The sequence below is a fragment of the Trematomus bernacchii genome, unplaced genomic scaffold (genome assembly GCF_902827165.1).
Source record: "Trematomus bernacchii unplaced genomic scaffold, fTreBer1.1, whole genome shotgun sequence".
Lineage (NCBI taxonomy): Eukaryota > Metazoa > Chordata > Actinopteri > Perciformes > Nototheniidae > Trematomus > Trematomus bernacchii.
The window spans coordinates 727,532-799,620 of NW_022987772.1; the positions used below are offsets into that span (position 1 = coordinate 727,532).

At 39.5% G+C, this 72,089-nt stretch overlaps 1 protein-coding gene across 1 annotated transcript; it reads right to left on the bottom strand.

Moving 5' to 3' along the window:
• Nucleotides 1–18,839: 18,839 nt before the first annotated feature.
• On the bottom strand, nt 18,840–50,112 carry LOC117496996. The gene is made up of 14 exons (XM_034148878.1): nt 49,990–50,112; nt 48,739–48,944; nt 48,473–48,610; nt 47,850–47,988; nt 47,103–47,757; nt 46,609–46,750; nt 46,340–46,483; nt 46,176–46,247; nt 45,993–46,051; nt 45,587–45,777; nt 44,932–45,332; nt 44,412–44,511; nt 43,479–43,674; nt 18,840–19,247 (listed from the first exon to the last, which is right to left on the bottom strand). The coding sequence occupies exons 1-14, from the start codon at nt 50,104–50,106 to the stop codon at nt 19,111–19,113; spliced, it is 2,697 nt and encodes an 898-aa protein (XP_034004769.1). The 5' UTR covers nt 50,107–50,112; the 3' UTR covers nt 18,840–19,110.
• Nucleotides 50,113–72,089: the final 21,977 nt, after the last annotated feature.

Genomic DNA, 72,089 nt, shown 5'->3' on the forward strand with positions numbered 1-72,089 from the left:
GGAAACAAATTGGTGTGTACAAATGTAAAACATGTAATTAATAAATGGGTGAAAATCGCTTGTGTCCATAATGGGAAGCATTAATATATATCCACATGCCAGCTCATTGTTACTTTGTAATTCTACTCCACTACAATTCAGAGGGTATTTTTACTCCACTACATTTATTTTAGTTACTTTGCAGATTCTGATTAATGATGTGAAATATAAACAACCCTTAAAGCAGACTTTAGTTACACCTGAGTACAATTCAGGGAAAGGTGATTGTCAAGTGCTAACAATCAGGCGAGATATTAGTTGGTGCTTGAGAAGACTAAACATTTATCTGCAGATCTCTATAAAGTATATTCATTACTCGTTATTCTTTACTAATAGTTAATTAAAAACTGTATATAATAGCTATTTTGCACATCCCTTTCAAGATTTTCTAAGGTTTATTGACATATCATACACAACTATGTTGAAGTTATGCAATTAATGAAAAACTTGAGTCACAGGTTCCTCAACAGTGCATTACAAGACATCTATCAATATGTGTGTATACCTCCACCATTAAACTCAAATTCTGCACATTTCTTATACTATCTACATACATAAGAGTATAATTAATGTGTATAATATCAGTTAATATATTGCTTTCCTGCAATGTTAACTGTGTTGAAGCACTTATTTTAACTGATATTATACACATTAATTATGTGTTATATCCATGTAACGGGAAGAAACTCAGCTAACTGATCTTTTTAATTTTTTTTTTCCAAAAAAACCCACATTGCTAGCACTCAGCCTCTGAATTAGCCTCAACTGTTTTTCAGGTCTCAGGCTCGAAAATGACATTCCCAGAACAAATGACCATATCTTCCCTTCAAAAAGGGTTAAATTAATAATCTTTGTTCTCAAAGTAATGATTGGACGGACACTATAATTTACAGTTTTTTACTATGTAAAATCTGAATTTTCTTTAAAATAAAAAACATTTATATTGATTCTGACACTTCTACATCCAACTCACAGGTTTATCATTACACATTCATAGTTTTATTCAATATTAAGATTCCTTAGACGTTGTTTCCTGCAAATGACGCGTTTATCCGCCCGGTACCGGGGGGGCGGTGCGTAACAGGTTTTAAGTACTTTGTCAGGCTTAATATTTATCTGTAGATAGATACCCCCAAAGCTTTTTTCTTATTTGAAAGAAGACCTTAACCTAAAGCATTATTTAATGTGTTGATAAAGGTTAATTAGTTTGTCTGTTTTGCACATCCTCCTATTCATATCTTTGTACATCCGGCACTAAACTGTTTTATTGTAGAGATCACTTACAGTATCTTCTTGATTTTTTATATTCTATATTTCTATCATTGACCTTCTACTTTCCCCCTATCAAATAACATTATTCAACAAAAATAACATTATTCAACAAAAATAATTCAATACCGTGCTTTAACCACTAGGGGGTGCACACAAGGTACACACAGCATACTCATAATAACTTTGTATTATTAGTGTAGGACACTTATGTATGTATAACATCTGAAGATGTGTAGTTTTATTCATGTTTTTACATAATTTTACAGGATATTGCTATATTATTTCTCATGTTTTACTTCTACACATTAATATCTGATTTGTAAAACATCACAGACAGAAAGGTATATCCATAATTTGATGGTAAGCTATTGAAATTGTGATTCCATAGATGTGTCTCCCATCACCCCAAATCCCCTGACTATTCTCTCAACTCAGTATTTACATTCTTATATTCAAAGAAAATCAGTAATATCTTTAAAAACTACAAGTCCTTTTCTATCAGCTGTGCACCGTTATGGTGTAAATATAACCTATCTACCAATTGGATTGGAAGTCAGCCGAATTAGTGTTGATACTGCAAGGAGACGTATTTTGTGAAAAGAAATGTAAGATGTTGTTTAATTGATGATATATTTATGATCCACGTCACGTATTCAGTTTCGGCGGCAGTTCTTCCTGTTTGTCTAGAAGTCTTCTCATCAGGGCTCTATAAATAAAGAACTACGGCAGATGTGTAATATTTAATGGAGCCGAACCGTGTATTACAATGCCGTTATGTGATGACTTCCAAAGAGAAAAGCAAGAACACTCAGAATAAAGTATTATTATTTTTTTTTTTAATGTTTTCGGATTTCACATCGCATAAACACCATATCCCAACGTGCATTGCGGCTAAAACATACAATCAGTGAGCTGAGGATCTTTCCTACGTCTGTTTCCGGTATTGTTCCTGTAATGAGAGTTCACATTTATGCTACATTGAATGGTGGAATTGACTAATCAAATAAAATCAAATCAAGTTTTATTTATAAAGCACATTTAAAAGCGATTTTTGGTCGAGCCAAAGTGCTGTACATGTAATAAAAACACATTACTACAATCACAATAAAAGACAATAAATTACAACAGATATATATTAAAAAAAAAACACAAGGAAAAGTCAGGAGTCGTGCTCCGCTCTAACTAGAAGGCCAGAGAGAAGAAGTGTGTTTTTAGAAGTGTGTTTTTAGTGTAGATTTAAAAACCCCTTGGGTCTGGGCCGACCTCACATGGAGGGGCAGAGTGTTCCAGAGCCTAGGGCCAGCTGCTGCTACACATCTTCAGAAACATAATTTGCTTCAGATATAACTCATAGCAATATTGTAACCATTAAGAAAAGCCAACTGCATTAAAAACCCAGTTAACAAACACGAGGTAAAGTATTTTTCCTTCAGTAATGAAGATGTAATTCCAATGTAGACACACCTGGGGTCGCTGTTCAGTCTGTTACGCTGAGCCATGCATTGTCTGGAACGTAAAAGGGATGAAGAAGACAAAGTGAAGTGACGTACTTCCGGTTCAATGTGAAAACATTCACAGTTAAACAACAGAAACAAATCGCTAAATAAAAAGATAAAACACTGGCATGTAATTTACGTTAGAATAAATAGAATGGTTTTGAATAATAGATGAGAGTAAAATCTACGTCACTTTACAGCTCCGCCCACTTTTGGGGAAACCAACGCTGTCATTTCAACGGCAATCAAGCCTGAAGCCACAGAGCTCTTTTGGCATGTTAAAACTATTATTTTCTGCCTCGCAGCTGGCGAAATTACAGCCTCGCCTACTGATTTTAATTTAACCATAGGATATCGAGCCCGATCGTCGATTTCAAATGTGTGCTCTAAAATGATATTTATAAATGACTATTATCATTATTATAAGCAAGACAATAAATGGCAAAGATATGTAGAAAATAAACGTATTTAAGATACTGTTAAGCATATTTGTATAAGAACAAAGTCATGTTTCAGTTCATGTGTATGACATCATCAGAATGTGCCTGAGTGAAAGAAACGTGGTCATGCTAATGAGCATGCGCAGATTCAATAAACGGCCCGTACTCCAGGCCAAACTCTGAGCGATGTGGTCGTGTGTTTTTTCTGTCCGTAGCATACTTACAAACTACTTTGGTTGACTGCAAACGTGGAGACTTCTGCTGAATATAATGTCTCACGCAACAGGTTATGGGCCCAGTCAAGGAGGCCAAAGGTGGTTTAAGTTGTTATTCGACGGTGACGAGAAAAACTTTGAGTTATGGGAGACGAGGTTTTTGGCGCACATGGAACTGCGCGGCCTCAGTGAAGTGATCCTGGAAGAGCCAGCGATAAACTACAACGACGAACAAGCACTTGAAGAAGACGCAACAAAGAATGCAGAAGCATATGCTGAATTAGTGCAGTGTCTAGATAATAAGAGTTTATCACTCATAATGAGAGACGCAAAACGAGATGGAAGAAAAGTGTTGGCAATACTCCGAGAGCACTACGCAGGAAAGGACAAACCACGAGTCGTGAGCCTGTACTGTGAACTCTCTTCTCTCCACAAAGCAAGCAACGAGACTGTTACTGATTATATTATTCGAGCGGAGACTATATTCACGTCTTTGAGAAGGGCCGAAGAAAATATCAGTGACGGGTTGCAGATTGCCATGGTAGTGAAGGGGTTACCGGACTCATTCAACCCGTTTGTCGTGCACGTCACTCAAACCAACGACCGTCTAACGTTCGGTGACTTCAAAGCTAAACTGCGGAGCTATGAGAGCACTGACAAATATAGGACGAGTGACATGAATGCGGACGAGGACGGCGTTATGAGGACTAGCGGGGCAAGGACACGAGGACGTGGAAGAGGGAAGAAGATGGACTTAGCCGACACTGAATGCTACGCATGCGGAAAGATGGGGCATATGGCTAGGACATGCCCTAACGAGATCCAAGCGAGGCGAGAGGAGCGACGGTGGGACACGCCACACCGAGGAAGGGGGCGAGGCCGAGGCAGAGGGCTGGGCCGTGATCAGGTGAAGAAGGCAGACGGAGACACGGAGGATGATACCGGTGCATCATTCTTTTTCAAAATAAGTGACTGTCAAAATCAAGTAGGAAAGAAGAGAGGTCTTATGGTCGACTGTGGTGCCACGACGCACATGATTAATGACCCGGCAAAGTTTAAGACAATCGATAAGAGCTTTAGACCCGAGGACCATGTGATAGAGCTGGCAGATGGAACGAAAACGACCGGGATGGCGAAGATGAGGGGAGAAGCCAAAGTTGTTCTGCTCGACAGCGAGGGACGGCAAGTGAAAACGAGGCTCAAACGAGCGCTTTACATCCCATCTTTTCCACAGGACATTTTCTCCGTGAAAGCAGCGACAGCCAGTGGAGCTGAGGTCCGCTTCAAGGACGGTGATGATTGGCTGATTCATCAAAATGGTACCAAGTTTAACATTTGATGTGTATGGTAGGCTATATTACCTTAGCACAGTAGAGGATGAAAATACTGATGATGTTTGTAATGGTTGTCATGACATCCAGACATGGCATAGAATACTTGGTCATTGTAATTTTGAGGATGTGTCTAAACTAGAGAAAGTGGTTAAAGGTATGTTGATCAAAGGGAAACATGACATGTCTAACCATAACTGTGAAATATGTACGCAGGGAAAATTTACTCAAAGCAGAAACAGGCAGGCAGATGTAAAAGCTAAGACAGTACTGGAGCTAGTACATACAGACCTATGCGGTCCAATAGAACCAGCAGATAAAGAAGGGTACAGATATGCAATAGCATTTACTGATGATTATAGTGGGATGATTTTTCCCTACTTTATCAAAGCAAAGAGTGATACAGCAAAAGCTACTGAGAAATTCATAGCGGATACTGCTCCATATGGACACATTAAGTGCATAAGATCTGACAACGGTACTGAATTCACCGGGCATGAGTTTCAAACTTTACTTAGGACGAAAGGGATAAGGCACGAGACAAGTGCACCATACTCACCTCACCAGAACGGTACTGCCGAGAGAGGTTGGAGGACCTTATTTGAGATGTCACGATGCATGCTATTAGAGAGTAACCTCCCAAAGCAGTTATGGACATATGCTGTACAAACAGCAGCACAGATACGTAACAGGTGTTACTGTAAGCGTCTAGAGCAGACACCATACCGTGTTTTTACTGGCAAAACACCCAACTTGTCCAACATGAAAATATTTGGCTCTGAATGCTACTGGTATAAGCAGGATAAGAAGAAGCTAGATTCTAGATGTGCAAAGGGTATTTTTGTAGGATACGACAAATATAGCCCAGCATTCCAAGTATTTTATCCTGAGACAGGGAAAGTCCTGAAACATAGGCTGGTAAAATGTATCACAAAGAGTAGCGCAGATAGTCAGACTCAGACAAATCGTAATATGGATGATGACACTTATGGAGAAATTATTCCCACAACACCAGCAGGGACAAAAATGGTCAACCAGAATCAGAGAGAGCCTAATGTGGGTGTACAGTCCGATAGTGAGGAGAATATTGAGGCTAGTCAGATCCAGACAGATAGTACTCAAAGAGAACAGGGAGAGAGTGCACGACGCTATCCCACTAGACCAAGAAACGCTCCAGAATATTTATTGGAGTATCAGTGTAAGGCTGATTGTAATGATGAAGGTGAAAATGTAGATTATTTCTACAGAGTTGCTTGTGACGTACCCAAAACATACATGCAGGCTGTAGGCTCTAAGAAATCAAAAATGTGGGCTGATGCAATGAAAGAGGAGATTAACTCTTTAACAGAGAATGAGACCTTCAGTCTGACCACACTGCCAAAGGGCAAGCAAGCAGTGGGAGGTCGTTGGGTATATGCAGTAAAAGAAAGCCCAGATGGATCTGAGATTTTTAAAGCCAGATATGTAGCTAAAGGCTATAGTCAAGTAGAGGGAATTGATTACAAGGAAACTTTTTCACCGACAGCAAATATGACTTCTGTACGTACATTGATGCAGGTGGCTATACAGGATGATCTTATCCTACACCAAATGGATGTGAAGACAGCTTATCTCCATGCACCAATAGACTGCAAGTTATATATGGAACAGCCCGAAGGTTTTGAGGCAAAATCTAAAACAGGGGAACACTTAGTGTGCAAACTCAACAAGTCATTGTATGGTTTAAAGCAATCCGGGCGGAACTGGAACAAGTTACTGCATGATCATCTTACAGAGAATGGGTTTGTGCAAAATGATGCTGATCATTGTGTCTACAGAAAAGAGTCTGAGAACGAAAGAGTTATTCTGTTGATATGGGTAGATGACCTACTCATAGCAGCCAATAACAACGGCTCACTCGGTGATGTCAAAGAGATGTTGAAGAGGAAGTTTAAAATGAAAGATTTGGGTGAACTTAAACACTTCCTAGGTATTGACTTTACACAGAGTGAGGGGGAGATCAAAATGAGCCAAAAGAGACACATAGCAAAGATGCTAGAGAGGTTTGGCATGTCAGAGTGCAAACCAAGGTCAACTCCATGCGAGCAAAAGTTACATTTTGACACTGAGGGTGAAGTTATCGATTCAACAGGATACAGAGAGATAGTAGGTAGCTTGATATACATTATGACATGTACTAGACCTGATCTGAGCTGGATTGTGAGTAAACTATCACAACACTTAGCAGAACCAAAACAACAACATTGGGCTGCAGCAAAACAACTGTTGAGGTATCTAAAGGGTACTATAGACCAAGAGCTACATTACAAGAAAAGTGAGGAAAGCCTAAAGCTTGAGGGATACAGTGATGCTGATTGGGCAGCCGATCAAAATGATAGGAGAAGCACAACTGGATATTGTTTCAGCTTAACTGAAAATGGTCCAGTTATATCCTGGAAAAGTAGGAAGCAGCCAACAGTGGCGCTATCGACCTGTGAGGCCGAGTACATGGCATTAGCGGCTACTACTCAAGAGAGCATGTACCTTGTACAGCTATTAAAAGGGGTAGACCTTAATAGCCCACATGTACCAGTGAAGATATATGAGGACAACCAGGGAGCAATAGCATACATGCCAACCTTTCCAAATCCAAAAGAGGTAGGTTTGCGCGCGGCAAATGTGCACGCCCAAATTAGGTAATCAGAAGAAATGGAACCCCAGTAATTACATGTATAAACCATGTATTTAACATATATTGCATCATTTTATGCATTTTTCAGAAAAAGTGGTAGTTTGGTAAACAGTGACATCAACGACATGTTTGGTCTGTAAAATGCCCGAAAAGTAAAAGAATGGGAGATAAATATCCCAAAGTCTCCACATTTTATTATATTTTTAATGTGTTTCTGGTCCTCTTTCAGTTGCATTGTTGGAGAAGCCTGTGACATAAGATTTACAACGACATAATTACTCTGTAGCTATGTTAGTTTGACAATAAAGAACCTTGAACCTTGAACCTTGACAGTGTAGATCAGGGGTGCCCAACCTTTTTTGAACCGAGAGCTACTTTTAAAGTGGCCAGTCTGCCGAGATCTACCAGTCCAAATAGAGCCATTACTGACAGCCTACTACCAGGTAAATACACACTTCTACTTGTATAAAACTGACTTTGTACGATTAATACTTCATAAAATACTGCAGATCCTTTATCTTACCTCTTTCTAATCTACACACATACAAGTATTTAACTGAAGTTACACAACAGTGTTGTTGATACAGAGTTGGGAGTTTATTCACACGTCACATACCACAGTGGGTAATGTTTTCAAGAAACATTGAACAGTGCTGCCACATATGACACAGGAAAAAAAGAAAAGACTGAACCCTTTCTTTGCCATTATATAAAAATAGTGTTGCAAGACAACTCAGATCTGAAGCTTGTTGGAGCAGAACATCTATTAGGGTGGCTGAGAACCCCCCCCTCTGCTGCGCGCCGTTCGTTGAATGAGGCTTGATCTCTATTTAATAAAGAAAGGAATTGAAAACACCGGAATCAAAAGTTATAACAATTATCTGAGTTTACTGGTAGGAAATAAAACACGTATACTTAGTTGTACAGAGTACTCCGGACTTCAGGCTTGTGATGCTGTTTACAGGTAGACAGACCATGCCTTCAAGAAACGAGAAGTACAGACTTCAGGTTTGGGATGCGGTTTACACGTCTCTAGACCAGCCTCCAACAAACCAGAAGCATTTTACATTAAAAAACAACAGTATTCATATTCATATTTTGGGGCGGAGATGTGTTCACTTTTCCCTTCCCCTTTTACTCCAAAGCGAATTAGAGAGTCCGTGAGGAGGAGCTGTGTGAGCTGCTCACATCCCCCAGGTGTTTTTACTGGTTGGATTGACTTCTGGTCGGGTTCAATACAGCGAATCAGCGTTCTGACCAGAACGTGAGATTCTAAAGTTTCACAAGGTCAAAGTCAATCTTATCTCTGCCCCGATATCCACTCCCTTACTTTCCATGGGATTTTTCACATAAACTATTATTTCTCATACAATTAAACCTTGTACACAGATATAATGATGCCCATAAAGAACCTTGAAAAAGAACATGTGTGTGCGCTCTGGTGAAAAGGAGCTGTGTGTGTGTGAAAAAGGATCTCTGGGTCAGTGAGTTGTAAGTGAGAATATCATTTCTATATATGTGATTACTTAAAACAGTTCAAACAATACATGTTCACTAAAATACAATTCAAAATAATACATGTTTACTTCAATACAGTTTAGAATCATATCTTTTTACTTCAAGCTACACAGGAATCTGCTGCCAAAGTGCAATAAAAAAGACAAAATTAATAGAATCAAACCCTTTTCTTTTTTTTGCATTTTAGTAGAGTATAAAAAGAAATGCCTGTAAAATAGGATGCAAGCAACACTAGTTTCTTAACCTGAATTGATAATAGACTATAATCAATTTAAACAGAACAGATCTTAAAGTTTGCATTCTTATACCATTTTGTACAATAATTATAATGAATAAGTTCAAACAAACTAAAACTTACAGCTGATTAATAACGGTATCTAACTTGAGTTTTTATTATATCAAAAACCTGTTGAAATGCTACTGTTATTTTTACTGTCCCCAAAAAGCGCGTCGGCAGCCTCCAGGAATGCTTCTTTCACAACTTCGCCGTCTTTGAAAGACTTCATGTGTTTTGCAAGAACGTGACTGACACGATAAGATGCTATGGTAGCAGCCTTGCTCTTGTTGTTGGGCCTGGTGAAAATGGACTGCTGTGCATTTAGCTGTCCTTTCAGGTCCCTCACCTTTTGGGAGCGTAGGGCAGAATTAGGAGGGAATTCTGTCTCGTAGCGTTTGTGCACTGTTTTGAAATGCCGCTCCTAAATTACCCTTCTTCGATAAAGCCACGCTCGCATTGCAGATGAGACAGATGGACTTTGAATTGGAATAGATACAAAAATAATCATCCTCCCACTCGGAGTGAAAATTATATATTTTGGGCTTTTTTGCTTCTGCCATAATTGTGGTCTTCTGTGTGCGGACTGCACAGCAAACTAGTGCCCACTGCCTACCAGCCACGCCCCGATAAATCACAAAGCTTTGATGCGTTCAAGTGCATTATTCTGGCACAGGAAGATTATCTTATAGGACATTAACGATAAAACAGAATATTGTTGTTCTATTTTTAGACACATCTCGTGATCGACTGAAACACAGAGGACTGTTTGTATGATGGGATCACAGACACGCTGCAAACGGTATCAGCCAAAAGTCGAGTCCAGTGTCTATGTAGTGTCATTTTTATTTGTTTTAGTTTGGGAAGATTGAAAATCGGTAGGGAGAGTCAGCTAAGTCGGTAGGCGGTAGAAACATGTCAAAAGCGGTAGACTACCGCCCAAATCGGTAGGGTTGGCAGGTATGCAATAGCTCTATCCAAAAACCCTGTATCCAGACAGAGAAGCAAGCATGTAGACATCAAATACCATTTTGTACAATCTGCACATGCTGAGGGGAAGATATCTATTACATATTGTCCTACTGCAGATATGGTAGCTGATGTCTGTTGGAGCAGAACACCTATTGTGGTGGCTGATAGCCACCCCCTCTGCTACGCGCCGTTCGTTGGATGAGGCTGAAATCTCTATTAAAATAAAGAAAGGAATTGAAAACACCGGAATCAAAAGTTATAACAATTATCTGAGTTTACTTCTGGTAGGAAACCAAACACATATACAAGTTATACAGAGTACTCAGGACTTCAGGCTTGTGATGCTGTTTACAGGTAGACAGACCATGCCTTCAAGAAACGAGAAGTACAGACTTCAGGTTTGGGATGCGGTTTACACGTCTCTAGACCAGCCTTCAGCAAACCAGAAGCATTTTTACATACAAAAACACCAGTATTCATACTCATATTTTGGGGCGGAGATGTGTTGACTTTTCCCTTCCCCCTTTTTCTCCAAAGCGAATGAGAGAGTCCGTAAGGAGGAGCTGTATGAGCTGCTCACCTCCCCCAAGTGTTTTTACTGGCTGGATTCACTTCTGGTCGGGTTCAATAGTTCTGACCAGAACGTGAAATTCCAAAGTTTCACAAGGTCAAAAGTCAATCCTTATCTCTGCCTCGATCTTAACTCCATTCCTTTCCCATGGGAGTTTTTCACTTAAACTATTCCTTCTCCGACATTTAAACCTTTGTCCACATATTTAATGATGTCTTTAACGACCTTAAAAACAACATCTGTGTGTGGGGGTGAAAAGTAGAGGTGTGTGTGTGAAACAGGATCCCTGGGTCAGTGAGTTGTAAGAGAGAATATCATTTCTATATATGTGATTACCCAAAACCGTTGTGATTACTTAAAACAGTTCAAACAATACATGTTCACTAAAATATAATTCAAAATAATACATGTTTACTTCAATACAGTGTAGAATCATATCTTTTTACTTCATGTCCTAACCAAGCCGTTGACAAAGGCAACATTTGACAAATTCAAAGGGTATTTGTTTGGAGAGTAATGTGAATTGCAGGTGTAAAAATTGAACACTGCTAGAGAAGTTTTTTTGTTTATTTGGATTCTGTGTACCACTGTAGAGAGTTATTAACATGTCTTTGAGTGGGAGTGTTAAGCATATTTGTATAAGAACAAAGTCATGTTTCAGTTCATGTGTATGACATCATCAGAATGTGCCTGAGTGAAAGAAACGTGGTCATGCTAATGAGCATGCGCAGATTCAATAAACGGCCCGTACTCCAGGCCAAACTCTGAGCGATGTGGTCGTGTGTTTTTTCTGTCCGTAGCATACTTACAAACTACTTTGGTTGACTGCAAACGTGGAGACTTCTGCTGAATATAATGTCTCACGCAACAGATACGTTCATAACAAACGTAACGTGGGAGAAAATATGTTTCTAGAAGATATGTAGAAAATAAATGTATTTGAGATACGTTCATAACAAACGTAACGTGGGAGAAAATATGTTTCTAGAAGATATGTAGAAAATAAACGTATTTAAGATACGTTCATAACAAAGGTAACGTGGGAGAAAATATGTTTCTAGAAGATATGTAGAAAATAAACGTATTTGAGATACGTTCATAACAAACGTGACGTGTGAGAAAATACGTTTCTAGCTAAACGTAATTGAGAATGCAGTTTAGTTCTGTGGGAACGTAATTTTTAGGAGACAGGGGTGAACTATTATGTTGGTTTCACAATAAAGAGAATATTAGCGCCATCTTGTGGCATTTCAGAATAATACATAATGCAGAATCTCTACATTATAATGTCACTGAGAGGATTCAATTACCCCGTTTCTACAACTGAACTTTAGCTTAAATATGGTTTTAAAAACCTTATAATTGCAATAATTTGACAAATGGGACTGTTTTCATTAAATCGCTGAAACCTCAAAGTAATCTACTCTTTATAATCAGGATTTATAAACTTATGTTATATCAAGTTGTTTTATTAAACACTTTTCTCCCTCATATCTATATGACAACTTTCCTTTACCAGTCATCTTCAATAGTAAATAAATACAGAGCTCAATCCCAGGTCAAATGCACACTAAAGGGTAATAATGAGGTTCAGCAACAGGAAAGCATTAAGGCCGCTACACACCAACCTGAGACAAAAGAACGCGTACCGAAGGCGTCCCGACTTTTACGTCCGCTATGTCGCATGCGTCGGCTATGCCGCCCGCCTACGAACACACCGCAAAGACTTCAGTCGACGAGAGGCAATAACTGTCCTTACCAGCAGGCAGCGGTAGTGTGTATTCGTCATTAAAAAGAGGCAACAACCGGAAGACAGACTATACAGATGAAGCGTCTTATTTTGGACAGTTTAAAATGCGAGGGTCGTGATCGGTTTGTGCACGTTCCGTGATGGCCGGCCGGCCCCCAGTCAGACTTGATACCGCCCCCATGATAAATACATTTAATTATTGTGAAGCCAGCTGCAATGGATCATTGATCCACCAGGGGGTGCAGTGGGCTTCCACACTGGAGTCATGTGAAATCAACTTCTAAATAATAGATGTTGTTTAGTCGGAAAAAACGAACGAGCCGGCTCTCCCGATTTTTAATCCTAATTTAATCATCATCATTGATGTTTATGTTCGCCGAATTGACATGAAATCACTGACAAATATGAATATTCTGTATTCAACTTCATTGAAACGATCAGGATGGGTGTTATTTTTCCCCACAATGACCAAGTCGCTGCAAATGATCCCATGTATTACATGTACATGGCCACATTCTCAACAAAGTTACGTAACGAAACATTCTGTATTCCTTGCTTACTTTTTATTTAATGCTTTATAACAGCTGGAATTGTTCGTTTAGAACAGGCACCTCACTCGCAATCTGCTCCTCCGCAACGCCTACCACCTACCTCCGGCTGAAATTATGAATGTACAGTAAGGCATAGTAATCATAGATAACACGGCAGGGTCCGTTACAGTTTGTTTTCATCTGATTTCAAATATTTCAAATGTCTGAAGTTAATAAATACATTCTCAGTGTTCAAGTCAATAATAGTCATATAAGAAAAGTACTGATCTAATAACAGAGATTTTATAAGGACTTTTCAATGTTCGACATCGCTCATGTGAAATACAGTAAACTGGATGTTGTGGTGCCGAGAGGCGGGGTATCAAAAGTACAAGCTAAACTTTTATTTAGCATCTGAACACACTTGTAAACAACGTGATGCCCGGGAAGCGAAGACCCGGCGGAAACAGCTGGTCTGGTTCACTAAAATGTCCGTGTACAGTATAGCTTTATAACAAATGAATAACGACTATATATTATAATAAAACTATATATTGAGCTTTAAAACAAATGATATATATTATAATAAAATAAACACGGGCTGTTGTTATGCCTGCTGTAACGTTTACTTTCTCCGTTCTCCGCTTAAGTAATTATTACTTCCTGGTTAGCTTTCCGCTCGAAATTTAAATCTGAAAATGGCAAAATAACGGAGAAAAAAACGTTCACAGAGAAGACGACAACAATTGTCACTTGCACTTGTCATTTAGCATCTGAACACACTTGTAAACAACGTGATGCCCGGGAAGCGAAGACCCGGCGGAAACAGCTGGTCTGGTTCACTAAAATGTCCGTGTACAGTATATCTGGTACTAATGTATAGCGGATCTTTGTTAAGATCCATATGTCAGTAGAGATGGGATGGCAGAAGGTGCTATATAAATATATATATATAATTCCAAAGCTGGTAAAGACCTTTCAAATTTAGCAATAATAGTCATATAAGAAAAGTACTGATTTGTTCTTGAATCAACTTTTTTATGGAAAATGTTTTATGTAATTTTATTTCATTTTAAATAAAATGAAAGACATTCACAGTTAATGTAATTAGATATACATTATTAATGCCATACATTTTTAAATGTAATTAGATATACATTATTAATGCCATACATTTTTGCATAAATATTTATTCAGTATGATAGCTGTCTAACAGAAGTTAAATCCATTTCTCACTTATTCTGACAATGTACTTAACCCCAAATAAAAGAACCCAATAAAAATAGTTGTTAAATAATAGTGAAGTCACGTTGTAATAACAATAACTCATCTCTCTCGGTTTTTTTTGTTTTCTTTGTGTGCTTTGCCAAAAGCCACTGTGTCAAGTGTCCTAGTTGGGTTACCGTAACGAACAGCAGCCGGCTCTCGATTTTTAATCCTAATTTAATCGTTTATGTTCGCCGAATTGACATGAAATCACTGACAAATATGAATATACTGTATTCAACTTCATTAAAATGTTATTAACGTGCCTAAACTCAGTAATTCACTAAAAATTACTGATCCCTCCGCGTCGCGGAGGGATCTTGATCCCTGGGTGTTATTTTTCCCCATAATGACCAAGTCGCTGCAAATTATCCCGCTTATTACATGGCCACATTCTCAACAAAGTAACGACATGACTCCCAATATTAATTAAAATGCTTTTATGGATTTAGAAAATATTTTTATTGATTTAAAACATAGTTCTATCTATTGATTTAAATTTACATGCATCCGCTAAGAAAAATAGTCCGTTGTTACCGTTTTTTAAACAGTCAGAATGAAACGGCAGCTCTCAGCTGTGTGTTCACACTCCTAACTCTGATCTTTCTTTTCCAACAGTTAAGTTAACTGTAGGTTACTCTGAGTGACAAGCTTACAGTTAGTGAAGTAACACTTTTTTTTTGTGAGTCACGACCTCGCTGTTTCATTCTAACATAACGCTCCAAATATGACTGTTTCCACTCGGACTTCAATACAGCAACACCATTGTTTGGTTTCCATGGTAGCGTGTCTCTTTAGTAGCGTGCACTCCTTTCCTGTAAATTACAGGTCCAGCCAGGCAAAACAGTAATATGAAATATGAACGTTAGTTTTTAACTGAAATGATCAAATAAAGTCAAAATGTCACAGTGTTTACAAATATTGACCATACCGTTCACCAGCCCCCACCCCACTCTTTGTTTAAAACGAATTGGCCATCGGAATGTGTGTGTCCCAACCCCCCCCTGTGATATCTCTTCACAGGGGGGAGAGAGTTAGACGCTCGTGAATTGTCAACGGGGGGGGGGGCCTCTCTGCACGGAGGAGCCGCGGAGAAGTGAATCACAGTGATCTGCTATTTTAAAGTAAATTCAACACATATCGACCCTAAATATAGCATATATTAAGAACGAGAAAGTGTTAACATCGTTTTTTGTAAACATATGACCAATGTGCGAGGGTGATGACATCAGAGCATCGTCCTATGGGCTTAGCCCCGGACAGGTACAACAGGTATTCACTCAGAGGGGGGGTAGTTACCCATTTACATGTCAAAAAGCAACATACAGTAGGCGGGTGGGGGATGGTGAACGTTTACATTTCTCTACAGCAGTGGTTCCCAAACTTTTTGTGCCCAAGGCACACCAAAGGACAAGTAAAAATCTCAAGGCACACCTATTGTGCGAAATAGCCCTTATAACACGTGTTATCACTCATATCATGTAAAATATCTGTAAATGTGCATAATTATTTACTAATGCCAAATAAAATGTATAGATAGAACAATCAGTGGTTCAAGTTAGTATATTCCTCAGTGTAACATATCCACTAGTTGCAAAGCTTAAACATTTTTATATATTTTTTTATTTTAAGGGAAAGGATGTTTTCACTACTCAGTTTGTCAACTATGTTACGGACAAACTTGATGTCATTACAATCATTTGATTAAGTCCTGCACTTCAAGTAAAATCAAATTTGAAAGGCTCTTGAGTCTATTCTACCATATATCCAAAGATTTTTTAAAGTTTAAAAAATAATTGTATTAAAGTTTTGTTTTTTCATGTGATATGTTCAGCACTGTCATTAAGTTTAGGGATATTTTGTATTATAAAACTACCATACAGGTCATTTTGATAGTTTTAAGAGATGTCATGTAAAACTCCAACCTGTGTAGATATACATTATACTATAAAGGATATCAGAAGCACTATTTTAGATATTTTAAATTTGAAAAAATGAGGTGCAACATAGTTGACAATGAAAGTCAAACATTTGACGCAAATAACATAGTTGACTGGACACATTATTAACCATCAGCACTATGTTAATTTCAAGGCAGAAGTGCAAAATTCCATTGATAATGATGTGTAATGACGTCTACATGTCGTACAAATTGTCAACTAGGTTACCTGTCAACTAAGTTACTACAGTTATTACAGTACTGGGTAACTCAGTTGACAGGTAACCTAGTTGACAATTTCCCTATTTTGACCCATCATTTCAATGGTAGGCCTTGCCTGGATGACCACATGTCATTTTCTTGAACAGGTTAACATCACATTTGCACATATAATTGAATTAAAATCATTAAACAATTGTAAACCATAACAATGTACGTAACATTGTTGATTGTCAATGAGTATATTAATTGACCATGTGCTATTATACATAAAATATTGTAAAAATGTAGAGGACAATCACCACAGTGTGTTCAAAATGTCTGCCAAAGAGGAACATGGCATCATGTGATGCTGGTGACATGGTATTGGGACAAACAATTTTTGAGTTAAAGGGGGAAGTTCTGTTAGTAACATAGTTGACAGAACTTTTGCGGACATTCATATATTAAGATATTTAAATTATTTAAAGGGGGAAATCAATTAAAAATATGTTATTATTCTTTAGTATTTAGACTTTTGAAATAAATGAATCATTTTTTAAATTTACTTTAATGGTTTTTATTCATTATTTTGAATCCAAGACACCCTCAACTGAAAAACGGACATAGCAAAAACTGACAATTTAAGAACATCATGACACATTTCAAGCTAAATAAAGCATAGGATGCACATAATGTTTGTGTGATATTATAACATGCTTTCCAATAATAGGCAAAATATGATATTTTTGAAGAAAATAGTTAGAATAATTATAATTATCATCAATGGACATCAATGGACATGGAATGTACCCTAAATTGTAGAATCACTCAGCAGTTACATACACCAAACCTTCCAGTTATATTCCTATCAATATTATGAAGGCTTTTACAGAAGGGTTTGGTCATATATAATTCATAGCCTGAATTATATAACATTTTATACCTAAAAACATGGTGAAAATTGATATTTTAGGGCTGTTGACAGTATTTTCTGATTTATGGAGTGATACAAAGAGATATCCAAAATCCCTTCTGTAAAAGCCTTAGATACTAATATGACTACAAAATGAAACAATAATTTTGATCCTGGCTTTATCCAAAGTTCAGATTTCGGTTCCTGAAATGTGTTAAAATATGCGCATATTTCATGAGATAATGGTTCATTTGGATATTTAAACATGCTATTTCAGAAAACTTGTAATACAAAAAACAATTGCCTTATTGTAAGTAATTAACTGGAGAAATATTTAGCTGATATCTTTAAGTTAAAAATACCCTATTCACCTGGGGTGTCTCGCCTTAATTAGATGTTTGATAAGTGCAGATCACATAGTAAAACACGTACACAGATACATTATTTTGTATTTTTATTAAATTCGACAATGTCAATTTCACTTTCCACTATGTCCACCGTTGTTTTTCACAACCAATGGCAGAACTTTATTGAGGCCTGTAATTAGTCAACTACAGGTCTCTTGAGTCAGTCTTTTTCTTCCAAAAAGCTTGTGACAAGATGTTATTGCTCTTGGGGCATTAAAAACAAGATTTTAACTTTAGTTTTTTATATAATATCTGCATTTTCTATTGTGAAAAACTAAGTCTTAGTTATTTAATATATAGCGCCATCTCCTGGTTAAACCCTGAAATTGGAGAATAGTGGGAGGGCCTAACATTCCTGAATACTGGTCTTTGGCAGGCAACTGGCTGGCAACTGGCTGGCAGTCGGCAGGAAGCTGTATGCTGGGGTCCAAAATAAGAGGCTCCATCTGTACAGCGAGAGAAGAAGAACAGACTGCGTGATATAAACAAACAACAAATAGCGTCTGGGTTCCATTTTCACTCTCTCTCGTCGATCGAAAACATGTAAACATAACAAATAAACTCTTGGGTGAGATGAAAATGAAAAAGATTAGCCGTCTGTGTGTGCCTTCTTAATCGTTTGTTTTGGTCCCTCACTACCGCTTCGCTTCTCATGCACTGATTCGCTAAGCTGAAAAGCCAATCAGAGTGATTTATTTGGCCGACTTTCTTTGGCCAACTGTCTACCGATTCAACATGTTGAATCGGCCGCGGGAGGTGTGAAAATGTGCCGTAAAGAGATGACGGTGCGGGACACACCAACCTGAGTAGGGCGCCGCGAATGCTGCCTCTGACGGCCTCTGACTCACAAAATCGGGTTGGTGTGTCAGGGGCTTTACAAATAATGCCATTTGTATTGACATAAAACAAAACTATCCAAGATGTGTGTTTGATGCAAGAGAGAAAGAGAAATAAATTGAACAAAAGCAAAAGAGATGTGAGAGTTTTTATTGATACATTAAGCCTAAATGAGTTAGGATAAGGCGGAACGATTAAGTTTTACATGTACTAATAACATTAAGCATTATAATGATTGGATACACATATCAATCAGGTTTTAAATCATAATGGAGTACATTATAGAAGAATCACTTGTGAAGCTACATAGGATTACACTGTAAAAAGTGGTTAACACCACAATAAACACCACTTATAACCCATAAGGCACAAATGAAGACTCATTATCTGATAGCATTAAAAAACAAGAAGCTTAATGTAGTCAAATGCAACCGATAAAAAAATGGGTATTCTCAAATGGCCGCTTTCTTAGTTTTCAAAAGAGGGCAACGGTTGGTATTTGACCTTTGATGCTCTGACTTTGTACAGGGCCACTGCACTGATCATGCCAACGGCTGCAAGAAGACATCCAACGATGAACACCAGGTTCAGATTCAGGGGGGTCACTGGAGAGAAAGAAAAGCATTATTTTAATTTGACATTTCCAAAGACTAACTCCTCAGAGGACGTGGTCGAATTGTCTTATTAGTTCAGGAAGGTTTCTTACAGAGTGAAATTACCCAAGTTCCTAAGTGGCATCCATGATAACAGCTTTTTAAAATCTTGATTATAGGAAAGGAGCTTAGGATACACTGGAAAATCCTGTCCCACAATACCTAAGGCCCATCAAGTTTTTCACTAAGGTTAGAACCTAATCTGCTCATTCTCATATCAGTATTTAGTGTCTCTACTGTGACATGTCTCCATGCTTTAATGTTAAAAAATATCTTTATTTTTCTCATACTGCCTTTGCTGCAGTACCTCTTTTCACCCTCTGTCTGAAACCAGAACCCAGTCTGCTCTGATTGGTTAGCTGGCCGGCTCTGTTGTGATTGTTCAACCACTTAGAGATGACCCCCCCTTAGCCTATCACATAGAATGTGTTGCAGCGCCAGCCAATAGGAGCACAAGTGTTAACTAGTGATGTCACTATGTTCCAGTAGTCCCGTTAAGGAAAAGTGGTTAGGAAAAGACATACAGATGCAGCGTCTTATTTTGGACAGTTTAAAGTGCGAGGGTCGTGATCGGTTCATGCACGTTCCGTGATGGCCGGCCGGCCCCCAGTCAGACTTGATACCGCCCCCATGATAAATACATTTAATTATTGTGAAGCCAGCTGCAATGGATCATTGATCCACCAGGGGGTGCAGTGGAGTTCCACACTGGAGTCATGTGAAATCAACTTCTAAATAATAGATGTTGTTTAGTCGGAAAAAAACGAACGAGCCGGCTCTCCCGATTTTTAATCCTAATTTAATCATCATCATTGATGTTTATGTTCGCCGAATTGACATGAAATCACTGACAAATATGAATATTCTGTATTCAACTTCATTGAAACGATCAGGATGGGTGTTATTTTTCCCCACAATGACCAAGTCGCTGCAAATGATCCCATGTATTACATGTACATGGCCACATTCTCAACAAAGTTACGTAACGAAACATTCTGTATTCCTTGCTTACTTTTTATTTAATGCTTTATAACAGCTGGAATAGTTCGTTTAGAACAGGCACCTCACTCGCAATCTGCTCCTCCGCAACGCCTACCACCTACCTCCGGCTGAAATTATGAATGTACAGTAAGGCATAGTAATCATAGATAACACGGCAGGGTCCGTTACAGTTTGTTTTCATCTGATTTCAAATATTTCAAATGTCTGAAGTTAATAAATACATTCTCAGTGTTCAAGTCAATAATAGTCATATAAGAAAAGTACTGATCTAATAACAGAGATTTTATAAGGACTTTTCAATGTTCGACATCGCTCATGTGAAATACAGTAAACTGGATGTTGTGGTACCGAGAGGCGGGGTATCAAAAGTACAAGCTAAACTTTTATTTAGCATCTGAACCAAGCCCCCAGGAAGTGCGCCGGACTCTGATGAAAATATTCGTGCTGGCCAAACGGCGGTACTACACTTCCTTTTGGTTGCCAGGCCCGGAAACACTTTTTCCCATTGACTTACATGGGGAAAGAGTGGTCTGTAAATCGTTGGATAATTTTTTTTAAACTAAATAAACTACCCAGTATGAACACTTGTATAGCCCTTATTAAAAACATTCGTTCCTCAAGTTGTAAAATGTGCTAATAACGTTATTCTGAGAGTTATTTCCCTCTGCATTATGAACGCGCATCTATCCCACGGGACCGCGCCGCCTGGCACGTTCATGTTACGTGTTCAGCACTACATGCGTTTATCTTTACCCATGGATGCACAATAAGAACGGACCCATATCGCCTTACTGCCAGCACACGGAGCTGTAATAATGGATATATTGCACATGTTTGCTGTAATTCATCATTTGTAAAATATTATACTACATGGGCTGTATGATTAAATCTTGTACCGTAAATGTTGTATTAAATAAAGTTAATATTACCGACGTAGATTAACGTCCCTGTAGCTTCTTATTGCACTAAGAAGCTTATTGCACTGTGTATATATATATATATATATATATATATATATATATATATATATATATATATATACAGTGCAATAATTCTTTCATGCTACTGTAAATGAAGCTCTGTTGCTTGGATATCACTAGATCCTGTTACAGCGTAATATAAAAGTACATAACGATTGATGTGTAAATTAGCATAATTACTAGCTAACCGCTAGCTGCTAACTGCCGCCTCGTTAATATCAAATCTATCATAACAAACATTACCATGCTGTCATGAACGTGCGGTGCTGTTACGTGTACACAAATTGACGTGCTTGATGTGAACGAGCATTTTGGGGGGCATGGTTAAAGTTGCGCATGCGCTATGAGCGCACATACGGGTACTTCTCAGGCATGCCGGGTAATCTGTGACGTTTCGCTCTCTCAAAAGTTGGGCCATTTTATCATCATGCGCGAATGAGCAACTCTCATAGGAATGAATGAGGCCCCGCCTCCCACGCTGTATCCAGTTCTTATTATACATCCATGATCTGAACACACTTGTAAACAACGTGATGCCCGGGAAGCGAAGATCCGGCGGAAACAGCTGGTCTGGTTCACTAAAATGTCCGTGTACAGTATATCTGGTACTAATGTATAGCGGATCTTTGTTAAGATCCATATGTCACGGATAGAACTATATATTGAGCTTTAAAACAAATGATATATATTATAATAAAATAAACACCGGCTGTTGTTATGCCTGCTGTAACGTTTACTTTCTCCGTTCTCCGCTTAAGTAATTATTACTTCCTGGTTAGCTTTCCGCTCGAAATTTAAATCTGAAAATGGCAAAATAACGGAGAAAAAAACGTTCACAGAGAAGACGACAACAATTGTCACTTGCACTTGTCATTTAGCATCTGAACACACTTGTAAACAACGTGATGCCCGGGAAGCGAAGACCCGGCGGAAACAGCTGGTCTGGTTCACTAAAATGTCCGTGTACAGTATATCTGGTACTAATGTATAGCGGATCTTTGTTAAGATCCATATGTCACGGATAGATATTATATATAGAGATGGGATGGCAGAAGGTGCTATATATATATATATAATTCCAAAGCTGGTAAAGACCTTTCAAATTTAGCAATAATAGTCATATAAGAAAAGTACTGATTTGTTCTTGAATCAACTTTTTTATGGAAAATGTTTTATGTAATTTTATTTCATTTTAAATCAAATGAAAGACATTCACAGTTAATGTAATTAGATATACATTATTAATGCCATACGTTTTTAAATGTAATTAGATATACATTATTAATGCCATACATTTTTGCATAAATATTGAGTTTGACACCCCCTGCTCTAGGTAAGGGAAATGTGAACATGGAGGTGTAAATATGCGGTTGCAGGTCAACACAAGACAACACATTAACTATTTAAATGGTCATAAGACATACACTGAGCACTTCCTTGGCATCAAGGTAATCACTAGAGAGATTCTCACTTGAGGAATCTTAACCTGAGCCACAATAAATTGTCTATAAATAGATTCCCAACATCTCAGTTGTATTAAAAATGAATAAGGCCATCTTCACGAAAAGTTCAAAAGCAGCCCCTTGCCATTCTGTCTAATGTTGTGCGACGGGGGAGGGGGGAGAGAGTTAGACGCTCGTGAATCTTACTGAGAACGTTATGTTTCCTCTGACTGCTTATGCCAAAAGCAACGACAAATTATCTGTTTTAAATACCTTTTTAGACCGTAAACTTTAGAATGAAATGTAATACCGGTTAGTTTTTTGTGTTCATACTGACAGAAGAAGAAATAAATTAAGTATGAATGAGAATAAGGCACAATGTCCATAATGCATCTTGTGACATGCGCACTGAAGAGACTTGCAATTATTTGAAATTATTTGCCCTAAACTTCTGCTCTCAGACATAGTTAATTATTAAGTTATTACCTTATCCGATAATAATCCAATGCAGAGGCAATAATGTTATATAAAACATTATTTATATATATAGTCTTAAAGTTACAACCGGCCCAACATCTCAGTTGTATTAAAAATGAATAAGGCCATCTTCACGAAAAGTTCAAAAGGGGGAGGGGGGAGAGAGTTAGACGCTCGTGAATCTTACTGAGAACGTTATGTTTCCTCTGACTGCTTATGCACAGTGATCTGCTATTTTAAAGTAAATTCAACACATATCGACCCTAAATATAGCATATATTAAGAACGAGAAAGTGTTAACATCGTTTTTTGTAAACATATGACCAATGTGCGAGGGTGATGACATCAGAGCATCGTCCTATGGGCTTAGCCCCGGACAGGTACAACAGGTATTCACTCAGAGGGGGGTAGTTACCATTTACATGTCAAAAAGCAACAAACAGTGAGTGGGCGGGTGGGGGATGGTGAACGTTTACATTTATTTACGTTTACATTTATCTACAGAATACTATCTACTATCTACATTTATCTACAGAATACTATTTAGTTTATTAACCCTTGTGCCCTCCTCGGGCATTTTTGTACATTTTTCCTGACTTTTTTTTTTGATTTGGTGATCATCCACCATCACAGGGGGCTTTCTTCTCACAATCTGTGAGGACACCCTGGTTTTCCCCAGCTCCTGGGAGAACGACCTCCGTTCTTCTCTGTCCCCTCACTGTGGACGGGACCCTCAGTGTCCTCTCCACTTTCAGATGAAGGGTCAGAGGAACTCAAAGAAATGCTGGACTCCAGAAAGCATTCAGTGTCAGACCCCAGCTCGAACCTTGTGTCTTCTTCAGATGAGTCCTGCAGCTCGCTGGCAGAAGAAGGCTACAAGATTATTTCTGAAGTCTCCTCTGCACTGACATGCTTCTTCATTTGAGTTCCTTCTCTTTGCTCCAGGTCTTTCTCCTTCTCTGCTCACTAATGAAATAAGCCCTTGGTCAAACTGCATGTTTATCTTTCGTAGCCAGGTGCATAAACACACTAACAGTTGTTTTTTGTTTTTGAGTAATCAAGCAGCTCTTCAAAGACACATCAAACACATCCCTCAAAAGATGGCCTTTTGTTCCCATGAAATGATCTGTGCATGCTTACAGATTCTCACACACACACACACACACACACACACACACGGAGAGGGAGGAGAGGTGTGTGCTGGTTGTGCACAGGCCTAAAAAATGGTTGTTCTATCACCTGAGAGCACCAGGTCACATGCTGCAGGACCTGCTGGTCTGCTGCTGGAAATGACACACACACACACACGCACACACACACACACACACACGCACACGCACAAACACACGCACACGCATACGCACACACATACATACATACATACATACATACATACACCACTCTCGGGTACACCACTCTCGGGGCCCCCTGGTAGTCACACGGCTCCATAATATAACTGGCAAAAATGTAAGAATTTCATGCATCGGCCTACAGTGGGAAAATGGTTTAATCTGTTGGAATAGAGTAGAAATATCAAATATCACTACTTTTCTTCTAAATGAAATGCTGACATTACAAAATGCATGGTTTTATACTGCAATGGCAGTGAGATCAACAAATGTGGTCTGAATGGAAGTCAATGAGGCATTTTTGAGAGAAATTAAATAATTCAAATAATTAAACAGGCATTTAAAGGGTTAAAATCCAGATAATTATTGAATGTTTGCTAGTTCTGAGTACGTTAGAAGTTGTTTATGTGATTCATGAAACAAAAAGTAGAAAGAAATATTGATATATGATGATTTAATAGAAGTTATTATGGGCGTGTACATTTTTGCCACGAAGGGGTCCAGAGGTAGTATCTGACACTACGTAAAAAATAATAATGCAGTCAAATTAATTTTGTTGCTAATCTTTGACACATCCAAGACTCTAATAACCACCAAAGTTCCATCCCTCTACTAATTATTATATTGAAAAATAATTATGTTTTGTGTTTTTTCGTAAGAAAAAATGAAATAATTAAAATAATGAAACAGGCGTTTAAAGGGTTAAAATCCTGACAATGATTGAATGTTTGGTAGTTTTGAGTACGTTAGAAGTTGTATATGTGATTCATGAAACAAAAAGTAGAAAGAAATATTGATGTATGATGATTTAATAGCAGTTATTATGGGCGTGTACATTTTTGCCACGAAGGGGTCCAGAGGTAGTATCTGACACTACGTAAAAAATAATAATGCAGTCGAATCAATTTTATTGCTAATCTTTGACACATCCAAGACTCTAATAACCACCAAAGTTTCATCCCTCTACTAATTATTATATTGAAAAAAAATTCATTTTTTGTGTTTTTTGTCATAAATAATGAAATAATTCAGTTAATTAAACAGGCATTTAAAGGGTTAAAATCCTGAAAATGATTGAATGTTTGGTAGTTTTGAGTACGTTATAAGTTGTTTAAGTGATTCATGAAAAAAAAAGTAGAAAGAAATGTTGATGTATGATGATTTAATAGCAGTTATTATGGGCGTGTACATTTTTGCCACGAAGGGGTCGAAAGGTTGAAAATTCGAGGAGGGCACAAGGGTTAAGAAATACATATTTGTAGCTTTTTTTTTATCTGCAGTAGGAAATGCAGAGAGTAGCGACAGGGCTGGTCCAACCTGATCTGTAAAGTGATCTAACTAAGTGCTATTGAATGGGGGGCTTATATGCATTTGAAAAGCAATATAAATCACACAGTTCGTATACAATAGGCTTTAAAAGCACCATCGATAACCATTGCCCTTCTCCTATTCAAACCAAAAGAGAAAATGCAGATATTACACTCTGAAAAGAAAGGGTAGACATATCTGTACTCTTAGTGCCAAGTAGCTAAGCTATTCATTCGCAGAAATGTAAAGTGGTCTATCTAAGTTCTATTCATATTCTTGACGGGAAGAGTTAGTATACAATAGAGTTAGAGTTAGTATACTTTAAAAGCCTTCTCCAAATCAAACCAAGATATCTTGGGTATTCACTCAGAGGGGGGTCGGTGAACCGGGCAGAGTTTTTCGCCGGTCAACGTGTGTGAAAGTTTAAAGTTCAATCTTCCTTATTGAGCTTTATAACAAATGAATAACGACTATATATTATAATAAAACTATATATTGAGCTTTAAAACAAATGATATATATTATAATAAAATAAACACGGGCTGTTGTTATGCCTGCTGTAACGTTTACTTTCTCCGTTCTCCGCTTAAGTAATTATTACTTCCTGGTTAGCTTTCCGCTCGAAATTTAAATCTGAAAATGGCAAAATAACGGAGAAAAAAACGTTCACAGAGAAGACGACAACAATTGTCACTTGCACTTGTCATTTAGCATCTGAACACACTTGTAAACAACGTGATGCCCGGGAAGCGAAGACCCGGCGGAAACAGCTGGTCTGGTTCACTAAAATGTCCGTGGACAGTATATCTGGTACTAATGTATAGCGGATCTTTGTTAAGATCCATATGTCAGTAGAGATGGGATGGCAGAAGGTGCTATATATATATATATATATATATATATATATATATATATATATATATATATATATATATATATATATATAATTCCAAAGCTGGTAAAGACCTTTCAAATTTAGCAATAATAGTCATATAAGAAAAGTACTGATTTGTTCTTGAATCAACTTTTTTATGGAAAATGTTTTATGTAATTTTATTTCATTTTAAATCAAATGAAAGACATTCACAGTTAATGTAATTAGATATACATTATTAATGCCATACATTTTTAAATGTAATTAGATATACATTATTAATGCCATACATTTTTGCATAAATATTTATTCAGTATGATAGCTGTCTAACAGAAGTTAAATCCATTTCTCACTTATTCTGACAATGTACTTAACCCCAAATAAAAGAACCCAATAAAAATAGTTGTTAAATAATAGTGAAGTCACGTTGTAATAACAATAACTCATCTCTCTCGGGTTTTTTTGTTTTCTTTGTGTGCTTTGCCAAAAGCCACTGTGTCAAGTGTCCTAGTTGGGTTACCGTAACGAACAGCAGCAGGCTCTCGATTTTTAATCCTAATTTAATCATTTATGTTCGCCGAATTGACATGAAATCACTGACAAATATGAATATACTGTATTCAACTTCATTAAATGTTATTAACGTGCCTAAATTCGTGTCTCGCCTTAATTAGATGTTTGATAAGTGCAGATCACATAGTAAAACACGTACACAGATACATTATTTTGTATTTTTATTAAATTCGACAATGTCAATTTCACTTTCCACTATGTCCACCGTTGTTTTTCACAACCAATGGCAGAACTTTATTGAGGCCTGTAATTAGTCAACTACAGGTCTCTTGAGTCAGTCTTTTTCTTCCAAAAAGCTTGTGACAAGATGTTATTGCTCTTGGGGCATTAAAAACAAGATTTTAACTTTAGTTTTTTATATAATATCTGCATTTTCTATTGTGAAAAACTAAGTCTTAGTTATTTAATATATAGCGCCATCTCCTGGTTAAACCCTGAAATTGGAGAATAGTGGGAGGGCCTAACATTTCTGAATACTGGTCTTTGGCAGGCAACTGGCTGGCAACTGACTGGCAGTCGGCAGGAAGCTGTATGCTGGGGTCCAAAATAAGAGGCTCCATCTGTAGGACCTGATTTTCACTTTTCAACCGAAGCCTCAAAGTAGGCAGGTGTTCTGAGGGAAAACGTACCTGGGCTCCCGGTGTTCTCCGCTGATCTCTTCAAACGCAGTGGACCCTGGGAAATGAAGTGCCTGGCGCTCTGAGTGGTAGCCTCTCTCTTGCGGTGATGATGATGCCCAGTAAGGCGGGAGTTGATGCACCCCTGTGAGCACCTGGTGCCGCTGCTCCCTGCCTCACACATCAGCACTGAACAGCTGATGTACACCTGAACGCAACACAACACGCTGTCATTACATCAGCAGACATACAGAATTTTCTTCAAGTGGAGAAATAACAGAGCTGTGGTTGGATCAAAGACAAGATATATTGACACGTTGTACTTTTACTTTAGTAAAAGACTAAGACAGACTACATGCAACAGAGTATTCCTACACTGTGGTATTAATTATTTGTATTAAGTAAAAGATCAGAGAGTTTAGCCACATATTAGATTGTTCACCTGGTCGTGCAAGCCGATGAATTTGAAGGCCTCCATGCAGAACCTGAACTGTCTCGGGTTGGCGCTCGGATGCACCTGAACCGTTTGGTCCAAATTACACCTACAGTAACAGCAAAAAGAAAAGTTAAGAAATATTGCTTCTGTGAGTCCATGCCTCACAATGGGTAATCGCTAAAATTGCCACTCTAATGCTAATTTTGATACATTAAAAGGAAATACATTCAGACACTAATAGCCAAATTTGGCGTAGAGTATATTTGGATGCCTTTTTAAAAAAATTGGAAAAAACTAGTTTCATTTTTGTATGCACAAAAGTGTGTACCTGATGTAGGACTGCAGATGGAAATGAGTTAAAAGCAAGCATAAATGTTCTCTTTTTGAGATTAATCTATTTGTATTTATGGTCCTCAATAAAGACAATAATAATAATTGTTTTGCCTGATTAATTCCTATATTAATACACTGCCTGAAAACACGTCATTCCCACCTACGGGCAGTTTAGTTACAAATCTCTGACACAGCACATCTTTCCCAATGCATAGTTATGTCCCCTGTTGCCACTAGATGGCGTGCTCATGCTTACCCATTCTCGATGATGGAGTATGTTGGCCAGTAGTTGTGGGTGTCATATGGCGCCGCGCTGCAGGACTCCACAAACAGCTCGGTGTTGTTGACGGTAGATTTGGCCTCTATCTGCATGTAGATCCTGTTCTTCACATCGTACTCCAGAGGGTACAGCCCTGGATCAATCATTTGTCTATATTGGCTGTCTGGGTAGAACTCAAACTCGTAGGTGAACTTTCCGAAGCCTTTATCCCACACCACCACATTCCTCCTGTGTGCTGTGAACTCCTGCGACACGTTCCCAAGTTTGGGGTACTGGCAGTAGAACTGGACCTCCAGCAGGTGGTTCCTGGTGATCAGGTCGTGTACGCTGTCCACCGTGGTGATTTCATTTTTGAAAACCAGGTTTTCCTCATCTTCCTGCAGAGTGAAAGAGGACATATTTTGTTACACCGAAACACTGTAAAAACTGTTAATTTGGTAAAACTTGAAAAAATGAGGTAACAGTTTCAAGCAATTTTATGACTTTTTGTGAACTTTTGCATTTCTTTTGTTGCTTAAACTGACTTTTGTAGTTTGTCTGAATTAGTTTCTTTCCTAGGCAGGTTAGATGGCACGCCCGATACCCAAATGTGTCTACACAAGCACTAATGACTGAGTTTTTCATACTCCTAATAAAAAGTAGTTAAAGGGCCCATGTCATGGCCATTTCCACTGATCATAATTCCATTGTTGAGGTCTACTAGAATAGATTTATATTGTGCAATTTTCCAAACTCACATTGGTCTCATACAGCATCTCTGTAAACTACGTGTATTCACTGAATTTCACTCTCTGCCTTTAACGGCTCGTTGTAGCTCCAATAGCTCCAGCCCCCACCCTCCCTGTGAGCACAGTGTGCTCTGATTGGTCGGGACGTTGTGAATCGCGCTGAGCTCCGTGGAGGTGTTGTTTCCTTGTTAGCGATACACAGCCAAACACAGCCAAACTCATCCTGAGCACACACAAAGTCACAGCCGAAGTAAAAACAATAAGTGTGGCTTGATATTGAGTAAGAAAAAGGTTGATAAACGCTGTGAGAGTGGGTCTGCAGAGAGAATTTCGCCGCGATCCCGACTGTCTGTTATCAGCCTGCAGCCAGGGAGGAGAAATCAGCTGAGCTGCCTGCTCCCTGCACACAGATGTGTGTGTGAGGAAGTCCGTGGATTGGTCAATTTGGACCAATCAGCGTGGGCTTAACGTAACGGCTCCGCGGACGTAACGTAACGGCTCCACGGATTGGTCCATTTCGTTCCGGGTACGGCTTGACATCATGCTGTACCCGGAACGAAATGGAAGAATCAAATGGACAATGACGTATCTCCAACGAGGCGTTTTGGGGAGGTATTTTCTGTGTTAGAGTTTTACTCGCTACAGGGTGTACTTTGAGGGTTTGTGACTCTGCAGACCGTTTACATGCATGAAAACCTTCATAACACACAAGGGGACGGGTAATAACCGGAAAAGCATGACATGGGCCCTTTAAGAGAAAAACCCGGCGGGTGATGAAACAGATGCTCTATTGTTACCTCGATCTGAGTGCCGCAGGCGTTGAGGGGTACGACGGCGACGATGTGCGTGCTGTTGGAGTTCGTCTGCAGGTTGCAGGCCGTGTTGCTGGGGTCATTGAGGCGTAAATGATCCTCATGAAGTCCACAGAGAGAAGATCTGGTAACCTCTACCGTCATTGAGGACTCATGGCAGGTCACATGGGATTCAACTAGAGCAAGAGATAAATAGTTTACAAAATAAATACACATTAGATTAATGGTTCTAGTCTACAGGTGGCAGTAACGCTCTAGAACAGACAAGAAGAAGACTGCAAAGCTAGTTAACAAAGATGTAAAAAATGCACCTTGCATTTTTCTATTGACTTTTTTGCTCCTTAAATATTGTTTCACCAAAAAGAAAGGTTTCAGTTCATATAAATTCAGGACATGGGTGGTGTTTTTCGCCCACAGTAATGAGTTTGATTTTATAGTTTTTACCCAAACACAACGGCCTTGCAAAAGTCCATGAAGCCACTAATGGAATTTAACAATTTGGTTATAATATAAACGCCTTTTCAGTTGTAGTTCTACTATAATATTGTGACGTTAAACAAAAATCGCTCTTACCTAGTATTTTACCGATGTTCACCAGAACGCACCTCATCTCGGACTGATAGATGCCGGGCCTGAAAAGCATCAGTGACCAAAGATTTATCTTGAACCATTATTTGTTTTTGTCAATGTCTCTGGCAGAAGCAATCATCAATTGGGATTTCTAACTTTTAAACACATTTGCATCCGACTTCTGTATTCTTTCAATCTTAATATGTTTCTTAGTCGTTCATAACTTTTTAAGTTTGATTAAAAAATATCAAACTGTTACTTACTGTTGAGATTGGGCAACGCCAACGTGGTAATGGTAACCGTAATAAATTGTGGTTTGAGGGGGGAGAGTAGAGGCGGGACTGTAAAATGTGTGAAAAGTGAAATCAGTATTACACACACACAAATGCATACTAATTGTATAAAATAGAAAATAACTGTAAGGCTCACTTACTCGATTACTGATTCAACAGCAAAGCAGATTGGGTAATGATCGCCCACATCATCAGGGCCAGGCGTCCACCTAATGACAAAGTCTCCATGTGTGCTTCTGTGCTTGGTGATATTCAGTGGCCCACTGATGATGATATCATGTAGTCTGTGTGAAAACAAAAGAAAGAAACCAGATATTTCCTCCTTATCGCTGAAGTTATCTCACTCGCAGAAATGCTGATAATGTTCTGACCCCACAAGGCAATACTCATCACGTTGATTCTCACTTACGTTGCATGTGAAGCTTGTGCTCGGACTCTGATCTCCACTTCTTTGTTGACCTCGGCATTGATGTGTTGTCCATTTTCAGGTGTTGGGTGCACAAACTTTGGCAAGTAGAGTCCATCAACACACGAGGGAGCAGGTGGGTCCACTGCAGTTAAAAAGTGCAACAGTTCTTTAAGAGTTCTTGATCAGTTCTTAAAACCACTTTGTCATTAAATGTGGCTCAAAACATCAAAGCTGTCACAGCAGATTATATTCATTAGCTGTCAAAGGCAAATTATCTGCAGGTGAGGGTTAGGGTTTTGAAGAGGGAAATACAAAAATTGCTATCTTACAATTACGGCTTTTCCACTAGTTTCTGCGGATTGTTGCAGAACGCTGTGAGGCCGTATTATCCCTGACATTTTACCGTACCCCCATTCATTTTCAAATGAAGCCCATCTTCAAAACCATAATTGCCAGTTCCTTGATTCTGGCCTCTTGTTAAGGCACCGACACATAGACAACATTTTGAAAATTATTTCTAAAAATAAGAAATTCCACCAGATGGCGCTATAGAACACTTGAAAGAAATCAAAAACGACTGCTTCAAAATACTAAAATACTAAAAATAATGTAATGATTTTTTTTGAAAGATCCAACAATCCTGGCATTTTTCCCAATTTATAAGTTTCACAACCCTAATCCCTAACATTCCTAATTTTTTTACTTGAAAGAGCTGGTAATGAATTTGCATAAACCTAAGAATCCTAAGGAAAATCGCAAATCCATAATTGTGAGTCAACCTCACCTAAGGGTTTGGGTTAGGGTTTTCAGAACAACTAAAATGTCTCTATGCAGGTGTAGAACATGTACTTACTTCTTATGCTAAAGAATGTATTTAGAACCAAAATGTAGAACAAAAAATAAGACGTTGCACATTAAGTTGTCACTAGAGCTGCAAGAGGTGCATGACAGGTTACACCCATTGAAGGCAGTGCAGCAACAGCTTTTCTGTAAGTATGGACTGACTAATTGAGGACAAGTAAAACCTGACTCACCAAGAAAGGAGAATTGCAAAGGCAGTTTACTGAGAGGCGTGGTGCCATGCAGGTGTCGGTTGTCTGTTGTGGTTGGAGTTGTATGCAGCCACGGCCAGTATGTGGGTATAGGTGGGGCTGGTGTCTGACGTGTAGTTGTTGCTGGAGTTGGATGATGATACCACCACCGCCATGGGGTTGTGGTTGGTGCTGCAGTTGTGGTCAGTGCTGGAGGTGTATGATGATACCACCACCACCATGGGGTGGTGGTTGGTGCTGCAGTCGTGGTCGGTGCTGGAGGTGTATGATGATACCACCACCACCATGGGGTTGTGGTTGGTGCTGCAGTCGTGGTCGGTGCTGGAGGTGTATGATGATACCACCACCCCCATGGGTGTGTTGTTGGTACCATAGTGTTTGGCGCTGGAGTCGTGATTGGTGCTGAAGTCGTGGGAGGATATGTGTGGTAGTAGGATCGTTTATGCCTCATGGGAATCAGTGGAGCCTTGTAGGATTGGGTTCCATCGGTGTAGGACAGAGAGATGGGCCTTTCCGGGAAGTCCTCCACCACCAACTCAAATCCAAAAACACTTGGGTTGGCGATGGCATTGCGGTAATATAAGGAGCAGGAACCCTAACAATGTAAACATTCAGACATTTAGTGAGGCAAAGGATCAGTCAGGTATTGGACAATGTACTGTATAAGGAAATTGGTTTTTAATTTACAGACCTGATCCAAGACAAAGCCTGAAGGTTGGTTACATCCGCTGCACTCTATATTTCTGATATTTCCATATCTGCAGCGAACTGTGTCGCCATCAGCGTCGAAGGACATCAGCTTGTAGGTCCGTGGGCAGTTCTGGGGAACTCTTGAAAGGACACATTAATAAGAGTGAGGAACACTGTTCTGCCCATAAAACCCAAAAGGATTAAACAATCAGAGTTATAACTGCACATGTGAGATAGTAGAGTAAGCACGGCCACAGTGACTTATTTTAGGGTGGCGCCAACCACCCTCAAAGAATTTAAATTGATACTTATATGCATATTACACACCCATTTCAAAGAATAAACACAATGCGAGTTGACCTTTTTTTAATGACTATAATTTCATTCAAATGAAAGGAAGCAGTAGACACAGTTATTACATAGAGGCAATTGTAAAGCAATCATCTAACAACTGTTTTGGGAAAGAGGTTTCAGCCGAGGGTAAGGCAGAACTGTAAAGATTAACACACATTTTGTCACTTTACTTTGTGAGTGCAGAGCAGAAACTGTCTGCAGGACTGCACCTTCATGATACAGAGCGATTTAATCAAACAACAAAATAAAGAAGGAGCTTACCGTAGGAAAGGTAGAATGGCAATGTCTGGGGATCTGTTTGGTTTGCCAGTGTCAGATCTTGATCCCAAATCTACTTGAGTTTGAAATCTCCAACCTGAAACCCCGTTACGTGTTGGGATCCAACAACAGCTACTTGCCCTGTTAGGTGTGCAAACAAATACTGCATTATACAGATGCTTGTTTTTATTTATTATTATAGGATAAGCATCAAAACAACAAATACAAGTGTTTCCAATGCAATTGTGGAGACTCTACAAATATAACATTAGCAGGATTTGAGTCAGAGAAAAAGCTCACCTCAGCTGAAAAGGTTTGTCAGTTGGGACTTTTCTTTGTTGAACTGTTTCTGTTTCACACCATTGTCTGTTGCTTTGTGGTGCATTGGTGCTCCTGTCAATTGTGCCTCTCTGTTGATTAGTGACTAAGCCACAGTTGCCAGTGCTACATCTCTGGTTATGGGAGTACTGACACCCATCATAGGTCGACCTGTCGCGAAAGTCCACCTTTGAAAAATAATATTAATGCATATTTGTATCGCTATTTCCAATGTATTTTGTGCTTTGACATATACCAATCAAGGTAAAAAGCTAGAAAACACAGTTAAAACAAAACATTGAGGTAAACTATATTTAATGTATGGCAAAAACAGAAGTGAGTGTAAAAATAACAACCGCAATAATATGGGTAAATTAGTTAATTGTTAACTGATGCAAAGGTTTAAAAGTAGTTTCTCTCACCCTAAATGATCCATCAGGGTTTCTTCCTTTGTAGCTATAGGTCACGGTTCCCCCGTAGTGATGTGATGCAGACGCCAGTGTGACCAGCTGAAGCAGGAGCAGCAGAGCGGCGGCCATCTTTTCCCGAATTCACCTCTGTCTCCAAGTATCTGCTGCTCACATCCACCTGCAGTATCCTTTTATACACACCTGGCCATGGTTCCTCCTTGCAAGTTATCACCTTCATCTATTCAATCAGACCAGCTGCATAACTGGTTCCACAACATTTAACTGTAAATGCTTTAATACACCCACAACGATAACAAAGCATAACATTTGATGATAAAGAACATTTGCTGGCAGCGTGTTGACATATTGTAGTCATTGTGAATGCTAAGGAATCAAAATCGTAAGCACATCTATTATTGTGTAAGAGCACTTGAAAATGACCCGGGTGGCCTCAAGCCGTGACTCTTGTCTGGCGTGTCAATTTTGGAGCAAATCAGACAATGTTTAGCCGATGTTTAAATCCTCTAAAATGACCCGTTTCTCATTCCTCTGACTTCCGCCTCCTCGACTCCTTCACTCCTTGACTCCTCGACTCCACAACTCCTCGACTCCTCGGTCCTCCGGTAGTGACCCGGAAATCGATGTCAGCGCACCATCTTGAAGGACATCTAATTTCTCTAAATGCACATCAAGGATCGAGGATCGAGGACAGAGCATCGAGGAGGCTCTCTGGATGAGCTATGTAAATTCTAATCTCCGCCTAAAAACCCATTACTTATAGTGAAAATCACCCTTGAATGATGGGATAGTAGACAAAAAACGTTAGGGATCCAAACCACAATATATGCTAAGTACCCTGTGTCAAGATTGATGCTAATTTAAGAAACTTGATTTTTTTTAAAATATTTTGGCACAGGTAGATCCAGGCGGACTCACCTTTGGGTACATTTGGTGCCATCAGTGCCATTTGACCTTTCTCAGGTACCATACAGTAAAACAAATGTTATGTAATTGAAATATCACTATAGGTATTCATTCCATTCAAATACAACTGTTTTAGACCTTTTTGAAATATTCTCCCTGACCTCTATACAACTTTTGGCCACACAGCGTAATGCTGTGCAGTTGCCAGGCAGACCTGCGCGCATTACGCAGGGCCCTATCTCTGGAACCTCTTAATCAATTTGGGTGATTGACACCTCTTTGTAACCGTTAGAGCCAATAGAATCTTGGGGCAGTTCATACATCCATATAAACATGACCATTGGTCAGTTAAAACGAGGCGCTGCGTGCGCACCTCCTAAACCGGAAGCTCCGGTCGGCTAAGCGTTTATGCGTTTAATATTTATAAATGTAATGATGGATAATCAGTAATACTTTCAAAGTGACATTGGATTAACCTTCAGCAGCGATTGTATGCCCTTGAACACAACTTTTGATCACAAAACAGCAAAGGTAAGACATAATTATCATCATGGCTCTGTAAACGGAAGTTTTTTTATTGCTCTTTCCTGGCTGCTAGCTCAGTGAGTTTTGGTCGTACAGTGATGAGACCTATACCAATGGAATCTGTGGAATATACTACTATTCCCTGTAGTGTGTGTGTGTGTGTGTGTGTGTGTGTGTGTGTGTGTGTGTGTGTGTGTGTGTGTGTGTGTGTGTGTGTGTGTGTGTGTGTGTGTGTGTCCCTTTAATGATCTTCCCTTTGTTTGTCCAAGCATTGACTGATGGCACCTGGCCGCGGCGTAGCTGAGGAGTGAAAGGCAGATGTCTCGCTGGTCTCTCTGTAGGTGGAACTCGTTTGGGAGAGCAGCTACCTTTTGATGCTTTGGTTTAACCTTTAGCCGCTTTCACACCAAGTACTTCGCCGTACTTAGTGCCGGCACTTAGTACCCCCATGGAACTAAGTACAGATCGCGTTCACACCGGAATAAGTTCCCTGAGGGAAGATTACGCAAATGAGCCACTGACGTCACTTCGTCTTCTTCTGCTTTGGGTTTACTGGCAGGCCGCAAACAACTTCACGGCGTATACTGCCACCCGAAGACCCCGGCCGGAAGTCCCCGGAGTTGGGGACTGGCTTCAGCAGTAGAAGCTGCTGGGACTCCCAGCAGCTTTTTTTGTGTTGCCATAAGTTATTCTCTCTCCGTTGGTGCGCGGGGCTAATGCTAATGCTAATAATGCTAATGCCAGCAAATACAATGGCGGCTTCACAAAACTTTTTACGGGGCGTAGTTTGCAATTCGCCCAGCCAATAGAAATTGGTACTTTTTTCTCCCCAGGATAGTACCACCTCTCTAGCAGGCACTACAAATGGGGGTAAAAGTTCCCGGCACTAAGTACTCTTTTTGGTGTGAACGCAAAATAAGGGGTACTAACGGAACTAAACGGGAAAAGTACGGGGAAAAGTACTCCGGTGTGAAAGCGCCTTTTGTCTTGGTTTGGCATTCAACACCTTGCACCAAGGCAAGGCAAGGCAAGGCAAGGCAAGGCAAGTCAAGGCAAGGCAAGTCAAGGCAAGGCAAGTCAAGGCAAGTTTATTTATATAGCACCTTTCAACACAAGGCAATTCAAAGTGCTTTACGAAAACCACACCATGTTCACACACACACACCTACACTACTGATCTTACTGACTAACACACCTCAATGTGGTAGCTCCTTTAGTTTGCTGATTTCATAATAATACATATCTTTCTTTATATTCCTTTTCCACACTCTTTATTTGTATATCTACAAATAAACAGTAGATGTTTTTCATAAAACCATATAGTGCTTCACATAATAAAATATACAACGTCTGTAGCCTGATATTATATGCTTTAGGAGCTGTAGGTGTGTGTTGTACAGTGTGTAGGTGTGTGTTGTACAGGTTTGTGTTGTACAGCGTGTAGGTGTGTGTTGTACAGTGTGTAGGTGGGTGTGGTGTGTGAGGTGCGTAATTTAATTTCCCCATTGCAGCAACCAGAGAGAGGTGAGGGAAATATATCCAGTATCAATGAAAGCCAATTTGAAATATGTTCGCAATTATAAGAGCAATGTGTATACCAGATCTTGTAAATACTGGACAAACTATACGAGTAGTTTAGGAGTTATTTGTCACATGGAAATCGTCAAAAATGATACATTCTGCATTAGCCTACAAGCTCCCAGCTAATTGGCATCACATTGGATATGCGCTTGACTTATCCTGAATTTGAATTTTTCCGATCAACTCGCTAGGAGGAGTTCGTAAAAGTTCGCAAAAAATGCAGGAAAAACGCTTTTTTTTTTTAAATGGCCAACTTCCTGGGGGCGGGGCTAAAGGAAGCCAATTTGAAAAATGTCTGCAATTCCATGAGGAATGTCTGTGCCAAATTTCATGAATATCGGAGAAACTGTATGCGACTACCACACATTAAAACAGCTACTGAGCTGTTTTAATAAAACAAATCCAGCCCCCTATTGACCAGGATGAAAATGCTTTGGTATGCCTATTTTCCAAGACAAACTGAACATATCCACCAACATGTGTGATAATTGGATACATCGTTGATAAGTTATGAGTATTTCGTTTTGATTAATGGCGGCCATGTTTTTTTACTGACCTTGCACATTTCTTATGGATACATATGTGACCCCCCGCTGATGATGTATGACAAATGTGGTGTTGATAGACAAAAAATAGAGATTTAGATAAATATTTAACTGTTTCTAGCATTATGCTAATTAACACAACATCTAAGTAGGCGGAGCTTAGGGGCTCTTGAGGATTTTTTGTAGAGCAGCTCCAGCCGGAAATGTCAGGTCAATCGGACTTAGGGTGCGCACTTCAGAATTTTTCAAATATTTGATTTTCATTGGGGGTGCTAGACAGCCAGCGTTTAACTTTTGAGCAATTTCAATGCATTTTTCTTTTTTCTTTTCGGACCTGACGTCCGTGCAAATTTCACAACTTTCCGAGCATTGGAAACTTTCACCCAACAGGGAGGAGTTCATCACGGCCCAGGAAGGAGACTAAACTCTTTCTTAATGCCCACTGCTCATCGTTCTCTGGTGCTGTCATTTGCTCATGACAATCCATGGTCAGGTCACATGGGGGTTAGATAGAGTACTCAGACACTTATTTTCCACCAGGACTCAGGTCTGTTGTTGTTTGTCAAGTTACTAGCAAACCAAATCAAGTGATTAAAAACATTACCATTACCTTTTGTTGTTTGAGTCCCCAACCCTCTGTAATAATCTACCTCAACCAGTCAAATTGACCAAATATTTTGACTGTTTTAAGCTGTTTTTTCAAACCCATCTTTACAGCCACAGCCAAGTCACATAATAAATCTGGTGAGGCTGCTTTATGGTTCTTAACTCTGAGTTTCATCTCCATTGCTTCAGAAGTATCCATCACATTCATTACTTAATGATTACTGCAGTTTTTAACATTTGACAGGTTGCTGTACGACTTCTAAAACTTTTCATTTAATTTGTTCCGTTCATGGTATGCAAATCTTAAAGTATAATAATCGTTAACAAAACATGTCTCTATAAACACACCATTGACCGAAAAGGAGCAGGAAGAAGAAAAAAAACATTATATTACCTGCCCCTTTCTAAAAAAAAAAAGGGAAAACTAGAAATAGATGGTCTGTCACAGGCAAACATAACAGTATCTTAGGATAATAAGAGAAACACAAAAAAATACTTATTTCCCACTACAGAAAACAACACCAAAACATCACATGTACAAGGAAAAGTGTAACACCCTCATCTGAGTCCTACTACTGAGCATTACTAATAATGTCTGTAACTCAACAATGTATTTGAGTTTCAAGAGTCCTGACTTAAAAAACAGTCTGTTGGTGTGTTCTCTTGAATCAGCTTTATGTATTATTCTTACTGCCCTTTTCTGTAATATTGACAATGGCTTTATGTTGCTCATAATACGTGTTGCCCCACACTTCTATACAGTAAATACAAAATTGAAAAATTAGTGAACAGTATAACATTCTCAATGCCTTGTAATCTAGCAAATACTTTGCCTTGTTTAGAACAGAAATATTCCTAGACACTTTCGTTTTAACATGTGCTTTTTGTGATTTCCATGTCAGGTTATCATCCAGTGTCACACCTAAAAATTGAAATTCAGAAACCCTTTCAATAATACTCCATCAATGAACAATTAAATGTTTTCATCTTTTTTTCTATTAGCAAAAACCATAAACTTAGTTTTATTCAAATTTAGGGTTAACTTATTTTCATCAAACCATCTTTTAAGTTTGACCATTTCATATCCAATACACTTTGCTAAAATGTTTAAATCGTCTCCTGAACTAAAACAATTTGTGTCGTCTGCAAACAACACAAATTGCAATAATTTTGACGTTTCACATATGTCATTTAATGTACAAAATAAAAAGTTTAGGCCCTAAAGCCGAGCCCTGTGGGACACCACATTCTATGTTCATATACTCAGATGTACTACCAGCAAATTGTACATATTGTTGTCTGTTATCTAATAACTTTTTAACCAATCTAGAACTACTCCTCTTACACCATATGTATGCCATTTTGAAATTAATAGGTTATGGTATATGGCAGGGGTCGATCGCAAAGGTAGTGTGGGTAGATCACATGGCATTGGAAAAAAAAATAACAAACATTTTTTTTCCTTTTTTTTAAAGTTAGCCTATCATCCATCCTTACTATGGCATTTGCCACTTGATTGACGTACAGGTAAGCCAGTCTGAGTTGTATTCTGCCATACAGGTTCATGCAGTTATGAGGGGGCCTCACCTCCTCATCTGGGGCCTCATTTATAAAGGGATATACGCTCAAAAAATGGCGTACGCCAGTTTCTACGCAATGTTTGCGATTTATAAAATACTAACTTGACGGGAAAATGTGCGGTCCTCCACGCAAACTCTGACCCATGCGTACACACTAAGCACAAAAACGGGAGGGACGAGAAACTGCGACACCGTTGGCAGAAGGAAGAATGGAGAGAAATGGAGAGTAGGAAGTGCCATACTCCCTTCCCTCGCCGGTACGCAATGTTTTGTGAATCGGAAAATGTCGGAACATTTCTGTACCTATTTTTTTGCTTTGGACTACGTAAGCAACCTTCCCACGTGAATCCTACGCAAGGTGTTATAAATGAGGCCCCTGAAGCGAAAATGCGGCGCACTATTATGCGCTTACGCGGCGCAATTATTGTAAGTGCGCCACAGTTTATCCGCCGTTCAGTCCCCCCCCCCCGGCGCTCGCGACACAGATTGGGCAGGGGCGGCCCTGTAGGTAGATCATTTGGGCTTGGTCATTTTAAAAGTAGCTCCCAAGCTGAAAAAGTGTGGGCACCCCTGGTCTATGGTGTCAAATGCCTTTTTTAAGTCAATAAATACAACTATTGTGTATTTCTTTCTTTCTATAGCTGTTGTAATAATAAAGCTAAAGCTGTAGATTGATTTTTCCTAAATCCATACGACTCTCACTCAACAACTCATTTTCTTCAATAAAATGATCACATATTTGGACCAACAATTATTCAAGAACCTTGGAAAATTGTGAAAGCAAGGACACTGGTTTGTAGTTGGTAAATTGGCTTTTGTCCCCTGTTTTAAAAAGTGGGATAACTTTAGCTATTTTCATGCTATCTGGAAAAATACCTGTCTGAAATGAAAGATTAAAGATATAGCTTAGCGTTTTAATTATGCAGTCAATAGTCGTCTTCACTATTGTCATGTCGATCCCATGACTATCAGTCGAAGTCTTATTTTTGCATTTGTCTACAATGGATCTCATTTCAATTTTGTTTATCTCTTTCAGAAACATTGACTGCAACACTTTACTGCCCCCAATTCCGCCACCTTCTTTTTGCCCATCGTTTTGTTTTGAAATACTCTTTGCAAGATTAGGTCCGACATTTACAAAAAAATAGTTAAATTCATGTACCACTTCATTCATGTTTTTTACAACCTTATTTGTGTCATTAATGAAGTTACTGGGCAGGCCAGTGGATACAGATTTATTTCATACATAATGAGGTTCAGTAAAGAAACATTTACTTTTGACCGACTTAAAACCAGATTATCCAAGATGTGTGTGTTTATGTGCAGAAGAAAAAGATAAGTTGAACAAATAAGTTGAACAAAAGCAAAAAGAAGATTTAAGAGAATATGTTTTTATTGAGACATTGAGCATAAATGACTTGAGGTTAAGGCTGAAAATGTAATTTTAGCATTTAGCATTATTATGATTGGGCGGCACACATTTCAATCAAGTTTTAAATCATAATGGAGTACATGAAAGAACAATCACTTGTAAAGCCATATGGGATTAAACAGTAAACAGTGGTTAATACCACAATTAAAACCACTTCTAACCCATAAGGCAGGAAAAATAAATGGATAATCTCAACTAGCTGCTTTTTTTAGTTTTCAAAAGAGGCCAACGGTTGGTATTTGATCTTTAATGCTTTTAGTTTGTACAGGGCCACTGCACTGATCATGCCAATGGCTGCAAGCAGACATCCAACGATGAACACCAGGTTCAGATTCATGGGGGTCCCTGGAGGAAAAGAGAAGCATAATTGAAATGTCAACATTCGGCTGTCCACAGAAACAACCAATCGTGAAGAAAAACTCAGATCATGTCAGTTACTGTGCTTATTAGGTATTTTACAATATTATATATCATATGTTTTTATGTCATATATTGCCAAAGTGCTTTTATGTAACTTTCAACAATATGTTAAACCAAAAGGAGAACTATGCTAACTACTGTAAAATGATTTAATTAAGTTTAACAATTTTTACCAAGTTGTGTTTATTAATCTATGCATGTTTAAATAAAAATGCTTGAATGGTGATTTTCATATGAATAGATGTGTAATAGATTACATTTCAATGGCAACGTTGATTGCCTCTGTTAAATCCCCAGTGTTTTAAGCAAGTTGAAGCAGTTGCAACTTTACTTGTATTGGTTACTCACATAATCATATTACTAGCCTATTATATAGATGAACACATCACAGTAAATACATTTATTTTACTACCCTTTATATACCTGTACATGTTAAAGTATATACAATGAATTATACTAACTGCATACCTGTACACATGTGTTTTACCACATGTATTTAAGCTGATAATCCATTATATATGTACATACTGCACAACATATTCACATCACCACCTATTTACATTACAATTTAGAATACATGCTCCCTCTTAGCAACATAAATAACCATGATAATGTAAAATATAATTATTTCGCTGATGATCTCCATTTCACCAGAAAACCCCAGTTCTTTAAATGCAATTCTAATTTAGGAGTAGATGTGTAGGCCAGGTGTAGTAAATGGAGTAGATGTAGAAGTGTAATCCAAACAAGTTGTACTGTACGTTTATGAAGTCCAAAAAACATGATAAAAACACACGGAGCAAAGTATCTAGATACGCTGTGAGTAGTCAGCTGTATGGTGGCATAGGAGTCTGCCAGTGTCAGTGCAGTCTCTTTTCCTAAGTCCTGATGAATCCTCTTTCAAATATTTCCTCAAGGAAAAGTGGTTAGGAAAAGACATAGGACCTGATTTTCACTTTTCAACCGTAGCCTCAAAGTAGGCAGGTGTTCTGATGGAAAACGTACCTGGGCTCCCGGTGCTCTCCGCTGATCTCTTCAAACGCAGAGGACCCTGGGAAATGAAGTGCCTGGCGCTCTGAGTGATAGCCTCTCTCTTGCGGTGATGATGATGCCCAGTAAGGGGGGAGTTGATGCACCCCTGTGAGCACCTGGTGCCGCTGCTCCCTGCCTCACACATCAGCACTGAACAGCTGATGTACACCTGAACGCAACACAACACACTGTCATTACATCAGCAGATATACAGACTTCTCTCAGAATAGCAGAGCTGTATTACTGGTGTCATTTCCTGGTTGCTGCGTGGGGTCTGCGAGACAGCGAGACAGCGAGACAGCGAGACAGCGAGACAGCACGAAACTCATCCTGAACTCAGCCTGAGCACACACAAACACTCACAGCCGAAGTAAAAACAATGTGTGGCTTGATATTGAGTAAGAAAAAGGTTGATAAACGCTGTGAGAATGGGTCTGCGGAGAGCATTTCTCCGCGATCCCAACTCGTCTATTACCAGCGTTCAGGGAGCTCTATGCAAGTCAATGGGACTCCCTGTTAGTTGATAATTGACGCTAAAGGTCCCCCCACTGCGTTTGATAGTGACGCCAAGGGATCCTGCTGTGTGAGGAGCTGCGCGGATTGGTCCAAATGGACCAATTGGTTTATTTGGATATGGTCACGTACCCAGGAAGAAAAAAATGGAAAAAGAAAAATCTCCAACGAGGCGTTCTGGGGCAGCATAGACAGGTATTTTCTGTGTTAGAGTTTTACTCGCTACAGGGTGTACTTTGAGGGGTTGTGACTTTGCAGACCGTTTACATGCATAAAACGCTACATAACACACAAGGGGACAGATAATAACCGGAAAAGCATGACATGGGATCTTTAAGTAAAAGATCAGAGAGGTTCCTCCACCAGAGTATAACCTCATATTTAATTCTTCACCTGGTCGTGCAAGCCGATGAACTGGAAGGCCTCCATGCTGAACCTGAACTCTCTGGGGTTGGCCTTCGGATGCACTTGAACCGTTTGATCAACAGTACACCTAACAGCAAAACAAAAAAAAAGATGTAAGAAATAATGCGTCTCTCTCCATGCGTCACAAACAGTAATAAATGTGGTGTCTGATGTATTAAAAGGAAATTTTCACACACAAATAGCCACATTTCATCCTTTAAGTGTATTTTTAGATACCTTTTTCAACCTTTTTCGAAACATACTATGAAAGCAAAGTAGACCAAAAACAATGCATACCATGCATCGTTTTTATTATTTTGAATTAATAAAAGGACTGCAGATGGATGTGTTTGCCTGATTAATTCCCATATAAATCCACTGCCTACAAACATCTCAGTCACACCTACGGGCAGTTTAGTTACACACCTCTCTTATGAAAGAAAACCAATGCAATGGTAAATATATGCATTGGTAAAGATATGCCACTAGATGGCGTGCTCATGCCTACCCATTCTCGATGATGGAGTATGTTGGCCAGTAGTTGGGGGTGTCATACGGCGCCGCGCTGCAGGACTCCACAAACAGCTGGGTGTTGTTGACGGTAGATTTGGCCTCTATCTGCATGTAGATCCTGTTCGTCACATCGTACTCAAGAGGGTACAGCGCTGGATCAACCATTTTTCTATATTGGCTGTCTGGGTAGAACTCAAACTCATAGGTGAACTTTCCGAAGCCTTTATCCCACACCACAACATTCCTCCTGTGTGATGTGAAGCCCTGCGACACGTTCCCACGTTTGGGGTACTGGCAGTAGAACTGGACCTCCAGCAGGTGGTTCCTGGTGATCAGGTCGTGTACGCTGTCCACCGTGGTGATTTCATTTTTGAAAACCAAGTTTTCCTCATCTTCCTGCAGAGTTAAAGGGGACATATTGTGTTCAAGTTCATACATGTTTTTGGGGTTTCTACTAAAACATGTTTTCATGCTTTAATGTCAAACGTGTAATTTTACTGTCTTTTATTTCTTAAGACCAAGTCTCGAAAAAACCCTATGGCCCTCATGGCGTTTCCCCTCTAATTGTTCAATCATCAAACTCCTAATAAAAAGCAACAATAGTTTAGAGAAAAACCCGGCGGGTGATGAAACAGATGCCCGATTGTTACCTCAATCTGAGTGCCGCAGGCGTTGAGGGGTACGACCGCGATGATGTGCGAGCTGTTGGAGTTCGTCTGCAGGTTGCAGGCTGTGTTGCTGGGGTCATTGAGGCGTAAATGATCCTCATGAAGTCCAGGGAGAGAAGATCTGGTAACCTCTACCGTCATTGAGGACTCATGGCAGGTCACATGGGATTCAACTAGAGCAAGAGATAAATAGTTTACAAAATAAATACACATTAGATTAATGGTTCTAGTCTACAGGTGGCAGTTGTTTTGTTTAAGATTCTACCCAAACACATCAGCTTTGCAAAAGTCGATGAAGCCACTAATGGAATTTAGCATTTTGGTTCAAATATAATAAAAGTTGTAGTTCTACTATGAAATGTTGACGTTAAACAAAAATCGTTCTTACTTAGTCTTTTACCGATGTTCACCAGAACGCACCTCATCTCGGACTGATAGATTCCGGACCTGAAAAGCATCAGTGAAGATTTATCTAGAATCATTTTTCTTTTGTTAGGGAGGCATTTGCTTCTGACTGTAGTATTTAAATCCTAATTTGTTATTTTGATTAAAAAATTAAACTGTTACATACTGTGGAGATTCGGGGACGTGGACATGGTCCTGGTGATAGGTTTTGGCTGGGGGGGGGATGGTAGAGGTGGGACTGTAAAATGTGTGAAAAGTTAAATCAGTATTACACACACACACATGCATACTAAATGTATCAAATAGAATATGAATTTAAGGCTCACTCACTCGATTACTGATTCAACAGCAAAGCAGATTGGGTAATGATCCCCCACATCATCAGGGCCAGGCGTCCACCTAATGACAAAGTCTCCACGTGTGCTTCTGTGCTTTCTGATATTCAGTGGCCCACTGATGATGATATCATGTAGTCTGTGTGAAAACAAAAGAAAGAAACCAGATATTTCCTCCTTATCGCTGAAGTTTTCTCACTAGCAGAAATGCTGATAATGTTCTGACGCCACAAGGCAATACTCATCACGTTGATTCTCACTTACGTTGCATGTGAAGCTTTTGCTCGTACTCTGATCTCCACTTCTTTGTTGACCTCTGCATTGATATGTTGTCCATTTTCAGGTGTTGGGTGCACAAACGTTGGCAAGTAGAGTCCATCAACACATGAGGGAGCAGGTGGGTCCACTGCAGTTAAAAAAAACCACTTTTTAATTGTCTTTGGCTCAAATGTCAAAGCTGTCACAGCAGATTATATTAATTAACTGTCAAAGGCGAAATATCTGCAGCTTTAGGTTATATGTTTTTTTGTATTTCTTTCCTGATATTTTGGGCGGAATAGGGTTAGGGTTAGGGTTTTCAGAAAAACTAAATAGTCTTTATACAGGTTTAGAACATGTACCTTCTTCTTAGTACAGGACGTTGCAAATTAAGTTGTCACTAGAGCTGCAAGAAGTGCATGACATTCTACACCCATTGAAGGCAGTGCTTTGCTGTGAGTATGGATTTAATCATTTAGGACAAGTAAAACCTGACTCACCAAGAAAGGAGAATTGCAAAGGCAGTTTACTGAGAGGAGGCGTGGTGCCATGCATGGGCCGGTTGTCTTTGGTGGTTGGAGATGTATGCAGCCGCGGTTTGGTTGTGGTGGGTGGGAGTGAGGCTGATGTCAGACGTGGGGTTGGTGTGGTAGTAGTATGATGATGCCACCACCATGGGGTTGGGGTTGGCGCTTCAGTCGTGGTTGTTGCTGAAGTTGCACGATGAAGCCACCACCATGGGGTTGTGTTTGGCACTTCAGTTGTGGTTGGTGCTGGAGTTGGATTATGATGCCACCACCATGGGGTTGGGGTTGGCACTTCAGTCGTGGTTGGTGCTGGAGTCGCATGATGAAGCCACCACCAGGGGGTTGTGTTTGGCACTTCAGTTGTGGTTGGTGCTGAAGTTGGATTATGATGCCACCACCATGGGGTTGTGTTTGGCGTTGCAGTCGTGGTTGATGCTGAAGTCGTGGTGGGGTATGTATGGTTCAAGGCTCGTTTATGCCTCATGGGAATCAGTGGAGCCTTGTATGATTGGGTTCCATCGGTGTAGGACAGAGAGATGGGCCTTTGCGGAAAGTCCTCCACCACCAACTCAAATCCAAAAACACTTGGGTCGGTGTTGGCAATGTTGTAATGTAAGGAGCAAGAACCCTAACAATGTAAACATTCAGACATTTAGTGAGGCAAAGGCTCAGTCAGGTATTGGACAATGTATAAGGAAATGTATTTGTTCTTTTACAAACCTGATCCAAGACAAAGCCTGAAGGTTGGTTACATCCACTGCACTCTATATTTCTGATATTTCCATATCTGCAGCGAACTGTGTCGCCATCAGGGTCGAAGGACATCAGCTTGTAGGTCCGTGGGCAGTTCTGGGGAACTCTTGAAAGGACACATTAAGAAGAGTGAGGAACACTGTTCTGCCCATAATCCCATACACAAAAGGATTAAATCATTAGTTATAACTGCACATGTGAGTAGATAGACAAATAAAAGAAGTAATATAAAGACAGTGAATTTTTTGACTGTAATCAATTATAAGATACAATTAAATAGTGTTTTTTATTGGTTTGGTTGAATTCTTTTTTGTTCTGTCTTCTTGGAAAGATTGAAAGAAAGTCATATTACATGAGCTACAAGCACATATGTAGTCAAAGTACGGATTTTCTGAATTGTTCCAATGTCATTTGTGATTTCTTTAGACATACTGTTGGAAAACAATCCCATTGATTCTGGTATTTATGGACTTTCAAGGGTAACGTCCACAGTGTCTTCTTTTACTGCCATTGGGGGGAACTAAAAAGGTTATTCAACAACATAATAAAAGGTTAGACAAAACCTTTCATGCTTACTTCAGGGAACTTACCGTAGGAAAGGTAGAATGGCAATGTCTGGGGATCTGTTTGGTTTGCCAGTGTCAGATCTTGTTCCCAAATCTACTTGAGTTAGAAGTCTCCAACCTGAAACTCTGTTTCGTGTTCTGGTCCAACAACAGCTACTTGCCCTGATAGGTGTGGAAACAAAACTCTTGAAATACTGCATCTTACAGCTGCCTCTTGTTATGTTTGCAATGCAATTCTGGAGACGCCACAAATATAACATTAGCATGATTTGAGTCAAGAAAAAGCTCACCTCATCTGGAAAGGTTTGTCAGTTGCGACTTTTCTTTGTTGAACTGTTTCTGTTTCACACCATTGTCTGTTAAATTGCGGTGCATTGGTGCTCCTGTCAATTGTGCCTCTCTGTTGATTAGTGACAAAGCCACAGTTGTTGTTGTAACAGCTCCAGGAATGGGAATACTGACACCCATCATAGGTCGCCCTGTTTCGAAAGTCCACCTTTGAAAAGAACATATATATAGTTAGATGCTTTACTGAAGTTAACTTTTTTAATTAACATTTAGTCTATTTTGTAAAAATAAAAAGTAAAATAATTATACAATACTGCCAATTTTAAGAAAGGCATGTATCTTTTTGAATCACTGTACTTTCTGAAAGTCTTTCTGCCTTAGTCAAATAAAGCATACGTAAAAAAAGGAAAACCAATAATGTTGCAATATGCTTAAGTCACTTATTGGTTCTTGAGAATTGTAAAAGGCAATGAAATCCCTAATCATAACAGAGAAAGTATAAAATACACATCAGAAAAAGGTAAAGAGGATAACCAGCACCGACTAAACTACAGTTGAAAGATCCATTACAATTTAAAGTAATCGTCAGATATCTAGTCAGATACTAGAATTACACTTTCTGGAACCCATTCCTTTTTTTTTGGCAAATGGGAAATTCCACAGCATTCTTCATTTAACGTGATAAATCGTGCAATCTTTCTTGATATGTGAACAAAAGTACATTTTTGTTTAGAAATCTGAAAAAAATGTTTCATTTTTTTCTCAGAATTCAGACTTTTTAGAATGTTCCACAGAGCTCTGAATTTATTTCTGAGTTTTTTCTCCGAATTCAGATTTTTTCTCCAGATGTCGATTTTTTTCTCAGAATTCTGACTTTCATATTTGAAAAAATTCACTTTTGGTCAGATCTAAATAAAATCACAATCACCCTAATCTTCCTCCGAAAAGGTATCATAGATTTAATAAATAACGTAAGTGGTGTAAAATGTCTTTATTCTACCAAAAAATGTGATTACTCAAATCGATTACGCATCTTTTTGATGAACTCAACGACCTCCAAAAAATGAAAATCAAGATGAACATTTTGAAAACATAGTTGCAGGAAAAAATAAGGTTAAATATATTAGACGAAATTGTCATATTCTACAAGCACAATCAGAGTAATCAAACCCAAATAAAATAACAACGGCAATAGTATGAATACATTAGTTAATTGTTAACTGATGCATGGGTTTAAAAGTAGTTTCTCTCACCCTAAATGTTCCGTCAGGGTTTCTTCCTTTGTAGCTGAAGGACACGGTTCCCCCGTAGTGATGTGCTGCAGACGCCAGTGAGACCAGCTGAAGCAGGAGCAGCAGAGCGGTGGCCATCTTTTCCCGAATTCACCTCTCTCTCTCCAAGTATCTGCTGCTCCCATCCACCTGCAGCATCCTTTTATACACACCTGGCCATGGCCCCTCCTGCCAAGTTATGAAATCGATCTTTAGGAAGAAGCCGGCTGCAAAACTGGTTCCACAACATTTGACAATGCCTTAATTAAAACGCCCACAACTACAACAAAACTTTTCTTGAAAATAATGTTTGCTGGCAGCATGTGGACCTATTGTTGTATTTGCGAATGCAAAGGAATTGAAACCATGAGCAAAACTATTGTTGTATAAGAGTGCTTTAAACTGACATTGTTGCATTAAATGTACTGAATGCAGGGAAAATGTCAAAATAAGTTGGTATGCAGTCAAAATAATTGCAAATGTTATTTTTCTGGCCGCCCTTTTACCATTTGCAGGATTGGTCAATGTGGAAGTGCAAAAACAATCCATGAATTAAATATTATTAAAAATAACATTACACTTCAATTTTTTTCCCCATATTTTCTGCAATAATCCAAAATCCCATTGGCTTTGTGTGGAGGGATCCAGGTAGATGCTGCCTTCAGAGTCCACTACAAAACAATGTCATCACTGCAAGACTTAATTAACTAGAACTAGACAAATAATAAAAATGCCTTTTTTCTAGTTTACAGGATTGGTCAACATGCAAATGCAATAACAATCTATCACTAATAAAACACTTCCTCCTCACATCTCTTGACTTAACAATTGTGAAATCCAAATTGTTATTCTTTCGTCTTTCATCTTAGCTGCATCACTTCTTGAAATGTAGGTATCTTCCTTTATTGCTATGCTAAGCTCCTCTCTGTCACATTAAGGAGAGGCAACATAAAGCAGCTGGAGGCACAGAGAAAGCTTTTGATGAAATGTTGATGAACTGTTATGCTGATTAAACACACTCTTTTTTCCCTCCGCTTAAACACTGACTGTCGGTTTATTGGTCTGTTAAACATAAAATACGTCATGCATGCAGCGCTCCATTAACCCTCCTGTTGTCTTCGGGTCAAATCTGACCGATTTACTACTTTCATCAATCATAACTTTTTTGTTTTACATTTGATTGCATTAAGGCTTTATGATATCCTTCACAGTAGACATTTGAACATATACAATTGCTGATCACCACTTTCATTGAGTTTTGGATGATTTAGTCAACTTTGTAACACCCATGGTGTTCCCATAAAGAAAAGGAATTAGTAACCATACGGATCAGATAAAACACACACACAAACACACACACACACACACACACACACACACACACACACACACACACACACACACACACACACACACACACACACACACACACACACACACACACACACACACTCTAGATGTGTTCCCCCCCCTTATGTGCTCTATCCCCCCATGTGAAACACACACACACACACACACACACACACACACACACACACACCCACACGACAATTTGATACATTTCCCGCTCTTATGTGCCCATCCCCCCACATGGATCACACCTGGCACACGCAATACTTGGCAATACATGTTCAGTGTCTATTCTTTGTATATTTACTGCAGTCTTTCATGTATTCCAGTAGTCTGATACAATATTTACAGTTTGAAAGTGTGTTAAATTAAATTTGGTGATGATTAATGGTTTTTGTGTTAATGTAATAGCAGTTAAAACAGGACCGGTCAGATTTGACCGCAAACAACAAAGTAAGGGGGGGGGGGGGGAAACTAAGACAATAGGAGGGTTAAGAATAACAAGCCATTTCCTGCTTTGGCTTCCTGTAACATTAATAATCAACGCAATCCTGTCCTTACTCTCAGTTAAATTTCCCCATTCTCGTTTTTTCCCTTCCTCATTCTTATTCACTATGATTCTCAAACATTGGCCTTTTGTTCATACCGTGCTTCGACAGTTTTAGCCCTCAACCCTCTGTAATTATCTTCCCCAACCTTCAAATCACATTTTTGGGTTTATTTTTCAGAATATTTAAACAGTTTTAGGTTGCTTGTTTAAACCCATCTTTACAGGCCTCCTGATTAATCTTTAACCTTGCCATTTGATTTGGTTCTCTCTTGATTGCATGTGCATGTGTATTCTGTATAGTGTGTATAACTGTGTGTGTATTGCATATGCATGTGTGCACCTGTATACTGTGTGTGTGTGTGTGTGTGTGTGTGTGTGTGTGTGTGTGTGTATGAAAAAAAAAAATAATACATTACATTACATGTCATTTGTTAGACACTTTTATCCAAAGCGACTTACACACATTCAGTACTGTGGACAATCCCCACAGGAGCAATTTGGGGTGAAGTGTCTTGCCCAGGGACACAGCGTCATGCTGACTGCAGTGGCAACACACTTGATTGTTATGATGTATTTGGGGGGTAGGACACGTTCGAGTCTTGATTTGGATAGTGTGCCGTCGATGGGTTTCATTCAAAGTGCTGTTTGACGCGGTGTAAACTTTGCGTACTGCCACTCCAACATCCAATTACAGAGCTTGAGAACTAATCACGGGGTTTGTCAAACAAAGCACATGGTGTAGTCCCAAACGATAGCTGAGGATTCTCGGTAGTGTAGTGTCTTCTGCCATCCTAAACTCAGAAATAATATTTGTTTCTCCCAATGGAAGGGGAAAAATACAAAAGCATTGCACACAATTTAAACCAATCAATGTTGTGTAATTAACAAGGATAATCTGGTGTTTTTGAGTTGATGAGTAGTGCAGATATCACTGTAAAATCAATCGACAGTAAGGAGAATAGTTACTTCCGGGTGTAAAACCCTCCGTTATCCAATGGGAATGGACGCTCACATTGCCTTTAAACAGGCGCCGACATAAACGGATGCGGTGCTTCCATGAGCGTCAAATACCGCCGCCGATGGGAATACATTGCAATCAGTTGAAAGCTCTTTGCGTCCGTTTATGAAGCTGAAGGAGCCTCGGTGCGTCCCAACTGCACACCACGGGACCCTGACCAAGCGTCGCTCCTGGACGTTTAGGGAGTGAGAGTGTGTTGGCAGTGGGACTCGAACTTGCTACCCCCTGATTTGAAGTCCAGCACACTATCCACCGAGCTACAGCCTCCCTATAATACAAGCCAGAGTGAAAAACTGAATTAATAAACGTTAATCTTTTTCTTCTTTTATTGCACTGTGTTTTATATTGTAGTGTCTCCTTCTTATTTCATATGTTGCACCTGTGTGAAGTACTCTGTAACTTTGTGTACTGTGCTATAAATATAAAGCCTAACCGATAAGTACGTATATAGTTACTTTCCTTTATTTCACTCTCACTTTCTAAGTGAAAAACAGACATATGAGATGGAAAGTGTTGAGAAAGGATTGCGATGTTCGTGCAGAACATGTCATATTGCGCTACAACATTCCTCATCTGCCATCTCTTGATGTTATCTCTTGTCTTCGGGTATATCTCATTTGGTTTCTGTTCTACAATCCTGTAAGATCGTTTTACTACCGCTCTATTATCAATGGCTATGTTTTTCATGCAAGCATCTGTAAAATCCCCGCGGTTTGCAAGGAAGTTGAAGCAATTGTAACTTTTCTTGTATTGGTTACTCACATTTATATATATGTTACGGTCCTTTATATGGATGTACACATCACAGTAAATACATTTATTTTACTACACATAGTTTACCTGCACACATCACAGTATGAACATGTTTGTTTCCACCTTTATAAGCATGTTAAATGTTTGTATTATTGTTTTACACATTCAGAATAAATCTAATCAAATCAAATCAAATAAACTGATAATTCATCACAGTACATATGTGTATTCAATCTTCTATATATACATATCTATATATACAGTGGAGGATATAAGTATTTGATCCCTTGCAGATTTTGTAAGTTTGCCCACTTACAAATAAATGAACAGTCTATAATTGTAATGGTATATTTTAACAGTGAGAATGAGAATATCAAAAAGAAAATCTATAAATTGACATTATATAAAAGATAAAAATGTATTTGCATTTAACTGTGGGAAATAAGTATTTGATCCTGTTGCAACAAACAAGCATTCTGGCTCCCAGAGATGGTTACATAAGTATATTTCCTTCAGGAAAGTACTCATAATATCAATGTGTTAGCTGTATAAAAGACACCTGTCCACAGAATCAATCAATCAGATTCCAACCTTTCCACCATGGGCAAGACTAAAGAGCTGTCTATGGACCTCAGAGACAAGATTTTCCCTGAGGTCCACACCCTCTAATGACTGCACAAGGCTGGAATTGGCTACAAGACCATCAGAAAGCATCTTGGTGAAAAGGAGACAACTGTTGGTGCGATTATTCGGAATATAGAAGAAAGACAAAATGAGCATCAATAGCCCTCGGTCTGGGGCTCCACACAAGATCTCGCCCCATGGGGTATTGATGATCATGAGAAAGGTGAGCTATCAGCCAAGAGCTAAACGGGAGGAACTTGTTAATGATCTCAAAACAGCTGGGACCACAGTCACCAAGAAAACTATTGGTAACACACTACACCATAATGGATCAAATCATGCACCGTCCCCTTGCTCCAGAAGAACATGAACGGCCAGTCCCAAATTTGACAGTGAACATCTGAACGATTCAGAGAAGGCTTGGGAGAAGATGATGTGGTCAGATGAGACCAAAATTGAGATCTTTGGCATCAACTCGACAAGCCGTGTTTGGAGGAAGAGAAATGCTGACTATATCCCCAGAACACCATCCCCACCGTCAAGCATGGAGGTGGAAACATTATGCCTTGGAGGTGTTTCTCTGCTAAGGGGACAGGAAGACTTACTGCATCGAGGACAGGATGGGCGGGACATGTACCGTAACATTTTGGCCGAAAGCCTCCTTCCCTCAGCCAGGACACTGAAAAGGGGTCATGGATGGGTCTTCCAGCAGGACAATGACCCTGAACATACGGCCAAGGCAACAAAGGAGTGGCTAAAGAAGAAGCACATTTAGGTGATGGAGTGGCCTAGCCAGTCTCCGGACCTTAATCTCATAGAAAATCTCTGGAGGGAGCTGAAGCTTTGAGATGCCAAGCATCAGCCTCAAAACCTTCAGGATTTGGAGAGGATCTTCAGAGAGGAGTGGACCAAAATCCTTCCTGAGATGTGCACAAACCTGGTGACCGACTACAAGAAGCGTTTGACCTCTGTCTGTCCTACAAGGGTTTCTCCACCAAGTTCTAAGACATGTTTTGCAAGGGGATCAAATACTTATTTCCCTCAGTTGAAGGCAAATACATTTTTATCTTTTATATAATGTCAATTTCTGGATTTTACCACAGTATTACTTTTATTTTATATGATACTTGTATACTCTACTGCAAAATTGTATGTCTTGTTTTTTTATTAGATTTGGTTCTGCTTTTTAGTCTCTCTTTATATATATAGGCTATATATATATTTGTTAGAGCAGAGTTTGAGTGCTTAACGTTCACTGCCAGTCAAAGCGTGCAAAAACAGAGCTACAAGGAAGTAAAGGCAAGCATAATACTGAGTCCGTGTGATCAAATGTCCTTCAGCATGCAAACAATGTTATGCGAAACTATACCTGAGTGAGTTCAGGTTACGGTCCAATTCACCTGAAAATATGAGGAAACTTTCACATTAGGGAAACTAAGAGTACACCTGCTGACTAACCGTATAAACAACATGCTAACTGAGATGCTTAACTACCTGCTAACTTACCTTATAAACAACATGCTAATTGAGATGCTAAACTACCTTCTGACTGACCTTATAAACCACATGCTAACTGAGATGCTAAACTACCTTCTGACTGACCTTATAAACCACATGCTAACTGAGATGCTAAACAACCTGGGCTGCATCTCAGGTCGGTTAAATGGAGTCCTTGCGTCCCTCACTTGTGTCGTTTCCCTGCGTTTAGTCCCTCCCACCAGGGAAGCATGGAGAGACGCAAGGAAACCACGAGAAGCAGGGAAATTAGTTTTAAGAGCAATGGGACGTCCTTTCCTCCAGAGCGTCACGTGAAACGACGTCCGTTTGTGATGACACCGCACATATCCTCCCACGACTTCAGCGCCAATCACGACTCCAGCGCCAAACACTATGGTACCAACAACACACTCATGGTGGTGGTGGTATCATCATACACCTCCAGCACCGACCACGACTGCTGCACCAACCACAACCCCATGGTGGTGGTGGTATCATCATCCAATTCCAGCAACAACTACACGTCAGACACCAGCCCCACCTATAACCACATACTGGCCGTGGCTGCATACAACTCCAACCACCACAGACAACCGACACCTGTACATTCATGGTCTTCATTTGAAAATGAATGGGGTTGCGGTAAAATGTCAGGGATAATACGGCCTCACAGCGTTCTGCAACAATCCGCACAAACTAGTGGAAAAGCCGTAATTGTAAGATAGTATTTGATCCTGTTGCAACAAACAAGCATTCTGGCTCCCAGAGATGGTTACATAAGTATATTTCCTTCAGGAAAGTACTCATAATATCAATTTGTTACCTGTATAAAAGACACCTGTCCACAGAATCAATCAATCAGATTCCAACCTTTCCACCATGGGCAAGACTAAAGAGCTGTCTATGGACCTCAGAGACAAGATTTTCCCTGAGGTCCACACCCTCTAATGACTGCGCAAGGCTGGAATTGGCTACAAGACCATCAGAAAGCATCTTGGTGAAAAGGAGACAACTGTTGGTGCGATTATTCGGAATATAGAAGAAAGACAAAATGAGCATCAATAGCCCTCGGTCTGGGGCTCCACACAAGATCTCGCCCCATGGGGTATTGATGATCATGAGAAAGGTGAGCTATCAGCCAAGAGCTAAACGGGAGGAACTTGTTAATGATCTCAAAACAGCTGGGACCACAGTCACCAAGAAAACTATTGGTAACACACTACACCATAATGGATCAAATCATGCACCGTCCCCTTGCTCCAGAAGAACATGAACGGCCAGTCCCAAATTTGACAGTGAACATCTGAACGATTCAGAGAAGGCTTGGGAGAAGATGATGTGGTCAGAGGAGACCAAAATCGAGATCTTTGGCATCAACTCGACAAGCCGTGTTTGGAGGAAGAGAAATGCTGACGATATCCCCAGAACACCATCCACACCGTCAAGCATGGAGGTGGAAACATTATGCCTTGGAGGTGTTTCTCTGCTAAGGGGACAGGAAGACTTACTGCATCGAGGACAGGATGGACGGGGACATGTACCGTAACATTTTGGCCAAAAGCCTCCTTCCCTCAGCCAGGACACTGAAAAGGGGTCATGGATGGGTCTTCCAGCAGGACAATGACCCTGAACATACGGCCAAGGCAACAAAGGAGTGGCTAAAGAAGAAGCACATTTAGGTGATGGAGTGGCCTAGCCAGTCTCCGGACCTTAATCCCATAGAAAATCTCTGGAGGGAGCTGAAGCTTTGAGATGCCAAGCATCAGCCTCAAAACCTTCAGGATTTGGAGAGGATCTTCAGAGAGGAGTGGACCAAAATCCTTCCTGAGATGTGCACAAACCTGGTGACCGACTACAAGAAGCGTCTGACCTCTGTCTGTCCTACAAGGGTTTCTCCACCAAGTTCTAAGACATGTTTTGCAAGGGGATCAAATACTTATTTCCCTCAGTTGAAGGCAAATACATTTTAATCTTTTATATAATGTCAATTTCTGGATTTTACCACAGCATTACTTTTATTTTATATGATACTTGTATACTCTACTGCAAAATTGTATGTCTTGATTTTTTATTAGATTTGGTTCTGCTTTTTAGTCTCTCTTTTATATATATAGGCTATATATATATTTGTTAGAGCAGAGTTTGAGTGCTTAACGTTCACTGCCAGTCAAAGCGTGCAAAAACAGAGCTACAAGGAAGTAAAGGCAAGCATAATACTGAGTCCGTGTGATCAAATGTCCTTCAGCATGCAAACAATGTTATGCGAAACTATACCTGAGTGAGTTCAGGTTACAGTCCAATTCACCTGAAAATATGAGGAAACTTTCACATTAGGGAAACTAAGAGTACACCTGCTGACTAACCGTATAAACAACATGCTAACTGAGATGCTTAACTACCTGCTAACTTACCTTATAAACAACATGCTAACTGAGATGCTAAACTACCTTCTGACTGACCTTATAAACCACATGCGAACTGAGATGCTAAACTACCTTCTGACTGACCTTATAAACCACATGCTAACTGAGATGCTAAACAACCTGGGCTGCGTCTCAGGTCGGTTAAATGGAGTCCTTGCGTCCCTCACTTGCGTCGTTTCCCTGCATTTAGTCCCTCCCACCAGGGAAGCATGGAGAGACGCAAGGAAACCACGAGAAGCAGGGAAATTAGTTTTAAGAGCAATGGGACGTCCTTTCCTCCAGAGCGTCACGTGAAACGACATCCGTTTGTGATGACACCGCACATATCCTCCCACGACTTCAGCGCCAATCACGACTCCAGCGCCAAACACTATGGTACCAACAACACACTCATGGTGGTGGTGGTATCATCATACACCTCCAGCACCGACCACGACTGCTGCACCAACCACAACCCCATGGTGGTGGTGGTGGTATCATCATCCAATTCCAGCAACAACTACACGTCAGACACCAGCCCCACCTATACCCACATACTGGCCGTGGCTGCATACAACTCCAACCACCACAGACAACCGACACCTGTACATTCATGGTCTTCATTTGAAAATGAATGGGGTTGCGGTAAAATGTCAGGGATAATACGGCCTCACAGCGTTCTGCAACAATCCGCACAAACTAGTGGAAAAGCCGTAATTGTAAGATAGTATTTGATCCTGTTGCAACAAACAAGCATTCTGGCTCCCAGAGATGGTTACATAAGTATATTTCCTTCAGGAAAGTACTCATAATATCAATTTGTTACCTGTATAAAAGACACCTGTCCACAGAATCAATCAATCAGATTCCAACCTTTCCACCATGGGCAAGACTAAAGAGCTGTCTATGGACCTCAGAGACAAGATTTTCCCTGAGGTCCACACCCTCTAATGACTGCGCAAGGCTGGAATTGGCTACAAGACCATCAGAAAGCATCTTGGTGAAAAGGAGACAACTGTTGGTGCGATTATTCGGAATATAGAAGAAAGACAAAATGAGCATCAATAGCCCTCGGTCTGGGGCTCCACACAAGATCTCGCCCCATGGGGTATTGATGATCATGAGAAAGGTGAGCTATCAGCCAAGAGCTAAACGGGAGGAACTTGTTAATGATCTCAAAACAGCTGGGACCACAGTCACCAAGAAAACTATTGGTAACACACTACACCATAATGGATCAAATCATGCACCGTCCCCTTGCTCCAGAAGAACATGAACGGCCAGTCCCAAATTTGACAGTGAACATCTGAACGATTCAGAGAAGGCTTGGGAGAAGATGATGTGGTCAGATGAGACCAAAATTGAGATCTTTGGCATCAACTCGACAAGCCGTGTTTGGAGGAAGAGAAATGCTGACTATATCCCCAGAACACCATCCCCACCGTCAAGCATGGAGGTGGAAACATTATGCCTTGGAGGTGTTTCTCTGCTAAGGGGACAGGAAGACTTACTGCATCGAGGACAGGATGGACGGGACATGTACCGTAACATTTTGGCCGAAAGCCTCCTTCCCTCAGCCAGGACACTGAAAAGGGGTCATGGATGGGTCTTCCAGCAGGACAATGACCCTGAACATACGGCCAAGGCAACAAAGGAGTGGCTAAAGAAGAAGCACATTTAGGTGATGGAGTGGCCTAGCCAGTCTCCGGACCTTAATCCCATAGAAAATCTCTGGAGGGAGCTGAAGCTTTGAGATGCCAAGCATCAGCCTCAAAACCTTCAGGATTTGGAGAGGATCTTCAGAGAGGAGTGGACCAAAATCCTTCCTGAGATGTGCACAAACCTGGTGACCGACTACAAGAAGCGTTTGACCTCTGTCTGTCCTACAAGGGTTTCTCCACCAAGTTCTAAGACATGTTTTGCAAGGGGATCAAATACTTATTTCCCTCAGTTGAAGGCAAATACATTTTTATCTTTTATATAATGTCAATTTCTGGATTTTACCACAATATTACTTTTATTTTATATGATACTTGTATACTCTACTGCAAAATTGTATGTCTTGTTTTTTTATTAGATTTGGTTCTGCTTTTTAGTCTCTCTTTATATATATAGGCTATATATATATTTGTTAGAGCAGAGTTTGAGTGCTTAACGTTCACTGCCAGTCAAAGCGTGCAAAAACAGAGCTACAAGGAAGTAAAGGCAAGCATAATAATGAGTCCGTGTGATCAAATGTCCTTCAGCATGCAAACAATGTTATGCGAAACTATACCTGAGTGAGTTCAGGTTACGGTCCAATTCACCTGAAAATATGAGGAAACTTTCACATTAGGGAAACTAAGAGTACACCTGCTGACTAACCGTATAAACAACATGCTAACTGAGATGCTTAACTACCTGCTAACTTACCGTATAAACAACATGCTAACTGAGATGCTTAACTACCTGCTAACTTACCTTATAAACAACATGCTAACTGAGATGCTAAACTACCTTCTGACTGACCTTATAAACCACATGCTAACTGAGATGCTAAACTACCTTCTGACTGACCTTATAAACCACATGCTAACTGAGATGCTAAACTACCTTCTGACTGACCTTATAAACAACATGCTAACTGAGATGCTAAATTACCTTCTGACCACGGCTGCCAACCTTTGAGTTAAGCTTGGAGTGAGAACAAAAAAAAATAAACGTTCATGTGTCCAGTGTTACAAATGTATTGAACAACAGGGATTAACTCTAATAAATTAGAGGTTGCTTCCATAAACCATTGGCGGCGCCAGAGATTGTCTTTTGGGGGTGCTGTGGGGTTGCTTGATGTTTCAGAGGGTCCTCAAACATGTAGGATTTCCCATTAATGTACCGGGCGCTACAGTGGAATACGCACATACACAGTGTACCCGCGACTCTTACAATGAAGGCTCGATAATCAGCTCACAGCATATAGGTGTAAGCAGGGGTTAAGTGCTATTTTTTATAAGTGGGGGGTGGACCTAACACAGGGTTGCCAACTCTCACGCATCTGGCGTGTGACACACGCTTTCACTCTCAATCTCACGCTCTCACGCTGCCCAAACTATTCTCACGCCAAAAACAAGAATACCGAAGACTAGAAACGGTTTTGAAAACTTTTGTCACGTAGTGATCGTCTTCTCAATAGAACATCTTTGATAATGTCTTCTGGCCAATCAGAATCACGATAACGGCGTGGTGTTGTTGCAGGAAGTCCCGACGGAGAATACTTTTGCTGTAGTACATCTCTATATACATCGATACAACATTACGTGTTGATAGAAATCAACACGTAATGAAATAAGACCCCACGGTTTGATGATTGATAGGTGTGTGGGCTGTCTTTCATTTTGACACACAGAACAATGGGGGCTATCCACCCTTATCCAAAATGTAAAGTAATTCACACAGCCTCTCTCCTCTTCTCTCTGTGAGGAGCAGCAGGTTCAGCTTTCAGAACAAAGTAACAAAAAACAAAAATGGCTTTCATTTTTTTAAATATGTCGTGTAGTAATAGATTTATTTATTTTTCTTCTCAAGAGAGTACCAGAATGTGTATTTTATGTTAGTATTTAACAAACAAAAATACTCTGGAGCCGCAACTGTCGACCCGTATTGCGCATGCGCAGATCTAAGATCCAGTAGAAATGATAAAAAAGTAAAAGTCTGCTGCTTATTGTTCTACTAGGCCAAAATAGAGTCAAAGAGTATATGAGAGTGAGAGTGTGTTAATTAATATATTTGGCAGTTTGGAGTAAGTCTGTAGATTTGTTTGTGTGTGTGTGTTTCATGTATAGGCCTCTCATGATAATTAATTTTGTTGGATACATTTTCCCGGAAATTATTGCGATAAACGATAATATTGTCGCCACCGTTGTATGACCATTTTAGACCACTGACATAATGATAATATATAATAATAATTCAAGTACATCCTTTCAAACTGCTAGTCACATCCTCATGTAAATGGCAATTTATCGAGGTCAGAAAAGTTATCGAGTTCATTTTTATTTATCGTATGATAAGTCAATGAATTGCTTATCGCGACAGGCACACAATAAAACAGTGGAAACAAACATGTTTGACTTTCATTAGTGTGCCCTTTATAGTCTGTGTCCATTATTGTGTATTTGTATATATTGTATATATATCCTATATATATGCTAAGGTCCCGCTGCTGACACGATAGCAAGTCATTTCGTGCGCATATGTTTAATTAAACCGAATTAAACCCATGATATCAAAATCTCACTCCAGCCAGGTACCCAAAGTTGGCAACCCTGCCTAACATCCTGTCGGGGAGGTCCGGATTTTTTTTTTTTTTTAATATTGAAGTTAAATGCATCAATCTGGTACATGTTAAGTATTACTTTGTAATAGCACCCTTACTGCATGTTTAATGGTATGTTCCGTTGTGACGTCATAAGCATGATAAGCGTGGAGCGCTCTATGTCTCATGTTGATTACGCAGCACAGCCATGCTGGTTCATGTCCCTGAATAAATGGATGAGAGAAGAAGATGACTGCGCATACTTTATTGATTTAACAATACATCTCTCAACACCCATATGAAACAGAACTGTAAACAGATTTTCTTTTTCTTTATGGATATAAAGCTCCCATTGGCTCACACATAACTCGAACCCTGGTGGAGAGTCTATAAAACCGGTCCACACCTGTCACCTGTAAAACATGAACAACCCATTTGTCCGACTAGAGGTACAAAGGGAAGTGACAAAATATAAAATAACCGGGCGAGAGAAAAAAGAGAGGAAACTGTTTGCTGAAGCCACAAAGTGAGGTTTTAATTAACCTGTTAAGCCCTGAGCCTGTTTTTCAGGTCTCAGGCTCGAAAATGACATTCCCAGAACAAATGACCATATCTTCCCTTCTAAAAGGGTTAAATTAATAATATTTTTTCTCAAAGTAATGATAAACCTGTGAGTTGGATGTAGAAAAGTCAGAATCAATATAGATGTTTTTTATTTTAAAGAAAATTCAGATTTTACATACAGATGGAGCCTCTTATTTTGGACCCCAGCATACAGCTTCCTGCCTACTGCCAGTCAGTTACCTGCCTAAGACCTGCCAAAGACCAGTATTCAGGAATGTTAAGCCCTCCCACTATTCTCCAATTTCAGGGTTTAACCAGGAGATGGCGCTATATATTAAATAACTATGGCCAAACTAAGACTTAGTTTTTCACAAGAGACAATGCAGATATTATATAAAAAACTAAAGTTAAAATCTTGTTTTTAATGCCCCAAGAGCAATAACATCTTGTCACAAGCTTTTTGGAAGAAAAAGACTTCAAGAGACCTGTAGTTGACTAATTACAGGCCTCAATAAAGTTCTGCCATTGGTTGTGAAAAACAACGGTGGACATAGTGGAAAGTGAAATTGACATTGTCGAATTTAATAAAAATACAAAATAATGTATCTGTGTACGTGTTTTATGTGATCTGCATGCACTTATCAAACATCTAATTAAAGAATGGTAGCTGTACCTCTCAAACAACCTAAACTAGTTATAAATGTTTATTTTAAATAAAGTCTTTATGACTCGGAATATGAATAAAATGGGACCGTTACAGTTTGTTTTCATCTGATTTCAAATAAACAAAGTCTTGGCTTTCAGAATATTAAACTTGTTTCGGCAAATTTAGATGATAAACTTTAAACTTTCACACACGTTGACCGGCGAAAAACTCTGCCCGGTTCACCGACCCCCCTCTGAGTGAATACCCAAGATATCTTGGTTTGATTTGGAGAATTTATTTAGCTACTTGGCACAAAGAGTACAGATATGTCTACCCTTTCTTTTCAGAGTGTAATATCTGCATTTTCTCTTTTGGTTTGAATAGGAGAAGGGCAATGGTTATCGACGGTGCTTTTAATGCCTATTGTATACGAACTGTGTGATTTATATTGCTTTTCAAATGCATATAAGCCCCCCATTTACACTGCACTTCCCCGTCAAGAAAATGAATAGCACTTAGTTAGATCACTTTACAGATCAGGTTGGACCAGCCCTGTCGCTACTCTCTGCATTTCCTACTGCAGATAAAAAAAAAGCTGCAAATATGTATTTCTTAATAAACTAAATAGGCCACCATTGGTAGCAGTTCTCATTATATACTTCTCAGTATACTTCCCCCACCCGCCCACTGTTTGTTGTAAATGTAAATTGTAACTACCCCCCTCTGAGTGAATACCTGTTGTACCTGTCCGGGGCTAAGCCCATAGGACGATGCTCTGATGTCATCACCCTCGCACATTGGTCATATGTTTATGAGATCACTGTGATTCACTTCTCCGCGGCTCCTCCGTGCAGAGAGGCCCCCCCCCCCGTTGACAATTCACGAGCGTCTAACTCTCTCCCCCCTCCCCCGTCGCACCTTCTAACAGAACCCCCCCATATCTGGATTTGGCCCACAGACCTAGAGAGTAGCAAAATACAGTGAGTCCTAAACACAAGTAGTCAGGGTTCATTTATAACGCTTATTTTGATTTATTTTTCTCAAATGATGCTGTATGTTTCACTTTCTGAAAGCGTTAGAATCGCACATGAAAAATATTGAAAGCTGCCAGCTGCCCTCGGCCATGTCTTTGGCGGTGATCCAAGCTTCGGTACCACAGTGGATAAAGTTAGTAATACATTTATAGGCTACTGATCAAATGTCAATACATTACATAAGTCTTATTCTCATTCATACTTAATTTATTTCTTCTTCTGTCAGTATGAACACAAAAAACTAACCGGTATTACATTTCATTCTAAAGTTTACGGTCTAAAAAGGTATTTAAAACAGATAATTTGTCGTTGCTGTACTGAGCATAGCAATATATTTATTTTCACTATGTTATTTATTTATGATTATCCTTGGGCTCAGCAAAGATTTGATGTCAGCTGTTGCTGTCTTTTTTCTATAGTTAATACTGAAATAGAGCCCTGCTGTTTTGTCAGGGCCCTTTCTTTAAATATAATTTTAAAATGTCGATACAGTAGCCCTTTTTTTTAAATGTCTATGCTTAAGTTTTTGTGTTGCTATCTGCTTTGTGTAGCGTGGTTCTACAAGCAAGTCAGTGCATTCATTGGATGGTATCAGAGAGATACAAGGGTCTGTAAATGCAATGAAAACAATTGGCCACAGCAAATAATTGATATTAAACATGTAATTTTTACTTTTGAATACTTCAGTACAAAGGATGTATTGAATAATTTAAGTGATATGTGTACACATATAAATCATTAGTCAAAACAGGGCTACATTTGATTGAATTATAAAAGGTATAATATGTGGTAAACTGAAGAGCCGTTTGGGAGCCGAAAGAGCCGGCTCTTCTTGGTGAGCCGAGCCAAATGATCCGGCTCACCAAGAAGAGCCGGAATTCCCATCACTAATAGACCTAACATGTGAAGAAACATACTTTATTTAAAATAAACATTTATAACTAGTTTAGGTTGTTTGAGAGGTAATTGAAATAGCTAAGGGTGATGATCTGCGAACACAAACTACAGACTGCTGGAGAAGAGATATCACAGGGGGGGGGGGGTTGGGACACACACATTCCGATGGCCAATTCGTTTTAAACAAAGAGTAGGCTATACTCAACATAGTGGGGTGGGGGCTGGTGAACGGTATGGTCAATGTTTGTAAACACTGTGACATTTTGACTTTATTTGATCATTTCAGTTAAAAACTAACGTTCATATTTCATATTACTGTTTTGCCTGGCTGGACCTGTAATTTACAGGAAAGGAGTGCACGCTACTAAAGAGACACGCTACCATGGAAACCAAACAATGGTGTTGCTGTATTGAAGTCCGAGTGGAAACAGTCATATTTGGAGCGTTATGTTAGAATGAAACAGCGAGGTCGTGACTCACAAAAAAAAAGTGTTACTTCACTAACTGTAATGGCGCATTTCCACTACACGGTCGGCCTCGGCCACACTCGGTACGGCTCGGTACGGCTTGGCCGCGTTGGGCCTTAACAGGGCCGACTCACTTCATGCTGCGCTTCCATTACAGTTTAGGAACTGGGGTAGTTACTATAGTAACGCAGTGTAGGCGGAGCCGTGACGTCATCTTCAATGAGAAATCCAGAAACACAACACAGCCGTTAGCTGTGAGCACTCAGAGCTCACAGCTCCTTATATATGTTCAGAAACTCGACAAAAGTTAAACAAGTACACACCACAGACTGCCTGTGTCATGGTGAATACAGTCGCTGCCTTATTTATGTCTGTATAGGCCGTTGTTGTGAGTGTGGACGGTCGGGGCATATACTGCGTTAGCTTAGCCAATCTCCATCTAGAAAAACACGAATTTTAAAAGGTTTTTCGCCTGCCGTCTAGTCATGTCGTTACTTTGTGGCCATGTAATAACCGGGATAATTTGCAGCAACTTGGTCATTATGGGGAAAAATAACACCCAGGGATCAGTAATTTTTAGTGAATTACTGAGTTTAGGCACGTTAATAACATTTTAATGAAGTTGAATACAGTATATTCATATTTGTCAGTGATTTCATGTCAATTCGGCGAACATAAACGATTAAATTAGGATTAAAAATCGAGAGCCGGCTGCTGTTCGTTACGGCAACCCAACTAGGACACTTGACACAGTGGCTTTTGGCAAAGCACACAAAGAAAACAAAAAAAAACGAGAGAGATGAGTTATTGTTATTACAACGTGACTTCACTATTATTTAACAACTATTTTTATTGGGTTCTTTTATTTGGGGTTAAGTACATTGTCAGAATAAGTGAGAAATGGATTTAACTTCTGTTAGACAGCTATCATACTGAATAAATATTTATGCAAAAATGTACGGCATTAATAATGTATATCTAATTACATTTAAAAATGTATGGCATTAATAATGTATATCTAATTACATTAACTGTGAATGTCTTTCATTTTATTTAAAATGAAATAAAATTACATAAAACATTTTCCAGATATACTGTACACGGACATTTTAGTGAACCAGACCAGCTGTTTCCGCCGGGTCTTCGCTTCCCGGGCATCACGTTGTTTACAAGTGTGTTCAGATGCTAAATAAAAGTTTAGCTTGTACTTTTGATACCCCGCCTCTCGGCACCACAACATCCAGTTTACTGTATTTCACATGAGCGATGTCGAACATTGAAAAGTCCTTATAAAATCTCTGTTATTAGATCAGTACTTTTCTTATATGACTATTATTGACTTGAACACTGAGAATGTATTTATTAACTTCAGACATTTGAAATATTTGAAATCAGATGAAAACAAACTGTAACGGGCCCTGCCGTGTTATCTATGATTACTATGCCTTACTGTACATTCATAATTTCAGCCGGAGGTAGGTGGTAGGCGTTGCGGAGGAGCAGATTGCGAGTGAGGTGCCTGTTCTAAACGAACTATTCCAGCTGTTATAAAGCATTAAATAAAAAGTAAGCAAGGAATACAGAATGTTTCGTTACGTAACTTTGTTGAGAATGTGGCCATGTACATGTAATACATGGGATCATTTGCAGCGACTTGGTCATTGTGGGGAAAAATAACACCCATCCTGATCGTTTCAATGAAGTTGAATACAGAATATTCATATTTGTCAGTGATTTCATGTCAATTCGGCGAACATAAACATCAATGATGATGATTAAATTAGGATTAAAAATCGGGAGAGCCGGCTCGTTCGTTTTTTCCGACTAAACAACATTATTTAAATGATTACATGTCTTATTTAGCACAGACTATGATCCTATCCGTGACATATGGATCTTAACAACAAAGAAGTTGATTTCACATGACTCCAGTGTGGAACCCCACTGCACCCCCTGGTGGATCAATGATCCATTGCAGCTGGCTTCACAATAATTAAATGTATTTATCACGGGGGCGGTATCAAGTCAGACTGGGGGCCGGCCGGCCATCACGGAACGTGCACGAACCGATCACGACCCTCACATTTTAAACTGTCCAAAATAAGACGCTTCATCTGTAGTGAAAAACTGTAAATTATAGTGTCTGTCCAAAAATTCTTTTTTACTTATAATGAAAACTACCCTTGGATGATGGTAAGGTAGACTAAAAGCTTTAGGAATCCAAAGTACAACATATAATAAGTACCCTGTATCAAGATTGATGCAAAACATGTGACATTTGACCTTTTTAGAGAGATTTAGCAAAAAGAAACCACTTCTGGGGTCATTTGGGTGGATTTTCCATATCTCTGGAACCCCTCGGTCGATTTTGATGGTTGACACCTCTTTCTGACCGTTAGAGCCAATAGAATCGAAGTGGGGGTCCCACACACACTCATTGTGAAAAGAAAAGGTGGGGGCTTCGCGCATGCAGTTTTGCATCAGAGTGAACCTATCTCTAGCTTTGACATCTGGAAACGGAAAAGCAGTTTTATTGCTTATGGATTATCAGAAATCATTTCAAAGGGACACAGACACATTGGATTAACCTATGGATTAACTTCAGCAGCGTTTTTATCGTTGTAATGCCATTGAAGACCACTTTGGAGAGACTACAGAGCCAAGGTAAAAATGTTAGCATTTTTAGCTACCTAGCGTCACCTGTTTTGATGTCCGTTTTTGCTTATAACGTCGCAAATCCGTATAATTCAGTGATAATGTGGGTACCCCTCGATTCTGTGTCACCTCACGATGTGAAACGATGTCATGGATGAAGAGAAGAGATATATAATAAGGTTTTGTGATTGATCTTCGGGGCAGCAAGGTGTTAGCATTTTTCGCTCGTTGCTAATTCAGAGGCTCAGTGTTAGCATTGTGGGTTTTCTTTTTAAAAAAAAAAAAAAAGATCAGTTAGATGAGTTTCTTCCCGTTACATGGATATAAAACATTCATAGTTTTATTAAATGAACATGCACACTGTTTCCTGCAAGATGTTGTGTCAGTGCCCCGGTACCGGGGTCTCTCGGGCTTAACCAAGCCCCCAGGAAGTGCGCCGGACTCAGATGAAAATATTTGTGGTGGCCAAACGGCGGTACTACACTTCCGTTTGGTTGCCAGGCCCGGAAACCCTTTTTCCCATTGACTTCCATGGGGAAAGAGTGGTCTGTAAATCGTTGGATAATTTTTTTTAAACTAAATAAACTACCCAGTATGAACACTTGTATAGCCCTTATTAAAAACATTCGTTCTTCAAGTTGTAAAAATGTGCTAATAACGTTATTCTGAGAGTTATTTCCCTCTGCATTATGAACGCGCATCTAACCCACGGGACCGCGCCGCCCGGCACGTTCATGTTACGTGTTCAGCACTACATGCGTTTATCTTTACCCATGGATGCACAATAAGAACGGACCCATATCGCCTTACTGCCAGCCCACGGAGCTATAATAATGGATATATTGCACATGTTTGCTGTAATTCATCATTTGTAAAATATTATACTACATGGGCTGTATGATGTAAATCTTGTATTAAATAAAGTTAATATTACCGACGTAGATTAACGTCCCTGTAGCTTCTTATTGCACTTGCAATATACCATTAAAGGAGTTGAACGTTGCTGTTTGCTATTTCTATAATACCACGCAGGGATAAGCCAGAGTTTACAACCTTTGCATGTGGGCACAACACATTTTGACCCAGATTAATTAGCTATACCATATGATATCGCCCGAGGAAGTCGTCATACTTATACATATATAAATAAAGATATATGTGTCAAAGCTCTAATCAAATTAACAGTTGTATTAATTATACTTGTATATGTATATATATATATATATATATGTATAAAGCCTGTGTTGTATATTTATACACACAAATGAACAACCTTGTGTGTGTCAAATAACAAGTTGTATTGTAGTGTTTATTTTAGTGTTGTTTTATGCTTATCCACATTTTGATTTCAGAGCACAGGAGAATGCTGGGCACAACATAAAGCTCAACAGTGAAGCTGGCAATGCTGAACAAAACCATCTAGAGTTATAATATTTATTCAGCTGAAAAAGTCAAAGCTCTACGAACATGTAATTAAAAATACATTAGCATTTCAGGTAGAAATCAGCATTTTATATAGAAATTCACAAATATAAGAAATGAAACCTAAAATAGATGTATACCTCTGATGGCTGGCATAGTAGAACTAGGTGAAAAAAATAGTGACAACAATTTTTAATACAATTTATATAGATTAAAAGGTAATATAATATTGATTACAATGATTCTATTAAAAAATCCACCAAACATGATCAACAGGAAAGCCCTCTGAAGGCATGTTATGGTTTGAAAAAAAGTTGAGGATGGGGTCCAGACAGTTAAATCAGGAGAGACTTCATTTTGTTTAAAGAACATTTATTGACACATGCCATATGATAAATGTTAAGTCTTTGGCGATTAGACCCCGATCCTGAAATCGTATATCTAAAGGGGGAAATGCAGCCGTGAGCATATAGGCAACCCCCCGGGGTCTAGACACTGGTGATGATGCTGAAGATCTGGATATGATGAAAGGAGATGGGATGAAGAGGAGGTGTGATGAGGTCTTTGGATTAGCTCTCCTGGCACTGGATATGATGAAAGGAGATGGGACGAAGAGGAGATGTGATGAGAAATGCTGTTTTCACCCCAACCTCTGCTGCTGAATGATTTTATATATTGTTACTAAAAGTGCTTGTCTTTGATATTATAATGATTAGACCAGAAAGTCACTCTTTGTCAGATTTATTTTTTCACATTTTTCCCAGCCACAAGATGATTTCATTCATTGGAGGCCTCAAAGCTGGGTGAAGGTATTGATGCACAGATCAATGCAATCCTTTACAACAGCATTCCACTATGGTTGTCTGTAAAAAAAGGAGAAATAATCTTAAACAAAACAAGTGTCGCAATATAGGGAAACAAACTGTGACAAAAACATATCAATTAGATCAGAATCAGAATACATTTACATTGTTACAGCAGAAAAGAGCCAAAGACAGCCTAATGTTACTTAAAGTATGCATAAAAAAAGTATTAAAGACTAAAAACCAGAAATTATAATAAAAAAAGTTACACATTTTACTAAATACACATCCTGTAACAGTTTGGAGGATTTAGCAGCCTGGTATATTACACAGTTTAAAGGATATGGTGGGATTCTTTTCGGAGTATTGAGGATCGTTTCCCCGACATCGGCGGTGCCTGCTACAGGACAACACGGAACGTGAGCAATTTGGACGCGAGGAGCAGTGCTAGTGGAGCACGCGCGTGAGCTGCGAGCACCAGAGCCTCGCAGGGGCGAAACTGAGGCTCCGTGGTAAACTGTGGTAACGTGAAGAGCCGTTTGGGAGCCGAAACAGCTGGCGCTTTAAGAGAGCCGAGCCAAATGATCCGGCTCACAAACGTAAAAAGACAGTATCTATAAGGGACGACTCAAGTCAAAATTAAACCCCTCCGGCTCTCGGGGTGGACGCCCTCTCAGCCCTGGTCTGGCGGAAACACTGGGCAAAGGGGACGTATGTGTCAGGAGCTCTATCATAAGAATCTCGATGAGGGGGATCACGCTGAGAAAAAAACGCTTTTGTGTATAAGTGCAAACTCATCTGCCAGAGTGGCAGCCTGCTGAAGGGTAGTTACTTTTTGCTCATTTAAGTAAACTACTGTACGCTGGGGTACACCGTTTTTAAATTCCTCCAGCATCATTAGCTCACACATTGAGGTAATGTCATCAGCTTTACAAGCTCTACACCACCTGTCAAAGAGGATTTTCTTCTCCCTCGCGAAGTCCACATAAGTCTGGCCAGGAGTTTTCTTCATGCCGCGAAAACCCTGCCTGTAGGCCTCAGGCACTAGCTCATATGCCCTGAGAACAGCCCCTTTCACATTGTCATACACCAAACTATCCTCGACAGAA

What these genes read in the sequence shown, in the direction of transcription:
- LOC117496996 (XM_034148878.1), bottom strand. Translation starts at nt 50,106, where the DNA reads ATGGCCACCGCTCTGCTGCTCCTGCTTCAGCTGGTCTCACTGGCGTCT. An exon ending in GAACATCGGTAAAAGACTAA is followed by an intron (nt 45,778 to 45,992) that starts GTAAGAACGATT and finishes CTCTTGCTCTAG; the next exon opens with TTGAATCCCATGTGACCTGC. An exon ending in TACTCCATCATCGAGAATGG is followed by an intron (nt 44,512 to 44,931) that starts GTAGGCATGAGC and finishes TTTTGCTGTTAG; the next exon opens with GTGTACTGTTGATCAAACGG.